Source organism: Dreissena polymorpha, chromosome 5 (assembly GCF_020536995.1).
Source record: "Dreissena polymorpha isolate Duluth1 chromosome 5, UMN_Dpol_1.0, whole genome shotgun sequence".
Taxonomy (NCBI): Eukaryota; Metazoa; Mollusca; class Bivalvia; order Myida; family Dreissenidae; genus Dreissena; species Dreissena polymorpha.
Window position 1 is genome coordinate 87,409,402 of NC_068359.1, and position 72,089 is coordinate 87,481,490.

At 35.9% G+C, this 72,089-nt stretch overlaps 1 protein-coding gene and 1 long non-coding RNA gene across 13 annotated transcripts in view; both read right to left on the bottom strand.

Moving 5' to 3' along the window:
• Positions 1–26,165: 26,165 nt before the first annotated feature.
• On the bottom strand, positions 26,166–42,246 carry LOC127831431 (tryptase-like). The gene is made up of 9 exons (XM_052356414.1): positions 42,222–42,246; positions 41,335–41,552; positions 37,311–37,500; positions 35,142–35,159; positions 34,019–34,217; positions 32,752–32,891; positions 27,741–27,899; positions 27,278–27,429; positions 26,166–26,763 (listed from the first exon to the last, which is right to left on the bottom strand). Exons 1-9 carry the CDS (start codon positions 42,244–42,246, stop codon positions 26,599–26,601), a joined length of 1,266 nt encoding a protein of 421 aa, XP_052212374.1. The 3' UTR covers positions 26,166–26,598.
• Positions 42,247–59,896: 17,650 nt separating this feature from the next.
• The window catches only part of LOC127882469 (uncharacterized), a 17,017-nt gene continuing 4,824 nt past the window's right edge, over positions 59,897–72,089 (bottom strand). For 4 of the 12 annotated variants that reach the window (XR_008050546.1, XR_008050545.1, XR_008050544.1 and 1 more), the window contains 12 exons: positions 70,876–70,960; positions 70,296–70,396; positions 69,625–69,788; positions 67,901–67,985; positions 67,321–67,421; positions 66,650–66,813; positions 64,926–65,010; positions 64,346–64,446; positions 63,675–63,838; positions 61,951–62,035; positions 61,371–61,471; positions 59,897–60,863 (listed from right to left, as the gene is read on the bottom strand). This is a non-coding gene — a long non-coding RNA (uncharacterized LOC127882469). The remainder of the gene's footprint in view (positions 60,864–61,370; positions 61,472–61,950; positions 62,036–63,674; positions 63,839–64,345; positions 64,447–64,925; positions 65,011–66,649; positions 66,814–67,320; positions 67,422–67,900; positions 67,986–69,624; positions 69,789–70,295; positions 70,397–70,875; positions 70,961–72,089) is intronic. The other 8 variants (XR_008050550.1, XR_008050547.1, XR_008050551.1 and 5 more) reach the window with 8 other exon arrangements.

The following is a 72,089-nucleotide window of genomic DNA, read 5'->3' on the forward strand; positions in this document are numbered from 1 at the left end:
TAATGTCAGTAAGTAGTTTTGAGAATCCATTTTTAGTATGGTATAGAATCCTTACCAAATAAGGGCGTATTTAATCAAAATGTTGGATTATGACCTGTGTGTGTGACTTTGACCATGACCCTAGCAACCTAGATCAATTAATTTGGGACCCTCAGCTAGAAATGGAGAACAATTGTGTGACAGTTATTACAGAATCCCTTGATGCATAGTCAAGGAATGCATAAATAATGAATAAGTCATCAAATGTGATACCTTTGACCTCAGTGTATTGAAATTGACCTTATCCCATAGGATAATTGGGTGTTGAATATATATAATATAGATATATATATATATATATATAGTATATATATCTATAATGATATATTATATATATATATATATATATATATATATATTCTCATACCAAGTTTCAATGAAGTCCGCCAAATCACTTCCAAGAAATGGTTCCAGAACCACACAGTGCCGGACGGACGGACGGACAACGCCAAAACAATATCCCTCCGCCTATGGCGGGATATTAACATTATTTAATATATGGAGAAAGCATTCAAAACAAACATGCCATACGTCCCGATCTCGGTGGGACAGTTTCGCTTTTGGGGTATTTCCCGGCGTCCTGATACGAGACCATTTGTCCCGACATTCGTAAAACACGAAGTACATTGCTATAAATTTACGATAAATTTCACTATTCAAGGTATGTCTTGCTGAAACTCAATATTACTTATCCCTATATTGCCCCGTATTACCATCTGCTTCTAGTACCCCGAGTGGCACCAGTGTAAATTTTGACACCTTATCAGAGATTTATCGGCAAATTATTGATTTGATCAGGCATTAACACGATGGTGTTTTATGATATGGGTCGCTAATTGCTATTGATAGATGTGTCGCACGGAAATAAAAGCCAACTGCGGCCCAATCAAGTAAAAAGATTCTGTGTATTATACCACCTGAGGTTAAAAGACCTGTCAAACCACAGATTTTGTATATCAAACAAGTTGAACAGTTATCGATATACATTGCTGTTTCACATTAAATAATTCTTATTTTCGACTGATATAGTTTGGATATATAACATCGATATAAATTAAAAAAAATGTGATTGGTCCCTCTCCTTATACCCTCCCGTTTGCTAATAATCATCTCGTTCATTGATGGCAGCTGTAATCAAAACAATGACTGATACAGAAAAGTCGTCTGCACTAAACCCAAACTGCGACTGGTACATGTACATATAACTTTTTAAGAAGTATCTTTTTATAACAATAGAATATTCAAATATGAATTTCGATTCGAAAATTCGGTCGATTCTCGAATATTGGAATATTCGAATATTCGGTCCCATCTCTATTTAAACGATTAAGCAAAGTTCGAATCGGGGACATGTGTGTCCAAAAACTGGATGAGCCAGTAAAATCATTTAAACCAAAACACTTGCGTCCACTGTTAAAACCTCACGTTTAATTTAATCTTAACACAGTTTTGGTATAATATTTGTTGATCTTGACAAGATCTAAACTGGGTTTGAATCTGATTAACGTGCGAGATCTATTTTGACACGCTTTTGGTTTGCGATTTATTTTGGGTGTGAGTTTCGACTAGCCCTCAATCTGATTTAATTCCCCCAATGCTTGGCATTGACAGTGTCAATGCGGTGATCCCAGTTTTAATAATTGTGTGTTGATAGCTGATGTTTTGTTATTAATTTAGAGCTTTTGGAGCTTCATTGTTTGCTTAATGATATAACATATTTATGCAAATTAAAAATGGCCGATTGGCAGACATTTAGATTTTATTTTGCGGACCAATGGTATTTTTTCAAGTTTGTATATATTTGTTTTAATCCAAGGTAACTGTTTGGACTTTTATTTGTCTATTTTATGTTTCTAAATAGGTTCGAACAAACGAGAATATGTTCGGAGTAAATGATACTTTAACAAAATATTATGTCTTCTCATGGATTGAAAAGAAAAAAATACGTCGATCAACATAGCCCAAACTTTGAAATAAATATAAATCGGAGAACGGGACACTGTTTCTTTGCCAAAGAGGTTGGTAAAGAGGAAGTTGGTGTGGCGTAAGAAGATCAAAGGACAGTAGGACATAGAGTTAGCCACAATGGAAGGACTTGACGCTATGACATCAGCAACAGAAGCTGGTGTGACTGAAGGCAATGCTACAGTGTTCAGAGGAGAGCAGGACATAGAGTTTTCCACAATAGAATGATTTGGCGCGTTGACTTCAGCCACAGAGGCTTGTGGGATGGAAGGATATGTTACAGTGATTAAGGGACAGCGGGGGATAGAGTTTGACACAATTGAAGGATGTGACGCGGGGACTTTAGCTACAGAGGCTGGTGTGACGGAAGTCAATGCTACAGTGAGCAAGGGACAGCATGACACAGAGTTTGTTACAATGGAAGGACGTGTCGCGGTGACTTTAGCTACAGAGGCTGGTGTGACGGCAGTCAATGCTACAGTGATCAAAGGACAGCAGGACATAGAGTTGGTAACAATGGAAGGACGTGATGCTGTTACTTTTGCAACAGAAGCTGGTTTGACGGAAGTCAATGCTACTGTGGTCAGAGGACAGCAGGATATAGTGTTTATCACAATGGAAGGAAATGACTCTGTTACATCTGCCACAGAGGCTGGTGTGACGGAGCTTTCGAATCAAGCCAAAACACTCAAAGCAGATCTTACTAAAGATATCATGGGCATAAAGACACAAAAAGACGACGAGGATTACGCTCTTCAACGCAAAGGTAAGCAATCAATCAATATGCAAGCAGTATGCATATCTAACTGCGTGATTATAGAACCTCAAATGCATACAATACTGTTAATCGTTTGGGCGCGTTATATTAAGCTATAAATACCAGGAATAAGTTGGCATGTATTGAGATAAAAAGGCCATTAATTCATTATAACAGTTTGACCCGGCGTATTGAATTTTTACGTAAAAATATGTAAGACATCATGCTGAAAATGATACATATACAAATCCACTAAATGAGATAAATATAAGACGGGTTTTTTAATGTGCATTTTTGTTATTAAAAGTTTATGTTTGGATTAAAAAGTTCATGTTTCGATAGAATGTCTTAAAGTTTGCCGATGTGTCTACAGTCCTTTTCCTATACTTTCATTGCACTTTATTTGGGACAATACTGGATATTAAATGGGCTTTTAAGGGAATATATTTAGATGTTGGCTTTTAAAGCTGCATATATATATATATATATATATATATATATATATATATATATATATATATATATATATATATATATATATATATATATATATATATATATATATTAGGGTGGTCCTTATTTATTACAAACAAAAATTTCTTCAGTTTTCTGACGGGGCACCCCCTGGAATGGTTGACTTTTATGAACAAATAATTGTACTGACAATTTTATTTGAAAAAAATACATTTTAGGGGTCCCTACCACAGATTTTATATCTATAAAAGTGCCCGCCGAAGGCTTATATGCTCAGTATTCTAAAATATGAATGATTAGGACAAATATGATCACAGAGCACAACATTGCTTTATTGAAGTTCATTCAAACAACTGTTACATATTGTAATTATTATTGGCCTTCTGTGTTGAGACTGTCAAAGTGACAAAAACTGTCTAGTTAGTCCATTGCTAGGGTATTCTTCGCTCGATCAGGAAATCGCTGGCGGTACTTCTTTACAATTAAGAGAAGGAACTGTTTCTGCTCCTCATGGTTTGTGTGCAGCTTGTTGTATTCGTCCATTAAGGCAACTCCACGTTCTGCTACGTCATTCAGAACTCTCATACTACTTACAGTGTTCTTCGCTTACTGATAGTCAGTATCTGCAGACCAGAGCTTCACATCTTTGTTGAGGAAAGTTGACGGTAGACCAGTGATGGTGAAGAATCTACGACTGCTCTCGGTGACAAAGTCTTCCAAGTTCTTGGAGCTCACCAGCGTAGGATCAACAGTTATCCTTTTCAAAGGATGTTCTGTGACCGGTGCTTGCAGGGCACTGACCATCAGACGCTTTGTTTCATCTGAGACTTCGTCGTCAAAGAAAGCTAACGCAATCAGTTCTTCTGACAAGTACCACAAATGTCCTAAATTTTTCTTCATTGCGATCTGAGAGACTGCTTGATTCTGTGCCTTGTATTTGTCGATCTCCTTGATAAGCTCGAGATCAACATGAGGCGAAGATGGCGCTGATGGCGCTCTAAACCAGGCCTTGACATACAGAGTCACTGTGAAAAGACACACATCTGCTATTCCCTTCTCTTCTTTCTTCGCATCTTGAACTGGCTTCTCAGCATCCATATTTTCAATGAATAAATAGCCTTGGCCATCCATCTGGCTCGATGAAGTCCTGACGGAGCTTTGAATGAGCATCCTTGAGATGGAACGCCTCCCAGAAACATTATTGTCAGCTGTAGCAGTTCACGATAATCATCACGAGGCTGAAACTGTTGCAGTTGGTTTTCAGCAAATGAAATAATTTCATTTGCAACACTGGAAACGGTACTGTGCACGATGTCATTCGAACTCGATGCCTGAAAGTTTGACCGGTCAATGAAAACCCAACTGCTTTGAAACCTTTTAAAAATCATGATGTCTGTACCCTTTGAAGGGCCAAGAGAAAGAGTAACCGTTGCCTCTAAGACTATTTCTAAAATGTGATGACGGCAAGCAAACCAGAGCAAATCTGTGTCAAGCTTCTGCTCCAGTAGGATGCAAGCACCATTTCTTGGACCACTATTGACGGAAGTAGTGTCGAAGCACATGCACTTGACTTTATCAGCTATGCCCCACGCTACAGTTGCATCATAAACAGCTGCTGCTGCAGCTTCTCCAGTTCCAGATGGCAGCTTCGGTACACAAAGAAGTTGGTCAACTCCTAGTCCAGACACAAGGATTGGGAGCCGGTCCACAATTTCTTTGCTACTGATATCTTCCAGTAATTTCCCATCCCAGTGTATTGTTAATGGAACTGTTGGCTTGAATTCTGTTTTCAAGTTCTCTGCAATTCTCTGCCTACATTTCATCCTTTCTCTTCGAATGGACGATCGATTTATAGTAAACTCTGCTGGGTCATGACCAAGGTGCTGCAGTGCTGGAGTCAGGACAAGTGAAGCATTTCTATCACTGACCTTTGCCATATCCAGACATACTGCTAACTTGTCATTCAGTATTGTGTGTGTGCCACGTTTACGTTTAGTTCTATTTGAAGTTCTGTTTGATGATGGCTCACCAAATGCTTCATTATCATTACCAGACTCCTGTTCGCTTTCGGATGTCTGAAGAATAGCTTTCTCCTCTCTGGCCACTCTGTCCTGTTCTTCTCTCTCTTTTCTTCTCCTGAAGTTTTCTTCTCTGCTGTGAACATCTCTTTCTCTTTTGGCCATGGCTTTGTCAACACTTCCAATCTTACCACGTCGTCCCGCCTCACGCTGAGTTAACAGGAACTCCCTGTCCTCCTGAATGCTAATCATCTTCATGGCGTCCGCATGAGCAATGTCAAAGAGACTCTCTAAGCCATCCTTCCATTCTTCTTCCTTGTTCAGTAGACTTTCAGAGCGCTTTGCTTTATTTTGCTTATTTTTCTTCAGTTTGTCATATTCATGGAACAAACATTCAACTTTTTCAACAACGTGTTTCTTCAACCGTGTGGGGATGCGGGCTTTAGCCCACACTTCAAGAACGTCATAAGCTGTTGAATGTGATGCTTCACGAACGGTCTGTTTGGTGGCCTTTTTGTAATAGAAGAAAAGTGATATGACTTCCTTCTTTGACGGTAACTTTGTAGAACTGAGAATTTCAGACATTTGGCCTATCAGCCACAACTCAGTTTCTCGTCTTGTAGTTGGTTTTGAAGTCCCACAGCAAGCACCGGCCATCTCCCTTAAAATAATAAATTGTATTTGTTACCATCCAATTTAATTATTCAAATTAATTGTAATTTCTAACAAAAACTTATAGAACTCAGAAAACTAAATGACAAGGTTTAAGTTATGCAATATATACACCACATTATTTGTGGCATATACCAGTGAAGTCAATTTAACGTCCTGAACTGGCAACTTTTCAAGTCAAATAATTATTTGTTTGATGGAAAAACAACAATGACATATGAAAACTCTGACAAGGTCTAAAACCAATAATTAAAATACACAATTATGTGCATAAATGAAAAGTCAAGTTCAATACTATGGCACTCAGGCAATTGATATTAATTAACAATTTAAAATGGATTTCGCACAGCGGATCTATCATTCTGTCATCTGTCTGTTTTATAATAATTTATTATTAAATCAATATATTCGGCAAATTAATATTTAAGCAAAAATAAACAAAGAAAACACTCACTTTTGATCCATTATCCACTAGGTCAGTTGTTACGGAAGTTTCCCTGAGAGAGTCAGTAGTCACTAATTCAGATTCATCAAATATTATTGTTATATTGAGTGATTGTCTGTCAGTGTCTGTCTGATTACAAATGGCTGACAGCTGGTGAAATGCATTCTGGATAATTTAACAATAAATAAGTAACGTCATATTGATAAATTATGCAGGCACTGGCAGTGTGGTGTGCAGTGAAAGAGTTTACCAGCATAACAACAAGTGAAAAGCAGCCACGGAACCCCACATGATACTTAACTAATATAGGTGGTAGGGACCTCTAAATGTTTTCAGATTTAGCTGAGTTTTTTTGTGAATTTTTTATGCATGCATATAAACAAAATTCAAGAGTGCCCCATTCAAAAAACTTTGAAAATTAAGGACCACCCTTATATATATATATATACAATATATATATATAAAATATATCTTACAATATATTTGATTGTTCGATATTGAATATACTTGTTATTATACAATGACAAATATTTGTGTGTTAAGTTCCCATGGCATCTATTATATCGCTTGATCAAATTAAAAGGGACATTTTCACAAATTTTGGCATGTATTGAAGTTTGTCATTGAATGCTTTATATTAATAAATGTAAACATTGGATCTAGAAAGCTCCAGTGAAAACCAGAATAAAAAATTAAAGAAAGAAAAAAAGTAACCCTCGTCTGAGCTCGATCCACTAACCCACTAACCACTAACAAAATATAACGACAACAAAGGAACTCTCCGAATTATTCAATCGTTTCTCGTAACAACGCTTTATAATTTTCAGTTTGTTAAATTGTCAAGATGCATATAATGGATATTTTAGAGCATGGTAACTAGTCAGTATTACTGTTTCCTTACACATATCATAACTACAACGAAATGTGCGAATTTGAAACATTTTTTTTTATTTTGTCAATTTACCAAAACATGAAAAGGCCCCTTTAATGTATCAACAAAAATGCATGTGTATCCCTGATAAGAGCATGTTCATGGAATGCTGCTTTGACCCGCTCTTTGTTTGAATTCTAGATGACTTGGCTCCGCATGGTAAGTCACTTTATTTTGCATCTACGATTAGCGTAATTGATGAATGTTATATTGTTATTTATAATGTTTAATGATAACGTTCACTAATTAAATATTTTCTTCATTTTTAATTAGAATCAAAGTTTAAAATCGTGTTGCTTTCGTGCCACGTCATACGAAAAGAGGTCCGATGCCATCCCAAGACAATCCTACGCAATCTGGCCGCGGCAAATCCTGTCCACTAATGAGATTGCAAAACATGGCGTCACTTTATTTAGGACATGGGTGCTGCTGACCAGACTATGCGAATGCGCAGGCTGGTTTGAAACAACGCTGGTCTCGTAGAGAATAAGACCCAAGTTCGCATTATGCGAATGTTGTGGAATTATTGCCTTTCTTTAAAAAAAAAAACAACTATTTACACCGATTTTTTCCTAGATTTATCTCAGAAGTGACGTTTTGAAATTATGTGATTGTTTGATTGAAACTTTAAAATATGCCTTAATATAAGACAGAGGATGTTATCTTGTAACAAACAAGTTGGCGACGTCAATGCCAAGACAGGTTTTTAACGTTATATACCCTTTATTACTTTTATTATTTGTTGAAATGCCGCTCACTTTCTAGCCATATGGACAAGAACGTGAAAAGCGTTTTAATCATATTAATATTCACCATATATCTCGACTTTACTCGCTCGAAATTTCTTAGCGGGTCTCGCTAAGAAAATGTGCAGCGAGTTAAGTCCAGATAAAGAGCAATTATTAATACGAAATAAATCATTTTCTTGCTGCTGATATGGCTGGAAAGTTAGCGGCTTTTAAACAATCAAAACAATTAATTAAGTGCATACAATGGCGAAAAATACCTAAATCGGCATGGGCGTCGCCATCTTTTCTGTTATTTGATTAGCTCTTCTGTCAGAGCAATCAATCAATTTCACTTTTATATACATGTATATCTTTGTAAGAACATATCGACTCGTGTGGCAAAACCTACATTGTGAAAAACGACGCTAGGAAGCGAATTTTAGGCGGCTCGTCGTTACTCCAAGGAGAGTGGCATTGGCTGGTGTCACTTCAACAATTATCGGCTGATAAGAAGTATATGATGCATGTGTGTGGAGCGACACTTATCTCCCCGCAGTGGCTACTCACCGCTGCGCACTGTTTCGAGTGAGTTCGATTGTCAACGGAAATGGGAATGTATGTACTTAAACATGGGCACACATAAAATGGTCCAGGGAAAGTAAACATTTTTCTCATTGCAGATCCTACGTATTGCCTTATTTATTACAGGTCACCACATTGTTTTATTTTATCCCCCCCCCACCCCTCACATGAAAGGGCGAGGGATATGGCAATTCACTTGTTCGTACGTTCGTACATATCTAAGTCGTTCCCGATTCATGTCCGGACTATTGCATCAACAATAATTTGAAAGTTTAAACATAGTTTGATAACCGTGATTACTAAGTGGATACGACGCGCAAGCGCATACCATATGCATATGGCTCCAAAATCATGGTCACACGAAGAGATCAAAGGTCAAATGTAATAATTTAGACGGCTTGTCCTGAGTGTAATTTTATTTTTTATCGGTTTATAGTAAAAAAACTTTACAATGATTATTAAATGTGGGGTTGGTGTGACGCGCTGCACAACACATTCCAATCTCAAAGGTAAAGACCACGCCTGAAGGTTTAAATAATATATGTCCTTAATACAGCTTGACATTGAGTGTTATTTTATCGTCGATGTGACAACTGTAAAATTTGATTATCTTCGTTTAGATCTCTTAGCGACTGGTCAAGGTCACATCAATAGATTGAATGTAAAGAATGAGAACACTATTGCTCGTTCAGACTTAAAGTTCATCACGTATGTGGTAGTTTAGAAATCACTTGCCACACACGAACAACATTTAAATATCGCGGGTTTTACATAATACATGTAACCCTATCCCAAATGTCAACGTCACTTTTCATGGAATATATCTGAATATATATCTCTGCTATAACTTGATTGTTTTCATTTAGCTTTTTCGACACACCATATTCCTGTTTCTAAAACACAGGTAGTGTAGGAAAGTTCATCCATCCGTGTGTTTTATAAATCTTGTATTAAACTCTCCATAGATTTACGTGAAATCTGAAAAAACGAAAGGTAATAGAACATAAGCGCGACGTGAAAAACACATTTTGTACAACATAATCGAAACAAATAAATCTGTTATACATAATCGAAACAAATAATTATAGATTTTCTATACTTGAACAGTAAAGCTATTTTGATTTTAGTAACTGCAATCGACATTAGCAAAACACTTATCTTACAATTTTACATGATTTTACATGATTGTAATATACGAGCATGTCTGCAGTTATCATGAGTCTCTGGAGATTGACCCGTTGGACACAAACAACTGGCGCGTGATACTCGGAGAGCACGTGCAGTATCGAGAGGAAGGCACGGAGCAGAAGCATTCCTTGGACAAGATAGTCACACACCCTAAGTACTCGCGTGGGTGGCTACTCCTATATTAAACACATTAATTACTAGTATTTGATATAAATGAGTGGCATACGCATTACCGTGTGTCACGGACATGCATATGTACTTTTGGAAACATGTTTAAACCGATCATTTTAACTGAGCACTTGCATATTCCATGTTCGTGTTCAAAATAACTGCATACAGATGTTAACCATGCCAATTTATCACACGCGTGCACACATCAACTAAATTGTATCTCACAATTGCACCTGCAGTTAAACTGTATCAGACTCGTAGAAAGAGGTGGCTGACATGGAATGTTTATCAATTCCAATTCATGAAATGTTTGACTGTGTCAACTACACTATTTTATACAAGTTTACTTGTCCACTCCAATACACTACACGAATTTCAGTTTCCACACCAATGACTGACACGATTTCAATGTCAATTTATCATACAATTTTAAGTGTCCAGGCCAATTTATCACAGTTGCCATTGACACATGTGCTACACAGGAAAAGAGCATTAAAAGCGTGTGGTAAATTCTTTATGACATTTACAGATGCGTGTTTTGATGCACACAAATGTCTGACATTCTCTTCAATGTCAACTCCAATGTATCGAACGGTCTCTAGTATCCAGATCAGTGTATGAAACGCTACAACATGTCTGCACTCCTGTCAGTGTCCATATCAATGTATCACAACTCGCTTGTTAGTGTCCACACTTAGTCTCAAACGCTTGTCAGTGTCCACAACTATTTCTCAAACGCTTGTAAGTGTCCACACCTATGTCTCAAACGCTTGTCAGTGTCCACACCTATGTCTCAAACGCCTGTCAGTGTCCACACCTATGTCTTAAACGCATGTCAGTGTCTACACCTATGTCTCAAACGCTTGTCAGTTTCCACACCTATGTCTCAAACTCTTTTCAGTATCCACAACTATGTCGCAAACGCTTGTCAGTGTCCACACCTATGTCGCAAATGCTTGTCATTGTCCACACCTATTCTCAAACGCTTGCCAGTGTCCACAGCTATTCTCAAACTCTTTTCAGTATCCACAACTATGTCGAAAACGCTTGTCAGTGTCCACACATTTATCTCAAACGCTTTTCAGTGTCCAGACCTATGTCTCGACCGCTTGTCAGTGTCCAAACCTATGTCTCAAACTCTTGTTAGTATCCACACCTATTCTCAAACGCGTGTCAGTGTCCACAACTATGTCTCGAACGCTTGTCAGTGTCCACACCTATGTCTCAAACGCTTGTCAGTGTCCAAACCTATGTCTCAAACGCTTGTAAGTATCCACACCTATTCTCAAAAGCTTGTCAGTGTCCAAACCTATGTCTCAACCGATTGTCAGTATCCACACCTATGTCTCAAACGCGTGTCAGTGTCCACACATATGTCTCAAACGCTTGTCAGTGCCCAAAAATACGTCTCAAGCGTCAGTGTCAACTTTATCAGTGTCTACAATGTATCACATAGTTATCATTTCCAACGACAATATTTGAATAACACCCTTATCAAGTGACTGTTTCAATTGCATTCTTTTTGTCTTTAACACAGGGCGTTTCTTAAGCTCTAAATCCAAAAACAAGTCATGCATAAAACTATATGCACTGCGCGCCATGCGTCAGACAGTATCGATATACTAGAATAACGTTGCGTGTCTGAACATTCAACAAATGAATTAAAAACTATTCAGCGTCACCTTTAACATATCATACTTTTGTCGGCACCTCCTCCAATTTATCAGACGTGTGCACTTGACACCTAAAATGTATCAGACGTTAACATGTGTCAACAAATATGTAAGACGTGTTCGCGTTTCAATTAAAATGATTTAGCCGTTCGCACGTATTAACTCGTTTATGCAAGAAGCTTCAACTCATTTATATTAAACGCTTCAAAGTGTCATCCCCAATGTATAAGTTGTTTGAACATTTTTATTTCATTGTCGTCGGACGATGCAGTGTTCTATGATATCGCCCTACTAAAGTTGAGCAGGCCTGCTCACCTGTCCGAGTACGTGAACACCATTTGTATGGACCCCAATTACACTGCGCCCGATCACAGCCACTGCGTCACAGCGGGATGGGGAGACTTAGTGAACGGTAGACTCGAATTTCTAATATAAAGAAGTGACACTCCAGCCGCTGGAGCAGTATTTCATTCTCATTATATTCAAATTTTTGGTCCTTTATTTAAGGCAACTGACCAATTGCCAAAACAGTACGAAACAGCGCAATACGAAACAACATACACACATAGAAGAATAAAGCTGGGGTCCCCGCCTTGGAACGGTCAATGCAAAGCATAGGGGGTAAAGCCGGTTTTAGAGCCCTCAACCTCACACTTGGCCCAGCAATATTCATGATACATATAAGTGTAAATAAAAAAGGTCTTAAACAAGGTTTCTAAAAATATTTAAAAAAATATTTATAAAAAAAACAATACCACCAGCCTCTGAAGGCTGAAAATATAACAACATTGAAGATGTGTACGGGGGTACACGTTACTGCTTTCACGCAGCATACATCAAAATAACCAGATCACTATCATGGAAAAAAATTCAACACATTTGAGGTTTAGAGATATGTTTTTATTTTCCCAAAGAAAGAATAATAATATATTCCCCTTTCAGTAATGATTTCCAGTTGCAAACAAAAGATAAGTAAACTGTGTCGCTTTGTTTGACAATAATATTATTATGATTTAGCAAAGTTTTTGGTAGCCATTAGAAAGGCAAGAGCATCGGAATACTTACGTAAATCTCATATAACAATTTTAACTTGCAATTTTTATACCAATGTTACAACGGGAGAGGCGGCGTTGTTTTCCAGGTGCGAATGAGGGCGTGGAATTACCTCACCATGCGAGTCTTCAGATCGTGCCCAATTCCGTCTGCGCCGAACGCTACGATGTTTCTCCGGAAGACCTCGATGTTTCTCCGGAAGACCACGATGTTTCTTAGGAAGATTACGATGTTTCTCCGGAAGACTACGATGTTTCTCCGGAAGACCACGATGTTTCTCCGGAAGACTACGATGTTTCTCCGGAAGACACACCCCTCATTTGCGCCGCTGGTGAAGGCAGGGATTCCTGTCAGTTGGGATTCAATATTGCGAATGTGAAGTGACATGTTCATTAGCAAATAGCTTAGTATCAAAAAGTCATACATATTCTTGTTTTCAGTGTCTGAAATGAATTCTTATGATAATGCTCATCTTAGGTGACATCATTCGATCTTTTTAAAAAAAAATTCCATGTCTAAATTTTTGTTTTATGACCAACACGCCAACATTAACAAATGACAACATTTATATTTAATCAACTTTACTTAGTTTTGTTTACATACGATTCTTTTCGTTAATTATAGTGATAATAGATATGCCCACGTTGTCATTTTAGTTAATAATTTAATTTACTCGTCCAAGAAATACGCTGGCTAACAAGAAATAAAAATTTCCTAAACTTGTTTGATAATATTTGTTATGAACTAACAATTCGTGTTAGATTCTATCAAATTAGATGTGGTAGCCTATACATCTATGTAGTTAATTACAACGTGAATTAATGTACTTTATGTCATTATAGGGCATTTCACTTGTTTTCTAGGGCGACTCGGGCGGTCCGCTAGCGTGCTTCCATGACGGCCACTGGATCCAGGTGGGCGTGGTCAATTCAGGCAAAGAATGCGCCGGCAACCCACTGTACCCCTCGTTCTACACGCGTGTAAATTACTTCTGCGACTGGATAGAGAATCACGGTGCCTATACCACGTGACTTTTTAAGATCTGTGTGGGGAGTTAAATGTCAACAAAAGCACGACAAAGGTAAGATTTTTAAGGATAACTTTTTTAATATGTCATCATTTTCAATGAGATAAAGTGGAGAGCCCGCTCATTCATGAGAGTTTTCTATAGGTATCATGATTTTGTAAAACAAATGAATATTTTTTCAGTAAAGTGCAACCGCGCGTTTGGACGGTTAGAAAAAGGTAGGATCAGTGTGGGGACATTATTTTATTATGACACAGAAACATCACCTCTCGTGATTTAAAGCAATAAACTTTATGGGCGGAGCTTATACTATATCATTTTGCATTCTTTTTTTCAGGTTTCTTTCATATATTTATGAAAACAAAATCAAAAAAAATAATTCTAACACTAATATGATCTGTGTGGTATACGTGTTTAGAAGGATCTGTGTGGTATCCGGGTTTCTACAATTTACGGATAAATTGAGATAATAACGACAATAGATATATTTTTTAATTAATTTCAATTATTTCAATACAACAATTACTACTACTACTACTACTACTACTACTACTACTACTATTACAACTACTTCTTTTACTACTACTACTAATACTGCTCCTACTACTACTACTACTACTACTACTACTACTACTACTACTACTACTTCTACTACTACTACTACTACTACTACTACTACTACTTCTACTACTACTACTACTATTACTACTACAACTATTACTACTACTAGTAGTAGTAGTAATAGTAGTAGTAGTAGTAGATCTATTATTATTATTTAAAATTCATTCATTTCAGTAATCACCTATTTGGCACTAGTGAGCGGACAAGGGTTAAGGGAAGAAAAAATAGAGGAACTAGTTTCACGAGACAGGAATGCTATACAGAAGGGGACACTAGGAGTAAGGTGGGAGCGGGCGAGACGAAACGATAGCAAACTGTTGCCAACAATAAGAATGCGGATAGACGAACACAATGGACATTTTAATTCTGACACAAATTCTGCAATAGAAATTGTCAAATATTACACAGGTTGACAAAAAGCAAAGGCATGTTCTTTCCTGAGTAATACGTATGTTCAAAAATCAAATTTGGAATGCAAACTGATAAGACAGAATCCACCAGACGTATTGGCTTGTCATTTTGTTGTTATTTAAAGTTTAAGGTAAACGGTATGTTTATTAAAAACAAAATACTGGTCATAGTAGAAACATATATATATGTGTGTGTTTGTGTCTTTGATTTCATATATGGAATTCATATTGTTGCATTAGTTCATTACATAGTATAGATATTGACAATCATTCGCCATGTGTTGGTGATAATGTCATGTTCTAAATTATGTCGTTGTATTCAGTGTAACAAGTGTATGCTTATCTTTAGCGTTAATAATTTTGAAATGAATATAAAAAGTAAATGAATAAATATTATATTATATGATTATATATGTACGATTTTCCTCTTGTGTTGTGGATGGATGCAGCTCTGAAGAATGTCAAGACGTATTTCGAATTAAGGAGTATTGTATTGTATGCACAACCACATTGCATACATTGTTTACTGTCAATTACCACGGCCTAGAGTAATTATAAGCAGGCAGTTAATTATGTAAAGCAGTCGTGAAAATCCCTAGTATTAGAAACCCTGGCTGCTTATGATTATCGAAATAACTCGTGACAGCGGTATTTAAAATTGAAACCAACGAAAAAACATCGCAAAACTTTAATCAAGTTATAATTAAAAAAGAATCACAGATTCGAATACAAATCACAGATGCGATATATTAATGAATAACGTAAATCCAAATTATTGCACAATTATTTGAGAATGATTTTAAACACACACACGAACTAAACGAAACCTATTAAATTAATCAAATTCGGATAACTTTAGAATCATTTTGAAAAGCAAAGTAAAAGTAAAACAACGAATAAAATAACGTTAAACGATAATAAAGTTACACAGACAAACTGTAAACTATTATGATTTTTAATCCGTATTCACGGATTTATGTGAAGTCCTCACGTATCGAGAAAGGTTTGTTTTGCGTTTGTACGTTTTGAAACACTCCTCACTACTGTAACACTTGTCATGCATGTGGGTATTGACGTGCTCTCTAAGGTCATTCTCACTCCTAACTGCCAACACTGCTAACATTTCACCAATCCCTCTTTTTTGCACTTTTCTCTCTAGCCACGAGTAGGTACTTGTCCGCAAAGCTCCTGTCGCACTGTACACACACGTGACATTGGGGTCCTTTGTTCGTTGAAGCCTTCTAAGATTGTAGGCATCCTGAGAAAAAAACAACATATTTTATTCACGTGACATTTCAATGCGTAAACACGCTATTTTAAAAATGTTAGTATCTGAGGACACGCGTTCGTTAGTTTTAAATTACAAACGATTTGACGATTATTGAGTTATTTCAAAATATATGATAACCTGAGAGATGAGATATATTGCATATTTGTGTTGTTTCAAGAAAATCCGTTCATTTGTTTGTTAGCATAACTGTATAAAAATTTAACTATTTTTAAGGTATTTAATCTTACCTGAAATGCTTTCCCACAGCAGTTATAGTTTCTAGAGTTAGCGTGTCCCCTAATGTGGCGCAATAATCCAGCTCTTCGACATTTTTCCGCATTCGGAGCATTGAGCCATACCTTAAAGCAAATATAATATCAAAAATAATATACGATACATTACTTCACCTGACAGTAGTGTTTGATGCCAAAATAAAAATGGACTTTGATACAATAACATAAAGTGTACACTTATTTAAGGTAAGCATGGACTTGTCATCGATTTAAGATGCTCCAGCGTAAGATTTTAATATTATAATGAGGATTGTACAGCATGCCTGTAAATCATAATTATGTATTAGTTCAACAAGCGGTGCAAGCGTAGTGTATAGCCATTATGTGTTTTACATGCTAGCTCATTTAAAAATCCCGTTGTTGACAAGCATTTTTTAAACAACTCAATAGAACTGAAAAACTTAAAAACAGTATACCACACAGACCCGTTGAAAAACGTATACCACACAGATCATATTACTGTAAAAATAGTTTTCTTGAATTTTGTTTCGTAAATAAATAACAGAAACCTGAAAATAGATGCAAAATGATATAGTGTAAGCTCCGCCCATAAAATTTATTTCTTAATATCACCAGAGGTGAAGTTTTTGTGTAAAAAAAATAATGTCCCCACACTGATCCTACCCTTTTCTAACCGTTCAAACGCGCGGTTGCACTTTACTGAAAAAATACTTATTTGTTTTATAAAATCATGATACCTATAGAAAACTCTCATGAATGAGCGGGCTCTCCACTTTATCCCATTAAAAATGGTGACATAATAAAAAGGTTATCCTTAAAAATCTCACCTTCGTCGCGCTTTTGTTGTTATTTTACTCCCCACACAGATCTTAAAAAGTCACGTGGTATAGGCACCGTGGAGAATGTCATTGATTCCAACTGAACATCCAAAACTCAATGATTCGGTGCAATCACGATGCGATGTAAATTTTTCAGGAGTTATTGCACAACTACTATTCTATCTAGAACAAACTGTTCGAAATGTTGGGCAGTTAAAACAATATATAACACTCAATTATATTTATTCTTTGGCGTATATCTTTTCGATTTGACACATCAGTATAATATTGAATGTAAACGTTTTATCTCTTTTGTATTGTCATATACAAGTAACTTTACTAAAGGCTATAGTTATGTTATGTTTTCCCAAGAGTGGTTCACTAAACCGGGATTTCGATGCCCTCTTTTACTCTAATCATCTAAGTCATCATTGGCGTAAATAAGATATAACGCAACATTTTCAATCTCCTTACAATTGAAATGTTGATGATTAAAGGTTATCAAGATTGAGTTTACTTCCATTGCTGTGATATACAGTGCTCACGAGATGCGAAACTGTTTGTCTGATTACAAACTATTCCCGATTTCTAACAAATATTATAAGAAAAAGTGCCTAATGTCACCTATGTCATCGACTCATATTTCTGTTTTATAGTTCGTGGTGTTGAACTTTTTTTTAATTTCGTTTAGTTCACATATTATTAAAGCTTGAACAATTTTTAACATAAAATGTTTGTACACTTAATTTTATTATGAAAAATGAAATGTTTGGTACAAATGTTTCAAAAATTGAAGCTTAAGATGATCGCGTCAAAATAGTCTTAAGAAATGCTGGCCTGGACCGACAAGGAAGATTGCAGCATTTAAATAGTCAAAAGAACGGAAACACGTTTTGATATCGTATAGGTTAATTTTAAAATTAAATAAATCGTACAAACACGTCACTGTTTATTTAAATGTTTCTGGTACTAAACATGTTTCGGCCGTAGCCTTCATCAGAAGTACATTCAATTTTTTTCATAGATTTATTTTAAAATATCAAAAAATCGTTTGCAACTGAAAACTAACAATACACAATATCCTGGTAATATAAAACAATAAAGCTTATTTTAAGATTTTTTTTTATAAATAAAAGTTGTTTATAACAAATTGTAAGCATATGAGTTGAATGTAAGCATAATTTTAACCAAATGGCAGGCAAACAGTAACACCACGAACCACATTCTTGGAGAACAGGGCTTTATGCACGTGCGTAAATTGTCGTCTCAAATTAGCCTTTTGTTTGAAAGAAGAATATTCTTATGTTTAGTTTTTTTTTCCAGAGTTCACCCATTTACGAATATTTCCAAGTTTCTGTATAAAACACAGTTACTGTATAAACTTTCGTCTAATACGACACCTGTGCAGTACGTTTATTGCACGTTTCGCTAGAGTTAGTGTTCAAATACATATCTACACACAATCAACCAGTCGCCAATTTTCTAATTGTACATCCTTTATTTTTAAAATGCAACTAAATAGTTGACCGCATGTTTACACTAAAATAGTCTAAAGGGAAAAACGTTATAAAAACTCAATGACATTTGCATCTTTCCCGCAATGGAACAGCCAAGTGCAACCATACACACATGAGGTCCAAACATGTTTGAGAATCATGGATGATTTATTTCAATACAATTTTGTAGAACACGATCTCAAGCAACGCCATACACATCGATTTGATATCAAGATTTTGTAGATAAATTCATAGATAAATTCATTAATTGATGCGATGCAATGGGTATTGAGTGTTAAAATAACATAGTATCTAACTCATTATTTTATAATCAATTAATGTTTAATTTATACCTGTTTTGGATATATATGTTAAAATATATTTTCATTCACAATTAGCTCTGCAGACAGCTTTCGGTTTGAAACAAACCTTACATGCGACACCCATATCTTGAATTATTGTGGAATTTTGACTGTTTCATCTATTTCACGACTGGCATGCTTTTAAAATCACGCGAAATAAAATATGTGTGTTTCTTGAGTCATTGCTTATACAGTTTTTTTCGTTTTCGTTTTACATTCGTCAAAGCGAAACACGAAAATCATCACATATATTACTTCGTATACCGATGTTCAAATAACCAATACCAAAACAAATACAAAAAGTCTTTTAATTATAAAACAAAATACGAAACTTATTTTCCTCGTCATATTTCGTTTTAGTCTGAATATTACGAAAATCGATGTTTAAAAATTGAAATAAAATGTGTGTTCCCATTTACAAATTTGTTTCGATAAAACCGAAGTTGAGTGGCGCGTTTGTTTTGGGGAAATGAATCCTGATTGACCACTTTCAGCACTTTTCTCTTTGATACAAATAAGCCATTAGCTCAAGAATCAACCCATTTATTTTGTTTATAATCGTTGGCAAAAATGAAGAATAAGATCCTAAGATTGTTTCATTTTGTGATCAATTTTAAACGAGTAAACAAACCCATTAATAATAAATACATGTAACATTCGCACAGTATGTGTTTTATGTTTAATATCAATTAACAGTTATTTATTCGGTACAATAATTTTCCAAAGGCAGCACTTTTCACAAGCTCTTGAGAACAAATTAATGTTCTATACACGGAACTAAAACGCTTTTAATAACTAAACAAAAATTACATTTATTGGACTCGCTCGATTTACACAACCCGTCCCGAGATTTCATTATAGATGATATAAAAGTCCATTTACATCAGTTCTTATCTGGCTTAAAATATAAATTAAAGTGCAGCGTATGACAATAGATTTGGGTTTAAAGTGTAGCTCTCGACAATGTTTTTATTTGAAAAAAAAACAACAACATAAAAGCAATGTAAACTTATAATTTTCATCGAACTTCATGATTAGCAATTGTTACATCAATAATATATTGCTTGCTTTGGAACAGTATAGTAATTAAGAAATCAATCAAATATAATTAAAGTCCGACATCGAGCACTATATAAAGCAATACGAAGTATAAGCTATACCCTTGATTTTACATTAACGTTTGGACTTTACAATACTATATGCAAATGCATAAACTATAATTGTGCCAATGTCCAGGTACCATTGCTTTTAAACGTCTATTCTAGTTTGTTACCCATCAACGTTAAACTTGTTCATTAAGTTTAAACGCTAATACATAGTAAGTTACTTTTGTTTTTCAATAAATAATACCGTTTTTTAATTTATTTTAGTTAACCATTTGCTTTGCAAATGGTATTCATGAGGCAGTCTGCAAACGTGAAAAATACAGTTTATCAGTAGTACAAACAAACATGTTGAAAGTTCATTCGCTTTTAAAATACAAACTCAGTAAACTCAAAACGGGCGATGTTTCTAAACGTATCTTTCATTTCTCAAAACTGTATATACCAGAGATTCGGTAATACCTCTTGCGAAAATCGTGTGAACGTATGACTATAATCAAAAGTAATTAAACTCAGTATCTCAGAGAACTGTATACAACTATATGCAATATAGGCTATGGCCCCAGATCTGCTTTTATACGCTTTTGGACCTGGACTTACTATGCAGAAGAAAAACGATTCCGGGTAAGGTAAGCAAGACATCAAAACAGGCAAATGAAGTAGATACGACAATATAATGACCTCGTATCCTACGTATGGAACCAGAACAATGACTTCAAGTGTTGGTTCGACGGTATGGCATTTTTGCATTATTATCAACTGACGACCCGATCTATTGATGGGTAGGACTCCTGCTTCAAGGCTTTTTCGTCGCTAGAACAGGATGGCCTGTCGCGATGTACTTAAGGTCCCTAGTGTTTTTTCAATGATGTTTAAGTATATTTAAAAGTTACGTAAATTTTACAGTTTTAACGACTCCGGGAGAATAATTGACTTTTCAGTAATTAATATGGTCATTACGCGTCTAAGGCTGCATTATGCGATAACCCAATCGGTGTTCCAATACTCCTACCTATTTACCTTACTAGATTCTCGAAAGTAAGGAACATTTTGAAATTAGAGCGTTAGCTCGGTTAGATCTTTCAAGTTCAATAAAAATGATACAAGAACTGTTGTTCCGCCCACCTCTTTCAACACACATTATTTTCACAACAGTTAAAGTATTCCATCACTGTATTAGAACGATGCCAAGCTCAAATGTCTTCAGTGGCATTTTCGTATCTAAGTAAGAGAAAAGCAACTTAAAAGTTATCTCCCTAGACAGTAGCGCCCTCGTTTTTCGTTCACCGTATATCAACGCATACACGGTAAACAGGAATACATGTACACATTTCATTTAAATTTTAAACATTGAATATCGTAATATTAAGATTGAAACTAAATTGATTTAAATGTACATATATGTCTTGATTTTCGTGTTTCGTGTTTCGATTTATTTTTGAATGCATAACGAAACACAAATAAACGCATATTTCGTGGACCATTTGCTAATTGCAAAAAAAGAGCTCATATGTTGTGTCGGAATCGCATTGAAACGTGGGAACATCCTCATATATTTGATCTACAAAGAGAACATAATTTTCTGTCGCCCTATGGGCTTCAATAACTCTTATCTATAACTTCGAATATAAAAGTTTGGGTATATTCCTGCGGCTCATGCGTTTCAGTTTGATAAATCATTTCGCTAATTCAAAATTGTCCATGACAATGGTTGCCGTTTAATTCTAATTCATTTGTTACCACTTACATCACAACGACTTCAATGCGGTCATAGACTGTAAAAAAAGATGTGCAAAGTCTACTCTTTGTTTGGCAAATTTATAATTCATAAAGTTTAATTGCATATGAATGTCAGGTTGTTTTTTAAGAAAATGAGCAAGTGTTTAATTGCAATCATTCAAGTACAGTAATACATATTCTATATTTATCTGAATTTACTACGAAGTAGAGTCATTACTAATAAATTTAACGTAAAATATCGGTGGGTTTCATATACTAAATAATTATAAAAAAACTCGCTCTCGGTTGTTATAATCCAAGTTATATAAATAAGTTTTTTTAATTAACATATGCGTAAAATATCCGGACATATCACGTTGCCGTCTCCAAAAACAACAACAGCTATGAACATTTACTCAGGTTACGTTGACACTTACTTTTGAAACCTAATATATATAGCTCATCCGAAAGAAAACACGAGGTTTCAGCGTTGATTAGGATCATGTAATTTGCAATACTTAAAGTGGCCTTTTCACGTTTTGGTAAATTGAAAAAAATACTATAAATGTTTCTGATTCGCAAATGTTCGTTGTAGTTATGATAATTGTGAGGAAACCGTAATTCTGAACATTTACAATTCTCTTAAATTTCCATTATATGCATCTTATGAAGATTTAAAAACCTGAAAATTATAAAGCGGTGCAACGCGAATCAATTGAAAAATTTTGAGAGTTCTTTTACTGTCGTTATATTTTGTGATACTACAAGGATTGCTTATATAAAGTATAAAATGCATCATGCATTATATGGGCGTGTATGGCTGAGTGGTCTAAGCGATAGACGTTTACTCCAGAGGTCCATGGTTCGGGCCCAGTTGAGGGTTACTTTTTGTATTAATCTTGTTTTGTTTTAACTGGAGCTTTTTAGATCCAATTTTTACATTTATCGATTAAAGCATTTAATGGCAAACTTCAATACATGCCAAAATCTGTGAAAAGACCCCGTTAACACAATCCTGATAATAATGATCGAGCATGATCGAAACTCATGAAAGGTATGCATTATACACTTTTCGAATCGGCTTTCAACACAAACAGCAATAGCTGAATATGCGAAAATAACCTTAACAAATTAATGTTTATTTCTTGCGTACGTACTGAAATCACTTGGGTGTTCATAAGCTAACGCGTACGAAGAAGCCCTATATACATTCTAAACCTTAACCTTTCGTTAAAATGTGTTTCAAAGTAAAAGAAATAAAACAATTTAGGTAAATAAATGCGCTTTGTGTGTTTGTATAGTTATCGCCCGTTAGGATGAATAAAACTTTAAAAATTTAAGTAAAGTTTAAATATGTATACTTATACTTCATTGACTAAAAATAGGGACCTTAAGTGACCGGCCATCCTAGCGTAAAAAATTATTGAAGCAGGGGTTCTAATCCTGAATAGCTCGGGTACTTAAAATGTACTTAAAATCCATATCCGTCGATTCAACCCTTAAAGTAACTGTTCAGGTTTGATGTCATTATATAGTCGTATATAGTCGCATCTACTTTGCCTGAGGCTTGGCTTGATATCTTGCTTACCTGACACGGAATCGGTTCTCTTCTACATAAAAAATCCATGTCTATGTGCGTTTAAGAGCAGATCTGAGGCCATACATTTTATTGGATATTGTTGTATACAGTGCTCTGGGATACGGAGTTTAATTACTTTTGAAAATAATCATACGTTCGCACGATTTTCGCAAGAGGTATTAACGAATCCCTGGTAAATACAGTTTTGAGAAATGAGCGTTCACGTTTGGAAACATCGCCAGTTTCAAGTTTACTGATATGTATTTTAAAAGCCAATAAACTTTCAACATATTTGTTCGTTCTTCTGATAAACTGTATTTTTCTGATTTGCAGACTGCCTCGTGAATACCATTTTAAAAGCGAAAAGTGAACTGAAATAAATAGTAAAACGGTATAATTTTGGGAAAAAAAATAACGTACTATGTATTACCGTATAACTTAATGAACACGTTTACCTTTGATGATTATCAAACTAGAATAAACGTTTAGGAGCCTGGACATCGGCACAATTTTAATTTATGCAATTTCATAAAATCCAAACTTTAATATAAAATGAAGGGTATAGCTTATACTTAATATGGTTTAATATAGTGCTCGATGTCGGACTATAATAACATTTGACTGATTTAATAATTAGTTTACCGTTCGAACGCAAGCAATATATTTATTGTTTGTAAAAAATTGCTAATAATAAATTTCAATGAAAATTAAACGTTCACATTGCTTTATTTTTTTAAAATAAATAACTACACTTTAAACCCGAATCTATTGCCATACGTTGCACTTTAATTTATACTTTAAGCCATATAAAAACTGAGATAAATTGACTTTAATATTATCTATAATTAAATCTCGGGACAGGTTGTGATAATCGAGCGAGTACAATAAATATAATGTTAGTTTAAATGTTGAAAGCATTTAAGTCCCGATTATAGAACATTAATTTGTTCTCACGAGCTTGTGAAAAGTGCTGCTCTTGGAAAAGATACACTTTCTTGTACCGAATAAATAATTGTAAATTGTTCGTAGACATAATACACATACGGTGCAAATTGTACATGCATTTATCATTTATGGATTTGTTTACTCGTTTAAAATTGTTAAAAAATAAACAACAATATGAGGTTCTTATTCTTCATTTTTGCTAACGATTTAAAACAAAATCGCTGTGTTAATTCTTGAGCTAATGGCTTATTTGTATCACAGAGAAAAGTGCTTAAGGTGGTCCATCGGGATACATTTCCCCAAAACAGACGCGCCACTCGCTTTCCGTTTTATCGTAACAAATTTGTTAATTTGTAAATGGGAACATACATTTTATTTAAATTTTTAAACCTTGATTTTCGATATATTCAGATTTAAACAAAATATGAAGAGGACAATAAGTTTCGTATTTTGTTTTATTATAAGTACATCACAAAACGCTGAAGAGAAAACAATTCTCTTTTTGTATTTGTTTTTGTTATTTGAAAATTAATACTAAGTAATATATGTGCTTAATTTCTTGTTTCGTATTTATTAATATAAAACGAAAAACGAAAAAAACTGTATATACAAGGACAAGTAATTTAAAATGCATGCCAGTCTTGAAATAGGAGGCACAGTTCATAGTCCACGATAATTCAGGATATGTGTTTCGCATGTTAGGCTTGTTCCGAAACGATAGCATTCTGCAATACTAAGCTTGTTTTGTGTGGGTTAAATATATTTATCATGAATTCAAAACAGGTATAACATTGATTATGAAATAATTAGGAAGATAATATGTTATGCTTACATTCACTACCACTTGTATTGCATCAATTTTATTTTCTAAATTTCCTTTAAAAAAAAACGTCTCTTGATATCAACTCAAATTTTTATTTGGTGTTGATTGCGATAACGATCTACGAAATTGCATAGAAATAATTCATCCATGATTCTCAAACATGTTTGGACCTCATGTGTGTATGGTTGCACTGGGCTAATTCAGAACGGTGAAAGATGCAAATGTCATTGAGTTTGCATATTGTTCTTCTCGTAGGACAATTTTATTGTAAACATGCGTTCAAATATTTAGTTGTATTTGAAAACGAAAGTATGTGCAATAAAAAATGAATGACTGGTTGATTGTTTGTAGCCTGTATTTGAACACTAGCTCTAGCGAAACGTGCAATACACGTATTACGCACGTGTCGTATTAGACGAATATTTTCCTTGCGATCAAAATCATTCAATTCATTTTTTAATTGTTTTTTCCCCCCAAGAGTTAGGTTCGAGGTGTAACTGTATACCTGTCATTTCGTTTAAATTATGATCACATATTACAAATAATTGAGTTTGCTTACATTCAACGCATTTATACTTATAATTTGATATAACAAACTTGTATTAACCATGAAAATCTAAAAACAAGCTTTATTGTTTTGTAAAACCAGGATATTGCGCATTGTAAGTTTTGACTTGCAAACGATATCAGAACGTGTTTTAGTTCTTTTTTATATTCAAATGCTGCAATCTTGCTTGTCGGTCATGGTTAGCATTTCTCGAAAATTCTTAAGACAATTTTAAGGGGATCAGCTTAAGTTTCCATTTTTCAAACATTTGTACAAACATTTCATTTTTCGTAATAAAATTAAATGCAAGAACATTTCATTTTTCATAAGAAAATTAAGTGTACACACTTTTCATTTTAAAAATTGTTAAAGCTTTAATAATAATATGTGAACTAAACAAAATTTAAAAAAAAAGTTCAACACCGCTAACTATAAAACAGAAATATGCGTCGACGAAATACGTCGCTTTAGGCACTTTTTTCTTATACCAGACTTAATAATATTTGTTACAAATCGGTAATAGCTTCTCATGAGGCAGACAGTTTCGCATCTCGTGAGCACTGTTCATGACCGCAATGGATGTGAACTCAATATTTGTAACATAAAATCATCAACATTTCAATATTTAAGATTGAAAATGTTGCGTTATATCTAATATACGTCAACAATGACATAGAGGATCAGAGTAAAAGAGGACATCGAAATCCCTGTTTAGTGAACTACTGCGGGGAAAATACAAGATATAACTATACCCTTTAGTTAAGTTGCTTGTATATAATAATACAAAAGAGATGAAACGTTTACATTCGATATTATACTGATATGTCATGTCGAGAAGATATACGCCAAAGAATAAATATAATAGAGGGCTATATATTGTTTCAGCTGTCCAACATTTCTAACGGTGTGTTCCAAGTGCACTGGTTGTTCAGTTCGAATTAATGACATCCTCCATCCAGTCGTAAAAGTGAGTAACACGCGTGTAGAACCCGGGTGACAGTGGGTTGCCGGCGCAATCTGTGCCTGAATTGACCACGCCCATCTGGATCCAGTGGCCGTCATGGAAGCACGCTAGCGGACCGCCCGAGTCGCCCTAGAAAACAAGTGAAATGCCCTTTTATAATGTAAAGTACATAATCTAACGTTGTAATTAACTTCATATATGTATAGGCTACCACATCTAATTTGATAGAATCTGACACGAATTGTTAGTTCATAACATATAACATCAAACGAATTCAGGAATTTTTCATTTTTGCTAGACAGCGTATTGCTTGGACGAGTAAAATAAATTATTAACTAAATTGATAACGTGGACATGTTATCTAACCAACTATAATAAACGAAAAGAAACGTTATCAACAATAAGTACGTTAATTTAATATAAATGTTCATAAATGGCGTGTTGTCATTTGTTAATGTTGACGTGTTGGTCAAAAAACAAAAATTTAGACAAAACATTCTTTAAAAAAAAGATCGAATGATGTCACCTAAGATAATAATAAGAATTCATTTAAGACACGGAAAACAAGAGTATGTATGACGTTTTGATATAATGCCATTTGCTAATGAACACGTCACTTCACATTCGGAATATTGAATCTCACCTGACAGGAATCCCTGCCTTGAGAAGAGGCACAAATAAGAGAGCCCATGAGATGTTTTTGTTCCGGAGTTGCACTGTGGCGTTCGGCGCAGACGGAATTGGGTATTATCTGAACACTCGCATGGTGCGGTATTTCCACGCCCGTTTTCGCACCTGGAAAACAACGCCTCTTCCGTTGTAATGTAGGTATAAAATTGCATGTTACTATTGTTCAATGAGATTTACGTAATTATTCCGATGCTCTTGTCGTTCTAATGGCTACCAAACACTTTGCTGATTCATAAGAAAATTATGTTTAAACAAAGAGAGACAGTTTACTGACGTTTTGTTTGCAACTGGAAATCATTACTTAACAAAAATAGAGTATTCGTATTTTGTGGTAAAATAATAACAAATCTCCAAACCTTAAATGTTTTGTACTATTTTCCATGATAATGATTTGGTTATAAGAAATTAGAGTATACCTTCAACTATGTCTCCCCAGCCTGCAGTGACGCAGTGGCTGTGATCGGGCGCAGTGTAATTGGGGTCTATACAAATGGTGTTCACGTACTCGGACATGTGAGCACGCCTGCTCAACTTTAGTAAGGCGATATCATAGAACACCTTATCGTCCGACGACACTGAAATAAAAATATTCAAACAACTGATACATTGGGAATGACACTTTGAAGCGTTTAATATAAATGAGTTAATACGTGCGAACGGCTAAATCATTTAAATTGACACGCAAACACTTCAAACATATTTTGTTGACACATGTAAACGTCTGGTACATTCACGGTGTCACGTTCACACGTCTGAAACATTGGTGGAGATGCCGACAAATGTATGATATATTTCAGGTGACACTGAATAGTTTGTAATTTATTTGTTAATTGTTCAGACACGCGACATTATTCTAGAACATCGATACTGTATTGCACACGGCGCGAAGTGAATAGAGTTCTAAGCTTTACTTGTTTGGGATTTATAGCTTACAAGACGCCCTGTGTTAAAGACACAAAGAATACAATTGAAACAGCCAATTATTAAATGAAATATTCAAATTGTCGTTGAAATTGATAACCGTGTTATACATTGTGGAAACTGATGAATATCAACAACTACTCTATTCAGCAAAGGGATCAAAACAGACATGGCGGTGGTGTTTGTATATACGTCAGGAAGGACTTATCCTATAATATTCGTTCCGATTTGAATCGCGATGATCTTGAAGCTATATGAATTGACATTTTATTACCGAAATCTAAATCTATTTTATGTGGTGCTTTTTATAGACCTCCTTTACAACAGAACTTTTATACCAGTCTAGAATATTTGTGCTCTTCATGCAATGATTTTTTAAAACATGAATTTATTTTACTGGGTGATTTTAACACTGATGTGTCCATGAACAAATGTAATACTCTTTTAAAGTGTTCCAAATCATTTATTAATATGTTTCATTACAAACAACTGATTTCAGAACCAACTAGAGCTTGTTCTACCATTGAAACCATAATTGATTTGATATTGGTTTCTAACATTGACAACATTACTCAGTCAAGTGTAATTCACACTTCCTTTAGTGATCATAGTTTAATATTTTGTACTAAGAAAGTTAGTAAAATTCCTATAAGTTCTCATAACAACGTTACTTTAAGATCTTTAAAAAATTATAATACAGAAGATTTTCAGGCAAGTCTTTTAGCCATTGACTGGACTCCTTTTCTGTTATGTGATAGTGTTAATGAAGCTTGGTGTATTTGAATCATCTATATTTATCTGTGATAGACAACATAGATCCTGTAAAACAGACTAGAATTAAGCAGAGAACAGAACCTTGGATAGAATCAGACATTCTCAGTGCTATGAATGAAAGAGACAAGGCCTTTTACAATTATAAAAAGGATATAACTGTAGATAATTATAACATATTTAAGACTCTTAGAAATAAAATTCAGATACGTGTTCACAATGCTAAAAAAGATTTGTTTAACAATGTACTTGATCAAAATAAAAATGATTCATCATCCTTATGGCAAACTCTTACAAATCTTGGTTTGCCTTCGAAGAAAGGTTCAGCAACATCTGGCTCCAATATTTGTTTAAACATTGATAATAATATATTTGAAAAGAAACTTATTGCTGAAACATTTAATGAATTCTATACAACTATTGCATGTAAACTTGTTGCAAAATTACCTGAAAGTGTACACAAATTTGGTGTTAATTTTGTTAATTCTTTTTATGCAAATAATGGTGTTGATGCTAATAGTTATTCTTTTTCCATTGTAACTGAGAGTACAGTTCTAAAATATTTAACTTCACTTGGTAAAAAGAAAGCTACTGGCTTAGATGACATACCTTCGCGTTTTGTCAAAGACAGGTCCTCTGTTATTGTTAGTCCCTTAACTCACATCATTAATTTGCCCCTCATACAAGGTCAAGTCCCTAATGATCTTAAGACGGCAAGAGTTGTTCCCCTCTATAAAAGGATGACAAATTGTCTGTAGGTAATTTCCGGCCTGTGTCCATTTTAAATGTTATTTCTAAAATCCTTGAAAAGGTAGTTTATGACCAGGCTGAATCTTATTTTAAAGATAATAAATTATTGTATAAATTTCAGTCAGGTTTTAGAAGTGGCTTCTCTACTGATACTTGTTTAATTCACCTAACAGATTTTATCAGGTATGAAAATGATAAAGGTAATATTGTTGGCATGGTTATGTTAGATTTACAGAAGGCGTTTGATACAGTCGACCACTCAATTCTTCTCATGAAACTCCGAGCATCCGGTCTTAGTGATGGCGTTTTAAACTGGTTCAAATCATACTTGTCTGATAGAAACCAGCTTGTAGATGTTTCCGGTACCTTTTCTTCTTAGGCCAGTATAACCTGTGGTGTACCCGAAGGCTCAATCCTTGGACCCCTTCTTTTTCTAATTTACGTGAACGATATGTCAGCTGTGGTTAAAATAAATTGTTATTATATGCTGATGATTCTGGAATCCTTGTTTCTGGTAAAAGTGTACTTGATGTTGAAAAGGCACAAACAGATGATATGAACTTGGTTAGCCAATGGTTGATCGACAATAAGTTGTCATTTCACTTAGGTAAAACTGAGTCAATTGTGTTTGGGTCCAAGCAAAAACTTAGGTCACAATCTAGCATTGATATATCTTGTAATGGTACACCCATTGCTTCTACATCATCCGTTAAGTATCTTGGAATTACCCTTGACCAAAACCTTTCTCTCCTCTCAATGGCTGAGTCTCTTTTGAAAAAGGCCAATTCTAGGTTAAAAATCCTTTATCGTAAGAAAGATGTCCTTACTCTACATACGAAGAAACTTCTTGTAATGTCACTGATGCAGTGTCATTATTATTATGCTTGTTCTGTTTGGTATAATAGTATAACTCAGACTTTAAGAAATAAATTACAAACCTGTCAAAATAAGTTAATTAGGTTTGTTCTTGACCTTGATTCTAGAGCACATATTGACCAATCTCACTTTAAGTCCCTCAACTGGTTACCAGTTCACATGAGAGTAAATCAAATAATGTTATGTCATGTCTTCAAAATAAGAAATGGCCTTTCTCCAGATTACATTAGTGAACACTTAGTTTCCCAAGATTCTATGCATAATTACAGCACTAGGCTTAGTAAAAAGGGTGGGTATTGTTTACCCAAGGTCAAATGTCATGGTTCCAAATCTTTTTCTTTTAATACCATTAAACTCTGGAACTCTTTACCTGAGTCACTCACAGAGGTCAACGTCAGAAGGCTTTATGGTTGCCATTAAAGGCATTTCATGAATAATATTTATTTTTTTATATATGTGTATCTTTTCACTTTTTAATAAGCAGATATTTACTTCGGCTTAGGTTTTTATGTTTGATAATTATTAGTTTATACTCCTGTGATATTTTCTGAGCACTACTGTAATAATTAGTTTGATCTCATTTGAACGGTGATATATATTTTTTATTTCATTAAAGAATTATTTTACTATGAACATAGTTATGTTTAAGGTCAACATAGTTATGTTTAAGGTCTGCCTCTTTTTGACGCTTGAAACATAGTTATGGGCACTGACAATGGTTTGAGGCATAGGTGTGGACACTCACAAGCGTTTGAGACATAGGTGTGGATACTGACAAGCGTTCGAGACATAGGTGTGGAAACTGGCAAGCGTTTGAGACTTAGGTGTGGAAACTAACAAGCGTTTGAGACAAAGGAGTGGGCACTAACAAGCGTTTAAGACATAGGTGAGGACACTGACAAGCGGGTGGTAATACATTGATATGGACACTGACAGGCGTGTGAAACATTGGAGCGGATACTTTTTAGCGTGTCATGACTGACCTGGATACTAGAGACCGTTTGATACATTAAAGTTGACATTGAATAGAATGTAAGACATATGTGTACATCTAAACACGCATGTGTAAATGTCATAAAGAATATACCAAACGCTTTCAAGTGTCTTTTTCTTTGTATGGATTACGTGTCAATGGCAACTGTGATACATTGGCCTGGACACTTGAAATCGTATGATGAATTGACGTTGACCCTGCCGATCGTGCGAGACATTGGTGTGGAAACTAAAAATCATGTTATTAATTGGAGTGAACAAGTACACGTGTGTGATATAGTGAAGTTGACATTGTTACACATGTGATGAATTGGAATGAATACTGTAAGAAACGTATACGTTACTTAAATAATGTCAATGGCGTCAGTGTATGTAATTGCGTGACGCGCCTTTTTTATATTACGTTGACGTCATGTTATTATGACGCTATTGTTATTGTTGTGAAAACCGTTTACGGAGAGGATTGAATTGGAACTTGGATGTTTTATAAGGACTTTCTGACACCAGTATCGGTAAATAATATTTATATATGTATCAAAATGAATTAATAAAATTGATTGTTTGAAATAATAAGTTATTATTCAAGTCTGTATCGGTATTTTTTATTGTTTGTAAATTGGATTTAAATGTTTTGTATAAATGTAGATCTATGTTACTTATTGCATGATTGTTTAGATCCGAATGTATGATTTAAATGTATTTGCATGTATTTATTATTTAATCTCTGTTGTTTCAGAGAATCGCTACGTCGATCAATAAAGGTTTGAAATCAGCGCATACTCGTTATTAAATTAAAGTCGCCCCAAGTTCCAACAAATACACATTAAATGTGAGACACCTCCTCTCCGAGTCTTAAACAGTTAAACTTACATTTGCAGGTGCAATTGTGAGATACTATTGATTTGATGTGCGCAAGTGTTTTATATCTTGGCATGATGAAAATGTGAATCGATCTTTTTGTACACTAAATTGGAAATATGCACGCGCTTAGTTAAAATGATCGGTTTTAACATGTATTGAAAAATTCATATGCATGTCACACATTGTAAAGCTTATGCTACTCACTTATAACAAATACTAGTATCTCAGGTCTTTAATATAGGAGAAGCCACTCACGCAAATACTTAGGGTGTGTGACTATCTTGTCCAAGGTATGTTTCTGCTCCGTGCCTTCCTCTCGATCCTGCACGTGCTCCCCGAGTACCACACGCCAGTTTGTTGTGTCCAACAGATCGATCCCCGGATAATCTGTATTTCTGCAGACATGCTCGTATATTTCAATCGCGTAAAATCATTTAAAATTGTGTGAGGATTGCAGTTACTAAAATCAAAAAAGCAATGCTGTTCAAGTATAGAAAATCTTAAATTATTTGTTTCGATTATGTATAATGTAATAAATAGAAAACCGTGTTTTTTTTTCACATCGCGCTTATGTTCTGTTACCTTGTGTTTTTTCTTGTTTCACGTTAATCTATTGAGACTTTTATACCGATGTATACAACACACGGATGGATGAACTACCCTACACTACCCTTGTTATTGACACAGACATAGTGTGTGTCGAAAAATCTTAAAGACAAAATAAAAATTATTATAGATATACATATTCAGACATATTCCATGACAAGAGACGTTGACATTTGGAATAGGGTAAAAAGTATTATGGAAAAACCGCGATATTAAAAGGCTGTTCATGTGTGGCAAGCTATTTCTAAACTACCAAATACGTGATGAAGATTGAGTCTGAACGAGCTATAGTGTTCTCATACTTAACATTCAATCTATTGATGTGACCATGATCAGTCAGCAAGAGATCCACACGATGATAATCAAATTTTACAGTTGTACCATCGATGATAAAATGACACTCATGACAAGCTGCACTAAAGACATATTTTTACCTTAAGGATTGGAATGTGTTGCGCAGCGCGTCACATCAACTCCACATGTTAATAATAATTGACATGTTTTTGTTTACTACAAACCGATACAAATATGAAATTACAGTCCGGACAAGCCGTCTAAATTATCATATTTGACCTTTGACCTCTTCGTGTGACCTTAAGTTTGAAGCCGTATACAAATGTTAAGTGCTTGTGCTTAAACGCGTCGTATCCCAATGGTAATCATGGTTAGCACTTTATGTTAACACTTTTAGATTAATGATTAACTAATAGTCCGGCCAAGAATCGGGAACGACGTAGATATGTACGAACGAACGGACAAGTAAATTGGCTAATCCCACACCCTTTAATCGGGGTGGGGGCATAAACAATACGTAAGATATTCAAAGACAAAACCGTTTACTTTCCCTGGACCATTTTATGTGTGTCGATTTTGTTTAAGTATCGACATTCCCATTTACGTTGACAGTCGAACTCACATGATGCAGTGCGCGGCGGTGAGTAGCCACTGCGGATAGATAAGTGACGCTCCACACACATGCGAGTCATTGTCCGCAGCCGATAATTGAAGTGACACCAACCAAGGCCATTCTCCTTGATGTAAGGCCGAGCCGCCTACAATTCGCTTCCTAGCGTCGTTTTTCACAATGTGGGTATTGCCACACGAATCGATACGTTCTTACAAAGATAAACATGTTCCAACAAGTGAACTTGATTGATTGCTCTGGCAGAAGGGCTAATCACATGGCAAAAAAGATGGCGAAGTCCGGTATTTTTCGCCGTTTTATACCCTTTGTTACTTATATTGGTTATATAAATGCCGCTTATTTTCAAGCCATATCAGCAAAACATGATTGGCGTTTATTTTGTATTAATAATTGCTTGTTTCTGGACTTAACTCGCTGGGAATTTTCTTAGCGAGAGCTATTCGTAGCGAGTAAAGTAAAAATAAAAGGCGAATATAAATACGATTAAAACGCTTATCACTTTCTTACCGGTATGAAAGTGAGCGGCATTTTAACAATTTATAAAAATAATAAAGGGTAAATAACGTCCAAAAACCTGTCTTGGCATGGGCGTCGCCATCTTGTTTGTTACGAGATAACACCCTCTGTCTTCTGTCTTATCTTACGGCATATTTAAAGTTTTTATCAAACAATCACATAATTTTAAAGATGTCATATCTGAGATAAATCCAGCAAAAGATATGTGTACATTGTTTTTTTGTTAAGAACGGCAATAAGTCTACGAGAGTCGCGTCATGCGAAAATGGGTCTTATTCCCTATGAGACCATAATGGTTTCAAACCAGCCTGCTCATTCGCATAGTCTGGTAAGGAGCCTTGTCCGCTATAAAGTGACGCCATGTTTAGCGCCCTCATTAGTGGACAGGACATTGACCGCGGCCAGATTGCGTAGGATTGTCGTGAGCTGATATCGGACCTATGTTCGTATGACGCGGCACGAACGCAATATGATTTTTAACTTTGATTCTAGTTAAAGATGAAGAAAATAGTTGATTAGTGAACGTTATCCTTAGGCATTATAAATAACAATATAACATCCATCAATTACTTCGTAGATGCAAAATAAAGTAACTTACCATGCGGCGCCAAGGCATCTGAAATTCAGATTTTGAGCGCGTCATAGCAGCATTCCATGAAGATGCTTTTAACATGGGTACTCATACATTTTTGTTGATTTTTTTTTATATTCAATATCATACATACAATGTAAACATGTAATGATCAATTGATCATACAACATAGTGATTGTACAAAGCAATATAGTTCAGACATGTTATACAAGATATGCTAATATATTTTTATTTTTTTTTGAGAAAAAAGAAAAGAACAACAGAGGAATAGTTATGAAATATGATGAATTGTATAAAGTTGAAAGAAAAGATACTGGACTTGTGTTTTTTGTTGAATATTCACAATGATCTTGTCTGACTGAAAAAATAAGAATAAAAAAACAAAAAACAAAACTATTTTAGAGAGATAGACTAACATTAGAGTGAAATGTATATAAGTGGACAAAACATTATGAGAATTTAATCCGATTCCATTTTTGTTCGAAGATGTGTAATGTGTCATTACTGAGGGCTATTTCTTTCTCAATTTGAATTTTTAGTTTAAGACAATGGACAAAACAATTAAAATTTGGTACTTGTTTTTTGTACTTCATGTTTAAGATAAAATATTTCATTAATATAACCATAAAATTCACAATATTATTACAGTCTATTGATTTCAATGAGTTAATTCCGAAACTTACATTTAAGAGAGATAGTTTAACGTTTAGTTGATGTTGTTCAAGAAAAGATATTAATTGATTCCAAATAGGCTGGATGTGTTTGCACTCCTAAAAAAGATGTTCTATAATTTCAATGTTTTCACTGCAGAAGTCACACAGATTTGAGTTAGATAATTTACATTTAAAGAGATATTTATTTGTAGCTATAATTCTATGGATGTATTTATATTGAAAATTTCTCAGTGTGCTTTCAATAGTTGCTTTATATGGCATGGTAAATATGTGTTTCCAATTAAGTTCATTTTCTCCAAAAAGAACTTGCCATTTATTTTGGATTTTGGAGTTTTCTGTAGGGTTTTTAATTTGTAGTGTGTAAAATATTTTATTTGTTTTGTTTTTTCTTCCAAGTATGTTTTCTACAAATGTTGTTTGAGTACATGGTGTATTATTTGTATTGGTTTCCGATTTAATATGTATGGGTATGCTTTTGATAAGTGGGTAGTACTTCAAAAAATTATTTGAAGGTATTCCGTATATGTAGCATATATTATCAAAAGAGTAGAAATCCTTAATTCTTTAGTCATATAATTGGTCGACATATTTAATGCTTCGTTCAAACCAGTCTTTATAGAAAAACGTCTTATTGTTTGAAGTTATGTCTTTATTTTTTCATTAAAATGTTTTACTGCTGGTTTGGGTCTCTAACACTTTTGTTGATACATTAAAATTGATCCAGTTATATTAAATAGATACATATAATATAATATAATAGATATAATTACTTTACAAACAAATACTTGTTATTAAAATGGATCAAATATTGTCTATATATATATATAATATATATATATATATATATATATATATATATATATATATATATATATATATATATATATATATATATATATATATATATATAATTTTCATGACGTCATTATAAACAGGTCAAACGACATAAGTCATATTTTTTCCCGCTTAAACTGCAGCTTTTTAGCGATTTGTTTCATTATTTCTTTATTTTTTGTGAAATATCAGGCTCGGCACGAATAAAATAACGGCTCGGTAAGCCGCGCCTTTATATTGAATAAATAAATATATACATAATATATATTGGATATTGTAATCAATAATATACTTGTATACAGTTATGATGATGCCAGTTAAACCTTAATGTGTTTCATTATAGATATGTTGAACATTTGCAAGGGACCTTTAAGTATAATCAAGACGTCAATATAGAATTGCATAGACGTTGTTTCAAAACCTTTCGTACAAGGGTCTCAAACAGAAACCAGAGTAGTATTTTCAAGTGTTTTAAAACGACGAAATACCAAATTTATTTTCTTAAATTAAATAAAATTAAATAGCGTATTGAAACTGAAAACCATTAAACACATGCGGTCAATTCAATAATTATCTCATGTTATCGCCTGCAGTTTCTATTTTACGAACTATACACTACATGTATACAGTTGATTCGCGCAGAGTTTCAATAATATGTCACACTTACTGCAGCCTTCGAATGTCACTTGATACCCGTCTGTTTCCATGGCCACCAAGTGATTTCTCGCCCTCGGCAGGCCATCCGCGTGGGCGTTTCCGGTCTCAAAGCGAGTGAGCACGGCAATACACTGGGAGCGGATAGGGAACCCCGGTCCCTCTAACATTAGCGAGCTTTCACCGTTCGGGATCTCAAAATCCTGACAAAAAACATAATATCGTATTTAAAATAATAATGGCCGCGTCTGTTTGAATTAGTAAACGTGTTTGTTTTCTTTATTATTACGCCACACTATTGTGGTTGAAGACTAGCAAGTTCACATAACGGTGTTTCAGAACTTGGTAGGTAGACAGTGTCTTGACAATGCCTCTTTATATTAAGATTCCAGGCTTGATAAGTAGGTAGGGATGCTAGAATATCTTTAATATAATGCAACATTTATAATAAGCCGTCCTGTAAGACATTTTCAGGGACACATATCATTTTATGAAGCATATGCATTCTGCGAATATTGTGATGGCGTTACTGAAAGTCTCCAATTATGGAAATGGGTATATTTAAAACATGATGCTGGGACTTTTACCAGATGTCCATATGTAAAAATAAGGCGAAAAGCCATCAAAACACTTTTAGACTCTCAAATGATGTCATTTGCATTGTTTTATTTAGTATTATTTTACTTCCCACTGGAACGACGCAAAAAGCCGTCAGAACACTATTATACTCTGAAACAAGTGGGTCGTGGTGTCTGATTATCGTACTATACATTTTTGGGGATGTAAGAAGGTATTGTACAGTAAGAAGACATTGTTATTCTATAAAAAATATTACTATTGCCTCTTTTTTCTAATATATATAGTTTTAGTACATATTTTATTTCAAATTAATTAATCTATAATAAGGCAAAAGATTCTGCATGACAGGTTATCGTTTGTTTAGTTTACTTTCCATTCATATTGTTTATTACAGATAACCGTCACGTATGTCATATTCATCACTATCAATATTGATACTTCACGTATGTCATATTCATCACTATCAATATTGATACTTCAGTGTAATCGTCATTTTTGTTACGTACGTTGTATTGATACTTCAGTGGAATCGTCATAATTGGCATAGTCTTCGCATTTCTAGAGAGGATAATGCAGCAGACTGTCCTTTTTCACCACACCTCTATCTCCTTCGGTGGAAGACCCATCTCCAACTTAAGATTCGCCGATGCCATAAGCTTTATAGATGAAACCAGCAGTGAACTTCCAAATCTCACCAACAGACACTATAAAACAGATGGAGCATACGGGATGGAGGTCAACGCGAAAAAGTCAAAGATCATGGCGGAGAGCACAACCAACACCGGTGCAAACATCAGCATCAACTGCGAGACTCAGCTTCAAGTACTCGGATACAACCCTGCCAAAGGATGGTACCAGTACCGCTGAGGTCCGAATAAGAATAGTAATGGCGACCGCGGCCCACAGGATGGTACCAGTACCGCTGAGGTCCGAATAAGAATAGTCATGGCGACCGCGGCCCACAGGATGGTACCAGTACCGCTGAGGTCCGACTAAGAATAGTCATGGCGACCGCGGCCCACAGGATGGTACCAGTACCGCTAAGGTCCGAATAAGAATAGTCATGGCGACCGCGGCCCACAGGATGGTACCAGTACCGCTGAGGTCCGAATAAGAATAGTCATGGCGACCGCGGCCCACAGGATGGTACCAGTACCGCTGAGGTCCGAATAAGAATAGTCATGGCGACCGCGGCCCACAGGATGGTACCAGTACCGCTGAGGTCCGACTAAGAATAGTCATGGCGACCGCGGCCCACAGGATGTTACCAGTACCGCTGAGGTCCGAATAAGAATAGTAATGGCGACCGCGGCCCACAGGATGGTACCAGTACCGCTGAGGTCCGAATAAGAATAGTCATGGCGACCGCGGCCCACAGGATGGTACCAGTACCGCTGAGGTCCGAATAAGAATAGTCATGGCGACCGCGGCCCACAGGATGGTACCAGTACCGCTGAGGTCCGAATAAGAATAGTCATGGCGACCGCGGCCCACAGGATGGTACCAGTACCGCTGAGGTCCGAATAAGAATAGTCATGGCGACCGCGGCCCACAGGATGGTACCAGTACCGCTGAGGTCCGAATAAGAATAGTCATGGCGACCGCGGCCCACAGGATGGTACCAGTACCGCTGAGGTCCGAATAAGAATAGTCATGGCGACCGCGGCCCACAGGATGGTACCAGTATCGCTGAGGTCCGAATAAGAATAGTCATGGTGACCGCGGCCCACAGGATGGTACCAGTATCGCTGAGGTCCGAATAAGAATAGTCATGGCGACCGCGGCCCACAGGATGGTACCAGTATCGCTGAGGTCCGAATAAGAATAGTCATGGCGACCGCGGCCCACAGGATGGTACCAGTATCGCTGAGGTCCGAATAAGAATAGTCATGGCGACCGCGGCGATGGCCAGATTGAAGAGGTTGTGGACAAGAAGTTACATCAGCTTCCCACCAAGTACAGGCTCGCAGCCTCCATCCTGCATAACGGTTGCGAGACCTGGACGTTTCACGTGAACATATAACGCAGGATACAGGCATTTGAAAATTAGTGTCGCCGAAGACTGCACTGCATCTCCTACCTGGAGCGTAAGACCAACGAATACGTCCGGAACATTGCATCAGCGCTTATTGTTCCACAAGGACCCTTCATACGGACCGTCAAACGACTAAAGCTAGCTTTGTTTGAACAAGTCACAAGGCAAGACTCACAATGCACGACTGTTTTCCAGAGAACCCTAGAGGGAGGTCGCCGTTGTGGCCTACAGAAGAAAAGGTTGATGGAAAATGTGGAAGAGTGGACGTCCCTCCCCATGGATATGCTACTTATAGCAGACCACAAAAGACCAAACTGACGGGCATCTCTGTGTCGTCGTCACTCATTTTCCCCAAACGACAAAACACGATCAATGGAATCATGATGATGATGATACGTCAACAGGCAAAGCTCGTTGTGTAAAACTGTTCCATTGGATGAGTTACTCTACGTATAGCACACAACAGACCTGATTGGAGCATGATTTCTGTTTCGTCGTCCCCCATTTCCTCCCAACTGTCACACCGGTCAAGAGAATGATGATTAAGATGCTTCGCATTTTTCATCGTTGAAATAACCATCATAGACGTCATTTGGGACGTATTCTTTGTTCATTTCGGCGTCGTCAGTGGCATTGTTTATCTGGACTAAATATAAGTTGAAACGTGAAGTGTAAATTGTGTTTTTCCCAAAGGTGTTTATGGTTAGACGCCAACATTCTACGAGTCCGTTTTATCAACAGATCGTAAAGTTATCTCATGTTAGATTTTTTAGATTCGTTGGTAAGCTTATGCTAGTGATATAAGCCGTTTTGTGTAACAATTCGCAGATAAAATGTGATAAGACCAGTCTTAGCATTCGTACATTTTAGTAGCCGTCTAAGATTTGGGCATGGTTCGAGCAAAGCAAATGATGCTGTTCCGTAAAAAAAAACGTTTTAGGGATATCTAGACTAGGCACTAGGCCGTGGTGAATGCGATTGACTTGATTGACAAAGTATTGAGCGGCTTGTCAATTTGCTGAGTGATGATCGCATAGAATCAAAGAAGAGATCACATTCCATAGCCGTCATGACGCAGGTTTGATTTCACTCCCATCTATAAGTTTTGTTCTTAATGCATCGAACATAATTCAAATAAATGTTGAATTCATTAAATCAAGTTATGGAATGTGAATCGCGTTGCAACAAGTTAAATTTTAAAGTTGGATCAATTTATAGTTTTAGTATGACCCTTGACCGCTCAATTCACCTTCCCACACTCCATGAAATTTATCCGAGCGTATTTGTCATCAATCGGTCTCTAAGCGCCATCACTAACTTTCCTAAAATGTGTTCAAGTAAATAATTTTTTAGATATTTGTAAATACAGTAGGCCATTAAGTGGGGCGTGCACTCAGGTCACCACAGGCGTAATATCACCTACCTTCAGCTCGTTGTTCTCCTTCAAGAACTGACCCATTTCGAAGTTGCATGCCCTGGCAAAGGCAACGTTAAACGTGGGCGTCTGCTCGGTAGCCGGACCTGACAGGGTGATCCGCATCGACGTGATGATCTTCTTCTTGTCAAAAACGAACTTCCGGAGATTGTGATCGGGGCACTCTGCGGAGCTTGGTGTGATGGAGCCCGAGCAATGGTCGGGATCTGCCACCAACAGGATATAATATCAAAGTAAGTTAATGCACGTACACGTGGAAATGAGAATTGCACAGACGATACCGTCTTATCGACATTCTGACTAATAAATATTTTTGATAATAAAAAAATTCATAACGAATGATTGATAAATATAGTTGATAAATATCAAATATTGTTTGTTCCGTTAAGGACATTTATCACGAACATTTTTAAAACGCGGTAATATTTGTGAAGGCGCCGATACTATGGGTTATCTAATCGACATGGTTTGTAATATCTGTTCTTAATGGATGTGTCCACTAACCAGATGATCGAATTTGTGTGTTGTATTTATTGTTCTATTTCATGCATTTGCATAAATTAACGCATAAGTGTTTGTCCTTTTTCCCCTCTTTCTACATAACTTGACCATGTACGTTGTACTTTACCTTAAATGCGTGTTATTTTCAAAATTATCATTTATCTTCGATTATACTGAGATAAGTCTATTTTATCCATCATTAATTAATTCTAAATTCTCTGAAATCAATCAAATGAGTATTGTAGAACACAAAATAACTGCTGTTTACTAATTAATGAGTGTTCACTGTTGCAAAAAGCCCCAAAATTGCTTAAATTGCGAAATGTTCTTGTTTTAAAAACAAAACATCATATATGAAGAGAAAATGGGCTTACTGCAGCCGAGCAGTTCAAACCTCATGGCAATGTTCTCTCCGATACGATTTGTTGGCACGATGCGTACACATCTAGCGTTGAACACGGGATCGAACATCACCGTCGTCGTCTTATTAGAGTCCTTATTTCCGTAATATTCCTGTGGATACATCGACGAACTAAATATTAATGGCCATGCATTGAATGTCTCGAATTCGGACAGATTCATTAGTGCTATGTACACAAGATATTAAAACCGCCGTCCGCCGCAAAAAAATTGCTGCCCAACTTCTTTCAGTATATTTCGATGACACATTTACAAATGTCTTTACTTCGTTATCAAATTTATGAAACATTATATTACGATAAACATTTTTTATAAATATAGAAAAAAATTAGTATGACAATTAATAATTTATATTAATATCGGTTATGCCATACACATTCGATTCTCTGTTTTGCGGCCGCGGGCGAGAACGTTATCAGGTACATTACCGAAAAAAAACAATCATCATTTAAAAAATGTGGAAAATCAAGCAATAAAGTGTATACACAATTCTAAAAACTAACTATCTTCCAACAACGCACATACGTTTTAAAAACCACATCTCCGTAACTGTTGTTATGCTTTGGCGGCCCTTTAGATAAAATAGTCAATCGAAACTGGTACTACGGCGCTTTCTGTCAAATCACTTACAATATATTAGTTATGCAGTGATTTAATTTTCGGTGAAGCCGGTTTTAAAACACAACAAGAATTAGTTTGAGAAAAGCGTTTGTGTAACCGCTAACCCCTCAAAAGGTCATAACAGTTTTCATTTATTTTAATAGCAGAATTGTGTAATGTCATTTTAGGAATAACTTTCGAAATATGTATCCAATCGTTTAAGATTCAAAAGGAAGATGTGTAAAAACCTATACGTTTGATGAAGGATAAAGTTTGGTTTGTTGTTTTTAACAAAAAGTGGTACTAGTCATAATACAAATATGTTTTATTTAAGTAATGTGTAATATGATGATATATAGATAAAGGTAGTTTTACAATTAAATATGTACCAATGCAATGAAAAAGTTGAAAAAGTACTTTTAATTTAATGTTTTTTCCTGCTTGGTTGGTAGGTTTCACAACTTTAAGTGGACCCTTACACTGGAATCTAATGTCTATGGCCTTACATAACATAGTATAGAATTGTGTCTTAAAATTGAATGCACGCTTGATATGGTCAGTTTCATTTTCCGACCAGTATCATGTTATATCTTCTGTATAAACGTGTCACCTTTTCAACGCCGTGCCTGTCAGTGACATTGGCGAAGCTGATGCAGTCGATGCTGTACGCCACCCGGAAGTGCGTAACCCGGGACGCCGACTTCGAACTATCGTGGGTAACAATTCCGGATATCAAAACCGTCTCTTCAAATTCTGCCCGCAACAGAGAGTTTAAGAACAACAATTTCTAAATTATAAATTAGATTTACTACTCTGCTACTCTTATGTATAGTCATCTATTATCAGGAATTTATTACCAGACACGATAAGCACGAAGAAAATAAGTTTGTACAATACATAGTCTGTGCGTTAGGTGCCTGTCATACCATCGATACGTAACTATAGAATGCGCAAGTACTGGTTTAATGGTATATTCTAAAGAACAGCGACTCACTTGAAAGTAAGAATGAGACAGGAAGGAGATGGTGTCACGTTTGATTCCTAGCAGCTAGCTGCACGACACTTCCGAATTAGATTCACCTTGCCCTCTGTGTTTGCGCTCGCCCTAAAAAAAATAAGCGACGACCAAAATATTGTAGTCTGTGCTGTGTACTCATAATAGCACTGTAGACATAAGCAAACATTTGTAGACGTCTAATATTCTCAAATGTCTATGAGAACAACGTTTTTGTAATATATATATATATATATATATATATATATATATATATATATATATATATATATATATATATATATATACACACACACACCAAGCACAAATAACTATTTCCATTCATAGTTAAGAAACATAAATTTATAGTTTGTGTCTTTGATGCGGTAAAATCATACAAAGCATCAGGTCATCATGATTTTAGTTTAATCTATGCGTGACCTTTTAATAAAACGAAATTTACGCGTTTAAACAGTTAAAACCAACAATCAATGACGTATATAATATGCACAAATAAATAACGAACATATCATTATGTTTACATATACATGTATAACAGTTATTGATTGCTTGAATTCATGTGTCTGGCAGCAGTTACACATGAGTTAGAAGCTATCCCGCTAATGTCACAAGGTTTGGAGGGCGCAATAATGTATTAAAATCCTTTATTTGCATATAATTTGTGCGATTATTACATATAAACAAATCATATTCTATTTTGGGTCGCTCATGTTCCGTGTTTTATGTGGCATTATTTGGCTCCGCCATGGAGTGCGCCGGTCTACATGGAATGATCATTGTGTAAGTCATCTAGTTGAATTTGTTATTTTTATGCTTCCCCAAATTTTTTGGGGGGAGCATATAGTCGCCGCTTCGTCTGTCCGTGCGTGTGTCCGTGTGTCCGTCCGTCCGTGCACAATTTTTGTCCGGGCTATTTCTCAGCAATTAATGACCGGAATTCAATTAAACGTTATGGGAAGCTTCACTACCAAGAGGAGATGTGCATATAATCAGCCGGTTCTGGTCGGATGATTTTTCACAGAGTAATGGCCCTTTAAAATTTTCCATTAACTGTACATAAAGTGCAATTCTTGTCACCCCAACTACTAGACGTTTCCTTTTATCTGCATGTATAGTGCAATATTGTGATAAAAAAAACTTTGGGGCGCATCACCCGTCTCCGACGGTTTCTTGTTTTAAAAGATACTGACAGTTTTTGCATTTTTGTCAAATAACGATATACATGTTAATGCACAAAAGATAATTGTAATGTTGATGTCGTGTTTACCTCATGATGCTTTTTCAACTTTAGTGCTTATTTTCATCCATGAAGCTAATAATACATGCTGTATTTTCTTTAATAAAACTTAGTTGATGCTAAATTGAAGAAAAATAAAATACTTGTATATATAACTCTATAAAATCGTCAAATCGTCAATATCCAACTACTCGTCGTGTATCTCTTATTGACAAGTTCTTGTTTTCATTCGAAGCAGAAAATTATTCTGCATAGTAAGTTAAGGTCTAAGAGCGTATAAGAGCAGATCTGATGTCATAGCCTATATTGCATATAGTTGTATACAGTGCTGAGGGATACGGAGTTTAACTACTGTGAATTGTAATTTTATTCCTAACCAATCAATTCCTTATACATAATTTAGGTAGCTTGCATGAAATTATACGTTCGCAAGATTTTCGCAAGGTAAATTACCTTATCCCTGGTATATACAGTCTAAGAAATGAAAGTTCACGTTTAGAAACATCGGCCGTTTCGAGTTTGTATTTTAAAAGCGAATCATCGCGTTTACTTGTACTTTGTATGACTGATAAACTGTATTTTTCTGTTTGCAGACTGCCTCGTGAATATCAGTTTAAAAGCAAATGGTTAACTAAAATACTAAAAAAAACACGGAATTATTTATTATAAAACAAAAATAACGTACTATGTATTACCGTATTAACTGAACGAACAAGTTAAACGTTTATGAATAACAAACTAGAATAATAGTTGAGAAGAAATGGTAGCTGAACATCGGTTCAATACTAGTTTATTCAATTTCATATACATGTAGTATTATACAGTCAAAAATTTTATTTAAAATTGAGGTCGTAGTTTATAATGATACTGTTTTATATAGTGCTTAATGTAGGACTTTAATAACATTTGATCAATTTATTAATTAATTTACTGTTCCAAACCAAGCAATTTATCAATTATTTGTAACAATTGATAATCATGAAGCTCGATGAAAAGTATCCGTTCACATTGCTTTAATGTTGTTTTCAATTCAATACATTGTCAGCAGCTACACCTTAAACCCGAATCTATTGCCATAGGCTGCACTTTATTTTGTAACCCATATAAGTACTTATGTAAATGGCTTTTTCATTATCTATAATTAAATCTCGGGACAGGTTTTAAATCGTGCGGGTGAAATAAATAAAATAAAAATTTAAGTGTTAAAAACATTTAATGCCCGGTTAAAGAACATTAATTTATTCTCATGAGCTTATGAAACGTGTTTCCCTTGGAAAATTTACACTTGATTATGACGAATCTATAATTGTAAATTGTTCTTAGACATAACACACATACGATGCGAATGTAACATGTGTTAATTCGTTCGTTTACTCGTTTAAAATTGTTCACACAATGAACACAAATGTTGGGTTTTTTTATTTCTTACTTTTTGAAAACGATTTTAAACAAAATAACTGTGTTGATTCCTTGAGCTTATGGCCTATTTGTACCCAGGAGAATAGAGCGCCAGAGGGTCAAATCATGATTCATTTCCCCAAAACATAAGCGCCACTCGTCTTCCGCTTTATCGAAACAAAAATTGTGAATGGGAACACATACCTCATTTCAATTTGTAATCATTTATTTTCATTATATTCAGATTAAAGCGAAATATGAAGAGGACAATAAGTTTCGTTTCAATTAATAGGTGGATAGTTGATGCTTGTACGACGAGAAAAAAACAAACTGAACATTGAAGTTATTTTAAAGTGCGTTAATATGCAAACATTAAACAAGCGGGTGTATATTTGTAAATTTATTTGAATACGCGTTAATTCTACTAAATATAAGTCACACTGCAATACAATTGTGTGTTTGCTGTTATAAAAAGAAAAACAAATGGGCCATGCTCTATGAAAAAGGGGTTTAATGCATGTGCGTAAAGTGTCGTCCCAGATTAGCCTGTGCTGTCCGCACAGGCTAATCAGGGACGACACTTTCCACTTTTATAATAGGTTTCGTTTCAAAAGAGTCTCTTCTTAGCAAAAATTCAGTAAAGGCGTAAAGTGTCCCTCATTAGCCTATGCGGTCTGCACAGGCTAATATGTGACGACACTTTACGCACATGCATTAAACACCCTTTTCAAAGAGCGCGGCTCAAATGTATTATACAACTTACTTACCATTAAGATACAGATTTGTTCAAACTAAAAAATATCGCTCTTATTTTACCGGGCAAATGGTTTTGTGATGTCCCGCTGTTTCAAGCAGCTTCAATATTTGGTTCTTGGCATCATCCGCGTTCACTGACGCCACAAAACACCTGGTACAAATCCATTGCAAGATCAGCAGGCGAACGACCACACCTGACATGTTGAAAAACACAGTCACCTCCATCCGTTCATATATTCGAATGATACATTATAGGTTTAACATTTGCATATGTAGTACGAACAGCTATCAGGTGTAACCGTGCGAATCTATGCATATCGTTTCGTCTTTTTGATTCGTTGTATTGCTTGCACAAATAATGTACTTTAATACAAAGTAGTTTGCATCTACAAATTCCTTCACGTTTACCACGGTTTAACACAATATACCTGAGCTCATTATGGTACTTTTTCAACGGATGCATCTGTGTTAGCTAAATGGGTGAAATATGAACTGGACTATGTTGCATTTAGTCGTATTTTATGGGGTTACCCATAAATAAAGTTATGCGCTTGTCTTTTCTCCTTTTCTTGCATGAACATAAATAAATCTGACCATTCCTCTTATAATACTAGTTTATTATTAGGTACTGGAACATTACTTATTTTCTTTGAAAATAAACAATGTCAAAATAGATTTTTGAATATTGTCTACATTGAATACGAATGAATAGGAAGCTTTTTATTTTTGTTGCTTAGTACCAGTTTTTGTTGTTGCTGTATTTTTTCAAGCTCAGAATCGGATTTGAAAACCAAGAAATAAAGATTGAAAAAATATAGTGTAAAATCTCACAGTGAATTTACTCCTGTAAAGGAGAATATCAATAAAAGACCTAAAGCGTGAACACTACTGCTGTGTTTACATCTTGAATGCCTAATTGCTATACATATACGTTATGTACATCAATGCTTTCCACAAGCCATTTAACGATCCCTTGCTACGGTGCTTGAATTTGGAAATCAGAGCGCTTGAAATTTACCGATTAGTGTATTTTTCAGTAATAGCAACTAGCCATTCTTAAGATCGAAGAGATAAGGACTTCGCCGAACATTTAGAAAGCCGATTTACGATCATCTGTCAATAGACCGTTCCATAATCGATAAATTGACCGCCGCCATATTGTCAGTCACGTGACTGTCCGCCATTACACTGCTGCTAACTGGTGCGAGACTGCGATTCCAAAAGCCAAAAACGTAGAGAATACCCGCTTAACCGTTGTCGGATAAATAAATTACTTAATGAATTAATGTGAGGCGATTATCACATTTTTGTTGTTTAAATGATTGTTTGAAGTTGAGATTGATTGTTACAAATAAAATGTTTAAAATGCTTTCGTGTATTTGTTTTTTTTATATCTGTAATCAAGTGGTAATCATCGGCGAAAATTTGCCGGTTCAGTCGCTCATACTATGTCTTTGATTAGACTTGTTACTTTTAACGTTTCACAAACAATTCACGCATGTTTTGTTGTGTTGATTTTAATAGCCGCAACATCAAGCAATTTATATTTTGATTAATACTTATTAAAGATTCTCGCGAAATTAATTACCGCTAATTGTTTGTAATTGCTCTCATGTGGTAAAAATCTACATTCCAAAATTATAACATACTATATTAAGTATGATATTTTTGATACGCCTTCCTTTATTTTTCTTGTTCTAACTGATATTAAAGATAAAAAATTGTGGTTTGGATTTATATTTAATTATGGAATTTTGTCACGTTAAAAAACGAGCTTTTTATTATGAGAGTGTGATATTGATCTTGACGATCTTTTATGTGATTATTCGGAAGATGAAGAGAATGTGATCTATGTGATATATCTATATTTTCATCTGTGAATCATTTAACAGCTATAAAGCTAAAAAATACTAAAAAATGTATTTTATAGGTCTTTGAAGTAACGCAAAACATATGGATAACGACACCAAATGTTTAGTCAATTAATCCACACAAAAAAACTCCGAAAAAACACCTAAATAATATTTCAAAAATATATTATTAAGCGCCAAACGAATTTATTAATACATTTATTTGCAACTTTAAAAACGCGGCATAAGCATCAAATTAAAGATTATCTGAAGACTGAAAGGCCGACAATTTGACACAACAAAGAGCTCTATGCATAAGCCGTAATATTTTTTTTGCAGAAAAGCTTCAATAAATTACAATAGTAATACATCTAATTATAAAAATATAATTATGAATGGCATGAGTACGTTAGTGTGATAAACACGTGAGTAATAGAAAGTATAAGGGGTGCATTGAAAATAAACGTACTACAAAGCCCTATTAAAAGCGAAGTGCATGACAGTATTAACATGTAATTTTAATTTGATGGGTTTTGTACAGACAATGACGCTATTGAGGAATATAAACATACAACTGAAAAACACAACTTTACATGATGCAATTTGAACTGTGTATTCATGTATATTGAAAACTCGTTACTAGTGAGTATGAGTGGCAAATATCTAACATTTTAACACACATATATCTATATTAATTTTTTTTAAAAACAATATTTACCCCCGTTCGTGTCAAATGTAATTTCTTGTTTTATGATGTCGTTCGTGCATTGCCGTAGCATTAAATCTTCATACGAAATGACGTAGTTTTAATTAACCGATACCCGCTAAATACGTTAAATGTTATGTTTTTAGGTAAATTTTATAATTATCAAATACTTTTTTTCATAAATTAAACCAGGGATTAAACGGGCTAGTATCTTTACGGTGTACAATTTCTGATATTCTATATTGGACATAACTTTTAATTTGTACAATATGTAACATATCTAATGAACGCAACTGTTAAGTATGTCGGAGGTAAAATATTAAACCAAATGACTGCTTAATACTACCAGAAAGAGAAGACATGGTGGCATCATCAATTGTGTTTAATGACCCGACTGTCATCTGCCACCCAGTGTGGTTTATGACACCCCGGGATGACGCCATGTTGTTAGTTAAGTCTGGATAATATCTGATCAAAACGAGATAATCGGATTATGCAGAACAAACGGGCAATTCAACACTGGAATGCAAAGGATTACGCGATTTTAAGATTTATGCATATCATCAAATGATAAATATTGCATTTAGTTTAATTAAATGTTTTTTTTAATGTGTTAACGTGTTTATTTTCCTAGACAAATACCTAAAAAATGCACGTTTTTCAAACATTTTTCTGTTATAACACTAACTTAACATCTCCTCTAGCAGAAAAACTTTATTTCATACAATTTGCATGACAAACAAACAAGTTTTACAAAAAGAAAGAAATTCACCCGTTGAATAATCGGTGCTCTCTTATATATGTTACCGGTTGTTTGGCAGTAGTGTAATGGCGGACGCGGAGAGTATTCAGGGGAGATAATTGGGTAATTACTAAATTATGGAACGGTCTATTACATGAAACTTTTTACCCAACTTAAGCCCACCTAAAGGCGGAGCATTATTGTATTGGAAAATCGATATTAGCCAATGAGAGCGCACACTTTCCAAGAGCAACAGCACTTGTAGGCATTCAATACATCCTCTTGGAAATAGTGCATTTCATGAACAATGTTGTCAAATAATTTATTCGACTCGTAAAGCGTTTTAACAAATTATTGTTGAATTATACACTACTACAAATGTTTTGTTGAATTCACAAATTAGCATAGTTAAATTTATAATCAGAAACTCGCTTCCAAATATTAATATTAACTCAACGTGAATTACTTCTAGCTTCAAATAAACAGTGCTTCATGTATTTCGTATTGTTTCTTTGTCTCAATAATAAACGCGAAAAACTTGTAGATTCAAATATGTTATTTCTCGTAATTGCTTTTCATAAAATCTTTACTTTCTGTGTTAATTTGTTTTCTTTTTATATTTCTATATTGGGCAGTTTTGTTTTAAATCACTTCCGAATGAAAAGCAAAACAGATTCGCGAAAAAATTATCTCGCATAAAATCTTTTTAGTTATATACTCGAAAGTGTTTAGAACAAGTTTCCACGTAAGGTATATCTGCTTAACAAAAAAATCTACTCAACGTATCCAAAACAGAAACCCGGATTTCAGTTTCACTAAAAACGTAAATAGTGCGGACTGCACAGGCTAATTTTGGATGACAATACGCTCATGCATGAAGCCCATTTGTTATCGAACGTGGCTTCCATTATATGGTGCGTTGTTCTATGAGTCCGGACACTCATCAGAATGAGTGAAGTGGAATATATATAGGTAATGTCAAATACTTAGATGTTTTGTTTGTATGAAATTTGTACAGGATTTATTGAAACGTGAACTTTTCTAACGAACCACTAAGACGTATGACATAGACCAATACACAATGGGAATGTGGAAATCTCAACTAGAAGATTTATCAACACTAACATTGGAACCAAATAGTGAAACTATTAACATGTACGACGATAAAATCATGGGCACCGAGCTGATATTCAATGTTTTATTGGGGATATTTATAATGTATTGCCGCATTAATACCTATGGTGGACGTGTGTTGACTTGAAAAGAAACACTTTACAGCAACAATAAGATCCAAGAGCTAACGTGTCGTCTCAGCTTGCAAACTCTTCGGTATTTACCTATAAGGAACGCCGCCATTCACCGTGATAACGGACCACAAATCACTGAAACAAATCACTGAAAACAAGGCAGGTAAACATTACGGACCACAAACCACTGAAACAAATCACTGAAACAAATCACTGAAAACAAGGCAGGTAAACATTACGTATCGAACGATGGAGATAGCGTCTTAAACAAGTGACCTTTAAGCTCATTTAAGAAATTTTAAAAGACAAAACGTCTGACTATTTTTCACGCAATCTTTTCAAGAACTATGAAAATATAGAGAGAAATTAGCAATATAGGAAGTCTAAACGAAATGCCACTTAATGAGGTTGAGATGGGATATGTTATGGAGGTCAAAACGGGATATGTTCGGTAGGTTTAAACGGGATACGTGCATGTTCGTGCGGTCATAACCAAATATGTTCGTGACAAACGTTCCAGCATGAGATTGTGTTTTTGAGTAAAACAGAGATAACCAATAGACGTATTAGCCCTCCAGAGCGTGAAAGACGAATTCACAGTGTATAAGGAAACTTTCTTTGTTGCGGAACAATAAAATATTGAAGAAAATTGTGTCATGAATGACAAGTGTGTGTAAAATATAAAATGGCTCTATTAGGTATGATGTCACAGTTTCGATGATCAAATCGAAAATGTTTTATGAATTACATGGCTTTTAAAGCGAGTTCACGGGAACCAAAACCGAAACCATGGAAAATACTGATCATATTTCAAATGCCAAACGAGCCCTTGTAAACATGTGTGTAGAGTATTTGACACTGAGGAGTTTCTGTTTACCATAACAATTTTTGCTAATTTGTAGTTAGGGTAAAATCTTTTTCAGCACATACATGTATTTCAGTTTCAGCCCCATGTTATATCATGTTTCGAGTGCCGGAAATCATCAAAACTGGTAGTGGTAGCTTATTCAACAGAAAGGATAGTGGTGATGCGAAACAAATTGTCAGTTACCATTTGCTGTATTTGAGGAATTTCTTTCGAGAATTTAAAATACTTGTCAGAATAAATTGTATGCTTTACTGGAAACACGCTTCCACCATGAACTTGCATAATCCGTCTATACAATAACATAATATATATTAATTATCTTACGACTAAAAACATATATAGGCACTGAGCTGGGACATATTGAAAGGCAACGCTGACTTCGGAAGATAGTTTCAATAAAAAAAAAACGTACACATGTGGCTTGTTCTGTTCCCTCTTTTAAATTCCTACTTTTCACGCATATGTAAGATGAAAATTAAAAACCATTAAGGTAAGATTGAGCATTCGAAAAACTTGATACACTCTTACTATCAAAGTTACCCGTCTTTAAATTTATAAAGTGCTGAAAAACAGAAGTGTCGACAAATTGCAAACAGCCGAACGAAAACAAAATAAGTAGAAGGTATCAATTTTTAGAACAAACATTAATACACATTATCTGTGTGATCATTCAAAGTTGGCTGACATATTGCTTAAGTACATTATACCATCATGTAAAATCACAAATAAACTCCTAAATGATATGTACAATTCACTCGCTTTCGAATTTATGTGTATTTGCCATATTTCACATGTCGCTTATAGCTAACGATAATTATTCTTACACTGTTGACAATGTTGTAATGTTATGTACAGAAAATGGTGCACTTTCATCACAATGTCAGATAAGCCCATCGATCTTGTTAAATTAAAATGAAACGGACAATGTATTGTTGTGAACAATGCCTATTGCTTGAAGGCAGGGAATACCTATATGAGATAGTACCATAATAAGTGTACCTCTCCCCTCGGCTACCACCACCACCGACTCTATCCAATTTTCGCCTTTCCCCACGGGGACTACCCCGGACGCTACCAAGCGATCCCGTTGGCTATTGGATGGATGAGTTGGGCTGATGTAGATTTGTTCAAATATTCAGTGATAATATTGACAAGAAAACTAATTGGACAAAACGATCCTCGTTTATATTGATAATATGTATTACCAGTAATATTATGTTGTGATGTGTTTTCAATGATTGTATTGTGATAGGATGCTGGAAAATACAAGAACGTATCTCAACACCATCCAACCATCAGTAGGACCGATACGTTGCTGATTAGCATCTGGGTCATGCCAGAGTGGGGGTAAGGGGTGTTTTTGGGGTGAGGGATGGGATAAGCATTCAGGATGAGGGGGCGGCACGCTTTGCTTATCACCGCCGTCGGTGTCCTGTCGTTAAATTCTCATCAATATACTTAAGAAATCTTGTTCAAATCTTAACCACTGGTGCCGAAACTTGACACGCTGCAGGGTCAGATGATTTATATTGACAAGAAAATAGACAAAACAACTTTAATGAATTCGCCTTACTTTAAACGGCATTAATGCCAAGATGTTGAACATTTGTCTTATGACATTTTGATAAGTGCCGCCAGGATTAGAATTCACCTAATACTAGAGAGCGAGGTGTTAAAATTTATATAGGGACGTGTATATATGGATGTGTTATATTGTACGTTTTGTCAAGTATTGTTATTGCATTTGTTGGTCATTTGCGTTTAAAAAGACTATAGGACAATACTGAATATCAGAAAATGTTACTGAAGTTTTATTTTTCCTGTACATTGCATTGAAATATGATGATGATGATGATGATCATCATCATCATCATCATCAACAACAACAACAACACAATTTTAACGATTGCTATATGTTCAGGTTATATGCACTGATACTTTTTGTGTTAGAAGTACATATTTAAGATTCGTTTATAATTGGAAAATGCTTGCTTTGCATAAATGTGACTTATGGTGAAGCCGGTCTGAGTACGTGTTCATGTACTGTAAAATGAAATCATTGAAATCATCGGTCTAGACATAATATGTTAATAACAAACGTCTGAAAGATGCGGTGGGCCAAATGAAAAACAAGTTAAAAGATCTAAAAGTGTATGCAAGTTACATACAAATTATCTATTTATTATCGTACAGAGAGTTCACGCCATACATTAAGACGAACTGTAATTTAAAGTCCAAGGTCTTTGATTGAAAAAAACATAAACACTGTATATACTATTTAATCTCGCTGTGATCAAAGGGATTTAATGCATGTGCGTACAGTGCCGTCCCATATGTGTTGTGCAGCCCGCACAGGCTAATCAGGGACGACACTTTCAGATGTTATGATATTTTCCGTGTAAAGGAAGGCTCTTCTTAACCCTTTGCATGCTGGGAAATTTGTCGTCTGCTAAAATGTCGTCTGCTGAATTTCTAAAATTAGCATTTTCTTCAAAATTTTTCAAAGAATATTATCAGAATAGCAAACAGTTTGGATCCTGATGAGACGCCACGTTCTGTGGCGTCTCATCTGGATCCAAACTGTTTGCAAAGGCCTTCAAAATTCGGTTCCCGCACTGTAAGAGTTAATGAAAATTCAGGGCAGGCGGAAAGCTGTGTCTCTTATTAGCCTGTGCAGAATGCACATTCTAATTTCTGACAACATTGTACACACGTGCATTAAGCCCAGTTTTCAATGATCGAGGCTGATGTAATGTGTATATACTCATCTCTAAAAATCTAAAGACAGGAAATAAATGAATGTCTAGTTCACAGCCCAAAGATAGTTCGCTTAAATCCCAATTAATTAGATGAATGTAAAACTGGTCATGAACTGAAATTGGTAGACTTTCAATCGACTGAATCATGTCTATATCTATCTTACGATAAAAAGGAATTTAATTTAGTTATAGAAAGTAAAGCGCATAGGTTGAAATAACGATAGCACCAGATCTCGTCTATACAGTTTTATTAAACATGTCAACACGAAATGCTAGACATTTCTTTATTTTTCAAGCGGAGGTATTTTCTCATGACATCGGTAGTTAAATAAAATAGATACAATTAGTAAGTTAATTGAACTCGAATGCGAAGTATGTCATATAAGAATGATGAATAAGTACGTGAAAGCAACTTTGAATGTCCGTGCGTTTGCAAATTTTAGTTGAAACAATTCGTAATTATATAAGATACAGTCAGCCAAATGTGCGAAACGATAAATAGACAAATCAGCGATGCAAAAAGTAATTTGAGCTTGTATTTATCAAAACATTATTTTAACGATGGTATGTTAGATGAAAATTCGGTATCTTGAAATGAATAAAATTATATTATAAGTCGTCAGATTTAAGTCGCCATATTAAGTACTTCAATAAATACACTTTAAAGACCTACTATATACTTAAATATTAATTAAAGTTTATCTGATGAACAACCCGATGTATTTCGTTCCGAAGAATCATTTTATGTGAATTCTACGTATTTCATAATTCAAATAATTAATCTAGCTTGCTTAAAGACAGACACACTGGCGACACAAAGATACAAACAATTTATCGTAAGTTTTGCGGAACCGAAAATTTATCGATGTGTCATATGAACATAATTATCTGATCATAATAATTGGACACATTTTTACAAAGTGCATGTAAACTTAACTCTACTGTCGTTTTTTCTGTACAAACAGTATGTGAAGTCGTACAAAACATGACTGCGTTGATGTTCTGGTACCAAGTCTGCTGAACATTTCTTTTAGTTTGTTATTTTATCAACGTATAAGTTGTTCATAACGTTATTACAGTAAAACACGGTCCGTTATTTTTTGCCTTTAATAAATAAAATCTGATGTTGCTTTTTAAATTTATTATTCTTCAGCATTCGTTTTTTAAAGGTATTCACGAGGAAGGCTGAAACACCAAAACAACACGGTCCATCAGTGAAACAAAGTACATCAAAACAACATATAAGTGCATACATTTTTTGTTTGGAGGACAAACTCAGTAAATCGAAACGACTGACACAACTTCAGTGGTGCAAAACGTAAATTAGTATCGCTACAAACTGTATACAAAATAATGAGAATATGAATATTGGCTAACCAAAAATGTCATATCATCCCATTGAATTATTAAGTTAAGCGTTTTAATGTTAACATATATTAACATGACAAATCCTGTTAAATAATGCGGTATACATATGTAAATACATTTTTGGATAAAACGAATATGGTACCCATAACGTATTTTAATGAGTGGCCACTGTGACATTGACCTTCAAGCGAGGGCCATAGTTAGAGTTACACAATTAAGCATATATAATAATCAGTCCTCACTATTATTACATTTATCTAAGCGCCAGGCAAGTTGTTTTTTTGATCGTCTTAAGGTAGTGTGAAATACCTGTTGCATAAATAAAGGTATGCTTATTTGTTGGACTCACTCACATTAAAATCATCTATCTAACACACGAAACTCATGTTCACTTAACTCAAAACTCATTGCCCCGGTTCACATACCCTTTTCAATACAAACTTACTCAAAACTCACTGACCCGGTTCACATACCCTTTTCACTCAAAACTCACTGACCCGGTTCACATACCCTTTTCACTACAAACTTACTCAAAACTCACTGACCCGGTTCACATACCCTCATCACTACAAACTCACTCAAAACTCACTGACCCGGTTCAAAAACCTTTTTCACTACAAACTCACTCAAAATTCACTGACCATGTTCACATACCATTTTCCCTACAAACACACTCAAAACTCATTGACCCAGTTCACATACCCTTTTCACTTCAAACTCTATCAAAACTCATTGACCGGTTCAAATACCCTTTTCACTACAAACTCATCCAAAACTCATTGCCCCGGTTCAAATACCCTTTTCACTACAAACTCACTCAAAACTCATTGACCCGGATCGCATACCATTTTAACTACAAACTCACTCAAAACTCTTTGACCCGGTTCAGATACCCTTTTCAGTACAAACTCACTCAAAACTCATTGACCCGGTTCACATACCCTTTTCACTACAAACTCACTCAAAACTCATTGACCCGGTTCATATACCATTTTCACTAAAAACTCACTCAAAACTCACTGACCCGGTTCAAAAACCCCTTTCCCTACAAACTCACTCAAAACTCACTGACCCGGTTCAAAAACCCTTTTCACTACAAACTCACTCAAAATTCACTGACCATGTTCACATACCCTTTTCCCTACAAACACACTCAAAACTAATTGACCCAGTTCACATACCCTTTTCACTTCAAACTCTATCAAAACTCATTGACCGGTTCAAATACCCTTTTCACTACAAACTCATCCAAAACTCATTGCCCCGGTTCAAATACCCTTTTCACTACAAACTCACTCAAAACTCATTGACCCGGATCGCATACCATTTTAATTACAAACTCACTGAAAACTCATTGACCCGGTTCAGATACCCTTTTCAGTACAAACTCACTCAAAACTCCTTGACTTGATTCACATACCCTTTTCACTACAAAATCACTCAAAACTCATTGACTCAGTTCACACACCCTTTTCACTCTAAACTCTATTAAAACTCATTGACCGGTTCAAATACCCTTTTCACTACCACTACAAACTCACCCAAAACTCATTGCCCCGGTTCAAATACCCTTTTCACTACAAACTCACACAAAACTCATTGACCCTGATCGCATACCCTTTTCACTAAAAACTCATTGACCCGGTTCAGATACAAAACTCATAGACCCGGTTCACATACCCTTTTCACTACAAACCCACTCAAAACTCATTGACCTGGTTCACATACCCTTTTCGCTACAAAATCACTCAAAACTCACTGACCCGGTTCATAATCCCTAATCAATACAAACTCACTCAAAACTCATTCACCCGGTGCACGAACCCTTATCACTACAAACGCACACAAAACTCATTCATCCGGTTCACAAACCCTTTTCACTACAAACTCACTCAAAACTCATTGATCCGTTTCACATACCCATTTCACTCTAACTCACTCAAAACTCATTGCCCCGGTTCACATACCCTTTTTACTACGAACTCACTCAAAACTCATTGACCCGGTTCACAAACCCTTTCCACTACAAACTCACTCACAACTCATTGCCCTGGTTCGCATACCCTTTTCACTACAAACTCACTTAAAACTCATTTCCCCGGTTCACATGACATTTTCACTACAAACTCACTCAAAACTCATTGACCCGGTTCACAAACCCTTTTCACTACAAACTCACTCACAACGCAGAGCCCCGTTTCACATACCATTTTCACTGCAAACTCACTCAAAACTCATTGCCCCGGTTTACATACCCTTTTCACTACAAACGCACTCAAAACTCATTGTCCCGGTTCACACAGCCTTTTCACTACAAACTCACTCAAAACTCATTGCCCCGGAACACATACCCTTTTCACTACACACTCACTTAAAACTCATTGACCCGGTTGAAATACCATTTTCACTACAAACTCACTCAAAACTCATTCACCCGGTTCACATACCCTTTTTACTACGAACTCACTCAAAACTCATTGACCCGGTTTACATACCCTTTTCACTACAAACTCGCTCAAAACTCAATGACCCGGTTTGTAGCGCCGTTAAATGTCGCAACACCGTTATATGTCGCTAGCTACGAGGTTATATTACACTAATTCCGATTCCCATAGGGTCCCATTATAAAACTGACAACTTTCACAGCATTTTTATTGCCTTTCCGACGTATCAATTTTTCCGAACCTGGTATAATTTTAAAGATGGATCTGTCATCTTCCAATAATTGCAATCAAAAACATACCGTCTCGCAACTTCTAAGAAAGTAAATCGCTGTCGAATGAACCCACCGTAGAAAAACGCGTTTCGGAATCCTAATTTCGACAAAAGCCCCACACAATAGAAAACACACCCTCAAAAGTTCATCTTTTAAGTTAGCTTCCAATCCAAGGCATCAAAGTACTCCAGACACATACAGGATATTACAAATAACCACAAAAGACATGTCTCACATTGTTAAATGGCTTATATTCAAGAAGAGAATAGGAACTCTTTAGAAATAGGCACTACTTTCGAATGGACCACGGAGGGATACACAATGATTTAGTGTAATGTAACCTTTAAGGGAACTCAACTTTGTCCCATCTTTTTCAAACTTTCTCCACATGAGATTTCAACTATTTCCACAATGAATATGCAATTTCAGTGCATTCGGATGGGGGTAAAGGCCTTAAAATGGCCATTTAAAGCGGTGACTAAATTGGCCGCAGTCAAGTCGGAATGCATGATTTTTAGTCTAAGTGACGACAGCTGATTTTGTGTCTCCAATTATTGTTACGCGTAACTTTTATGGCAAAAACTGGTATCATTGCATGCGAAATTCACCAATATATCAGCAAAAGGCCCAAATAAATGTATTGATTGTGAATCAGTGTACTTTTCTTGATGAAATAGGAGACTTTTTTTTAATTTTAAGCATTTTTTTGAATAAAAAACTCACTGACAGCATATAAAATCATGTTTTTTAAGAAAATTATTATTAAAAGCTTCACTTACAATCTAAACATACACATTGCAACTACAAAAATTAATGCTATTATGATGAGAGGCATAATTTGCAGCTTTCAAGCCGATACAAGCCGGCTACCCAAAATTAACACTTAAAAAGGCGCAAAGCGCTCCTTCAACAGCTTACGACACAAAGTGACACTTAATGCGCATCCAGATAGTCTCTCTCATATAAATAAGTCCTGTTAGCGACATTTTATTAAGTATTCTCTTTAAAATCCAGTGTTGAAAGCGTAAGTTTTGCAAAAATGCCCACAGTCACCATGCAAAAGAGCACGTTTGCTAAGGAATTCCTACGCGAGTGGCCACACTAATGTCGTGGCAGGAAAGTCATTTGGGTGTGATTCCTCTGTAGTTCAGTGTACATTCATTCCACTACCTGGGGATGACTATCAGGATCAATTTTCCCAGCTTGGTGTAGTGTTGACCTTTCAGGATGTTGATGGATCGTCCACAAGCGCTGCACCACTGCGGCCTCTGTTCAGGACACAGAGTCGGATTGAGGTGTACACAAACCCGCAGTCAGGCAAGGATCATCCAGACCTTTAATAAAATAAAATGTTTAGGCCCCTGAAACTGGCAATTATGTTCAACACTGAGATAAGGAAACACATAGAGGAGACATCATGCCATGGCTTTCTCATTATCGACACGGCAAACTCGAGCAGCTGGGGACTTGGCTCTAAACAAAAACAGGTATGCTCCATCAATGTGAGCAAGATGGCATGTCAGAGTTAAAAAGGGCAAACAAACAGACAAAAGAGATATAAATGAAATTAAAAATTAAATGCCAGAAGTTATTGTAAGTATTGTTTTTCTGTCTGCAAGGGTTGCTGTGGAAAATAGTGCTTAACGCATAGTTTGGCCTGTAGGGGTTCTGCTAGCAAGAACAAATCGAAGTCATATCTGCCCGCGAACTGTAAGCTTGAGATAACCATATCTGATGAAGTACTGCTTTGAAAATGCATTCTGATTGTACTTGAACCAGATCGCATTGACAGCACAAGGCTTCAGACCCCCCAAAAGTGTGAGGCTTTCAATAGTGCTTACCTGATACCAGACCGCATTGCCCAAGACAGTGACTTTCTCCCGGAACTGCACAGGCTGCATCCGCAGCACAATCCTTAAGCTCAATCATGGTCTGGCTAACTCTGAAATAGTGAAATCTGAATTTACAGATGCTCATTTGTCTAAAGGTTATGAGTTTATTGCCTATCTTATTAAAAGCAAACACAATGACATGCTTAAGAAGACATGTGCATTTCTGAAAAGACATACAGCTGCCCGATACTTGACTAGGAAAAGGCGCTATGGTCTTCACTCTGAAATTCATTACTCTAAGGGCTTAACAGAACAAAAGCCAGATCTTACAGCCAAATGGCCCCACCTACAGCTAAATATGCTTTATAGGTTGAAAATAAAGTTATTTGTCTGAAGAACTAGTGCTATTGACTCATCAGCTATGTTGCTCCACTGGCCGCAATTCTGTAAACATAGTGTATTTATGGAAATACCTAGTCTACCACCTGCTGCGCACCACTACGTCCACTGTAAATACACAGCTAAGTTAGTACTTTAACGAACAAACTGAAATTCATGTGTTAATTAAACAATCAGTATGATGACTCACATTGAAATCATGTCCAGTGCACCAGTCAGAGCAAGACAGCTAGCGGATTGTTGACCATCTACGGATCAAGGACAAACGGTCAGGCCTACAAACAAAGAGAAAAATGGCATAAATGGGCTGCATGCATGTAATTTGGCATATTTTTCATCTTGCTCTCCACCTGAAACTTCAATCTAGGGACATAATAATATTTACATTTAAGATTTGTTGGAAATGTTACCCTTACTTGTCCATACCAGGTCCCCCACCCATCCGGAACAGTCCAAAACCACCTAAAACATCCATTTGGACCAAAATATTGACATCTCTCATCTATTTTAGCACCCAAATCATCAAAACATTCATTAAAATTCATTTTCTACTTGTCTCGCTTGCAGACGAATCCATGTGACCTTGACATTGCAGTTAATGTGCTTTTTAAAGGTTATATTACACTAATTCCGATTCCCATAGGGTCCCATTATAAAACTGACAACTTTCACAGCATTTTTATTGCCTTTCCGACGTATCAATTTTTCCGAACCTGGTATAATTTTAAAGATGGATCTGTCATCTTCCAATAATTGCAATCAAAAACATACCGTCTCGCAACTTCTAAGAAAGTAAATCGCTGTCGAATGAACCCACCGTAGAAAAACGCGTTTCGGAATCCTAATTTCGACAAAAGCCCCACACAATAGAAAACACACCCTCAAAAGTTCATCTTTTAAGTTAGCTTCCAATCCAAGGCATCAAAGTACTCCAGACACATACAGGATATTACAAATAACCACAAAAGACATGTCTCACATTGTTAAATGGCTTATATTCAAGAAGAGAATAGGAACTCTTTAGAAATAGGCACTACTTTCGAATGGACCACGGAGGGATACACAATGATTTAGTGTAATGTAACCTTTAAGGGAACTCAACTTTGTCCCATCTTTTTCAAACTTTCTCCACATGAGATTTCAACTATTTCCACAATGAATATGCAATTTCAGTGCATTCGGATGGGGGTAAAGGCCTTAAAATGGCCATTTAAAGCGGTGACTAAATTGGCCGCAGTCAAGTCGGAATGCATGATTTTTAGTCTAAGTGACGACAGCTGATTTTGTGTCTCCAATTATTGTTACGCGTAACTTTTATGGCAAAAACTGGTATCATTGCATGCGAAATTCACCAATATATCAGCAAAAGGCCCAAATAAATGTATTGATTGTGAATCAGTGTACTTTTCTTGATGAAATAGGAGACTTTTTTTTAATTTTAAGCATTTTTTTGAATAAAAAACTCACTGACAGCATATAAAATCATGTTTTTTAAGAAAATTATTATTAAAAGCTTCACTTACAATCTAAACATACACATTGCAACTACAAAAATTAATGCTATTATGATGAGAGGCATAATTTGCAGCTTTCAAGCCGATACAAGCCGGCTACCCAAAATTAACACTTAAAAAGGCGCAAAGCGCTCCTTCAACAGCTTACGACACAAAGTGACACTTAATGCGCATCCAGATAGTCTCTCTCATATAAATAAGTCCTGTTAGCGACATTTTATTAAGTATTCTCTTTAAAATCCAGTGTTGAAAGCGTAAGTTTTGCAAAAATGCCCACAGTCACCATGCAAAAGAGCACGTTTGCTAAGGAATTCCTACGCGAGTGGCCACACTAATGTCGTGGCAGGAAAGTCATTTGGGTGTGATTCCTCTGTAGTTCAGTGTACATTCATTCCACTACCTGGGGATGACTATCAGGATCAATTTTCCCAGCTTGGTGTAGTGTTGACCTTTCAGGATGTTGATGGATCGTCCACAAGCGCTGCACCACTGCGGCCTCTGTTCAGGACACAGAGTCGGATTGAGGTGTACACAAACCCGCAGTCAGGCAAGGATCATCCAGACCTTTAATAAAATAAAATGTTTAGGCCCCTGAAACTGGCAATTATGTTCAACACTGAGATAAGGAAACACATAGAGGAGACATCATGCCATGGCTTTCTCATTATCGACACGGCAAACTCGAGCAGCTGGGGACTTGGCTCTAAACAAAAACAGGTATGCTCCATCAATGTGAGCAAGATGGCATGTCAGAGTTAAAAAGGGCAAACAAACAGACAAAAGAGATATAAATGAAATTAAAAATTAAATGCCAGAAGTTATTGTAAGTATTGTTTTTCTGTCTGCAAGGGTTGCTGTGGAAAATAGTGCTTAACGCATAGTTTGGCCTGTAGGGGTTCTGCTAGCAAGAACAAATCGAAGTCATATCTGCCCGCGAACTGTAAGCTTGAGATAACCATATCTGATGAAGTACTGCTTTGAAAATGCATTCTGATTGTACTTGAACCAGATCGCATTGACAGCACAAGGCTTCAGACCCCCCAAAAGTGTGAGGCTTTCAATAGTGCTTACCTGATACCAGACCGCATTGCCCAAGACAGTGACTTTCTCCCGGAACTGCACAGGCTGCATCCGCAGCACAATCCTTAAGCTCAATCATGGTCTGGCTAACTCTGAAATAGTGAAATCTGAATTTACAGATGCTCATTTGTCTAAAGGTTATGAGTTTATTGCCTATCTTATTAAAAGCAAACACAATGACATGCTTAAGAAGACATGTGCATTTCTGAAAAGACATACAGCTGCCCGATACTTGACTAGGAAAAGGCGCTATGGTCTTCACTCTGAAATTCATTACTCTAAGGGCTTAACAGAACAAAAGCCAGATCTTACAGCCAAATGGCCCCACCTACAGCTAAATATGCTTTATAGGTTGAAAATAAAGTTATTTGTCTGAAGAACTAGTGCTATTGACTCATCAGCTATGTTGCTCCACTGGCCGCAATTCTGTAAACATAGTGTATTTATGGAAATACCTAGTCTACCACCTGCTGCGCACCACTACGTCCACTGTAAATACACAGCTAAGTTAGTACTTTAACGAACAAACTGAAATTCATGTGTTAATTAAACAATCAGTATGATGACTCACATTGAAATCATGTCCAGTGCACCAGTCAGAGCAAGACAGCTAGCGGATTGTTGACCATCTACGGATCAAGGACAAACGGTCAGGCCTACAAACAAAGAGAAAAATGGCATAAATGGGCTGCATGCATGTAATTTGGCATATTTTTCATCTTGCTCTCCACCTGAAACTTCAATCTAGGGACATAATAATATTTACATTTAAGATTTGTTGGAAATGTTACCCTTACTTGTCCATACCAGGTCCCCCACCCATCCGGAACAGTCCAAAACCACCTAAAACATCCATTTGGACCAAAATATTGACATCTCTCATCTATTTTAGCACCCAAATCATCAAAACATTCATTAAAATTCATTTTCTACTTGTCTCGCTTGCAGACGAATCCATGTGACCTTGACATTGCAGTTAATGTGCTTTTTAAAGGTTATATTACACTAATTCCGATTCCCATAGGGTCCCATTATAAAACTGACAACTTTCACAGCATTTTTATTGCCTTTCCGACGTATCAATTTTTCCGAACCTGGTATAATTTTAAAGATGGATCTGTCATCTTCCAATAATTGCAATCAAAAACATACCGTCTCGCAACTTCTAAGAAAGTAAATCGCTGTCGAATGAACCCACCGTAGAAAAACGCGTTTCGGAATCCTAATTTCGACAAAAGCCCCACACAATAGAAAACACACCCTCAAAAGTTCATCTTTTAAGTTAGCTTCCAATCCAAGGCATCAAAGTACTCCAGACACATACAGGATATTACAAATAACCACAAAAGACATGTCTCACATTGTTAAATGGCTTATATTCAAGAAGAGAATAGGAACTCTTTAGAAATAGGCACTACTTTCGAATGGACCACGGAGGGATACACAATGATTTAGTGTAATGTAACCTTTAAGGGAACTCAACTTTGTCCCATCTTTTTCAAACTTTCTCCACATGAGATTTCAACTATTTCCACAATGAATATGCAATTTCAGTGCATTCGGATGGGGGTAAAGGCCTTAAAATGGCCATTTAAAGCGGTGACTAAATTGGCCGCAGTCAAGTCGGAATGCATGATTTTTAGTCTAAGTGACGACAGCTGATTTTGTGTCTCCAATTATTGTTACGCGTAACTTTTATGGCAAAAACTGGTATCATTGCATGCGAAATTCACCAATATATCAGCAAAAGGCCCAAATAAATGTATTGATTGTGAATCAGTGTACTTTTCTTGATGAAATAGGAGACTTTTTTTTAATTTTAAGCATTTTTTTGAATAAAAAACTCACTGACAGCATATAAAATCATGTTTTTTAAGAAAATTATTATTAAAAGCTTCACTTACAATCTAAACATACACATTGCAATTACAAAAATTAATGCTATTATGATGAGAGGCATAATTTGCAGCTTTCAAGCCGATACAAGCCGGCTACCCAAAATTAACACTTAAAAAGGCGCAAAGCGCTCCTTCAACAGCTTACGACACAAAGTGACACTTAATGCGCATCCAGATAGTCTCTCTCATATAAATAAGTCCTGTTAGCGACATTTTATTAAGTATTCTCTTTAAAATCCAGTGTTGAAAGCGTAAGTTTTGCAAAAATGCCCACAGTCACCATGCAAAAGAGCACGTTTGCTAAGGAATTCCTACGCGAGTGGCCACACTAATGTCGTGGCAGGAAAGTCATTTGGGTGTGATTCCTCTGTAGTTCAGTGTACATTCATTCCACTACCTGGGGATGACTATCAGGATCAATTTTCCCAGCTTGGTGTAGTGTTGACCTTTCAGGATGTTGATGGATCGTCCACAAGCGCTGCACCACTGCGGCCTCTGTTCAGGACACAGAGTCGGATTGAGGTGTACACAAACCCGCAGTCAGGCAAGGATCATCCAGACCTTTAATAAAATAAAATGTTTAGGCCCCTGAAACTGGCAATTATGTTCAACACTGAGATAAGGAAACACATAGAGGAGACATCATGCCATGGCTTTCTCATTATCGACACGGCAAACTCGAGCAGCTGGGGACTTGGCTCTAAACAAAAACAGGTATGCTCCATCAATGTGAGCAAGATGGCATGTCAGAGTTAAAAAGGGCAAACAAACAGACAAAAGAGATATAAAGGAAATTAAAAATTAAATGCCAGAAGTTATTGTAAGTATTGTTTTTCTGTCTGCAAGGGTTGCTGTGGAAAATAGTGCTTAACGCATAGTTTGGCCTGTAGGGGTTCTGCTAGCAAGAACAAATCGAAGTCATATCTGCCCGCGAACTGTAAGCTTGAGATAACCATATCTGATGAAGTACTGCTTTGAAAATGCATTCTGATTGTACTTGAACCAGATCGCATTGACAGCACAAGGCTTCAGACCCCCCAAAAGTGTGAGGCTTTCAATAGTGCTTACCTGATACCAGACCGCATTGCCCAAGACAGTGACTTTCTCCCGGAACTGCACAGGCTGCATCCGCAGCACAATCCTTAAGCTCAATCATGGTCTGGCTAACTCTGAAATAGTGAAATCTGAATTTACAGATGCTCATTTGTCTAAAGGTTATGAGTTTATTGCCTATCTTATTAAAAGCAAACACAATGACATGCTTAAGAAGACATGTGCATTTCTGAAAAGACATACAGCTGCCCGATACTTGACTAGGAAAAGGCGCTATGGTCTTCACTCTGAAATTCATTACTCTAAGGGCTTAACAGAACAAAAGCCAGATCTTACAGCCAAATGGCCCCACCTACAGCTAAATATGCTTTATAGGTTGAAAATAAAGTTATTTGTCTGAAGAACTAGTGCTATTAACTCATCAGCTATGTTGCTCCACTGGCCGCAATTCTGTAAACATAGTGTATTTATGGAAATACCTAGTCTACCACCTGCTGCGCACCACTACGTCCACTGTAAATACACAGCTAAGTTAGTACTTTAACGAACAAACTGAAATTCATGTGTTAATTAAACAATCAGTATGATGACTCACATTGAAATCATGTCCAGTGCACCAGTCAGAGCAAGACAGCTAGCGGATTGTTGACCATCTACGGCTCAAGGACAAACGGTCAGGCCTACAAACAAAGAGAAAAATGGCATAAATGGGCTGCATGCATGTAATTTGGCATATTTTTCATCTTGCTCTCCACCTGAAACTTCAATCTAGGGACATAATAATATTTACATTTAAGATTTGTTGGAAATGTTACCCTTACTTGTCCATACCAGGTCCCCCACCCATCCGGAACAGTCCAAAACCACCTAAAACATCCATTTGGACCAAAATATTGACATCTCTCATCTATTTTAGCACCCAAATCATCAAAACATTCATTAAAATTCATTTTCTACTTGTCTCGCTTGCAGACGAATCCATGTGACCTTGACATTGCAGTTAATGTGCTTTTTAAAGGTTATATTACACTAATTCCGATTCCCATAGGGTCCCATTATAAAACTGACAACTTTCACAGCATTTTTATTGCCTTTCCGACGTATCAATTTTTCCGAACCTGGTATAATTTTAAAGATGGATCTGTCATCTTCCAATAATTGCAATCAAAAACATACCGTCTCGCAACTTCTAAGAAAGTAAATCGCTGTCGAATGAACCCACCGTAGAAAAACGCGTTTCGGAATCCTAATTTCGACAAAAGCCCCACACAATAGAAAACACACCCTCAAAAGTTCATCTTTTAAGTTAGCTTCCAATCCAAGGCATCAAAGTACTCCAGACACATACAGGATATTACAAATAACCACAAAAGACATGTCTCACATTGTTAAATGGCTTATATTCAAGAAGAGAATAGGAACTCTTTAGAAATAGGCACTACTTTCGAATGGACCACGGAGGGATACACAATGATTTAGTGTAATGTAACCTTTAAGGGAACTCAACTTTGTCCCATCTTTTTCAAACTTTCTCCACATGAGATTTCAACTATTTCCACAATGAATATGCAATTTCAGTGCATTCGGATGGGGGTAAAGGCCTTAAAATGGCCATTTAAAGCGGTGACTAAATTGGCCGCAGTCAAGTCGGAATGCATGATTTTTAGTCTAAGTGACGACAGCTGATTTTGTGTCTCCAATTATTGTTACGCGTAACTTTTATGGCAAAAACTGGTATCATTGCATGCGAAATTCACCAATATATCAGCAAAAGGCCCAAATAAATGTATTGATTGTGAATCAGTGTACTTTTCTTGATGAAATAGGAGACTTTTTTTTAATTTTAAGCATTTTTTTGAATAAAAAACTCACTGACAGCATATAAAATCATGTTTTTTAAGAAAATTATTATTAAAAGCTTCACTTACAATCTAAACATACACATTGCAATTACAAAAATTAATGCTATTATGATGAGAGGCATAATTTGCAGCTTTCAAGCCGATACAAGCCGGCTACCCAAAATTAACACTTAAAAAGGCGCAAAGCGCTCCTTCAACAGCTTACGACACAAAGTGACACTTAATGCGCATCCAGATAGTCTCTCTCATATAAATAAGTCCTGTTAGCGACATTTTATTAAGTATTCTCTTTAAAATCCAGTGTTGAAAGCGTAAGTTTTGCAAAAATGCCCACAGTCACCATGCAAAAGAGCACGTTTGCTAAGGAATTCCTACGCGAGTGGCCACACTAATGTCGTGGCAGGAAAGTCATTTGGGTGTGATTCCTCTGTAGTTCAGTGTACATTCATTCCACTACCTGGGGATGACTATCAGGATCAATTTTCCCAGCTTGGTGTAGTGTTGACCTTTCAGGATGTTGATGGATCGTCCACAAGCGCTGCACCACTGCGGCCTCTGTTCAGGACACAGAGTCGGATTGAGGTGTACACAAACCCGCAGTCAGGCAAGGATCATCCAGACCTTTAATAAAATAAAATGTTTAGGCCCCTGAAACTGGCAATTATGTTCAACACTGAGATAAGGAAACACATAGAGGAGACATCATGCCATGGCTTTCTCATTATCGACACGGCAAACTCGAGCAGCTGGGGACTTGGCTCTAAACAAAAACAGGTATGCTCCATCAATGTGAGCAAGATGGCATGTCAGAGTTAAAAAGGGCAAACAAACAGACAAAAGAGATATAAAGGAAATTAAAAATTAAATGCCAGAAGTTATTGTAAGTATTGTTTTTCTGTCTGCAAGGGTTGCTGTGGAAAATAGTGCTTAACGCATAGTTTGGCCTGTAGGGGTTCTGCTAGCAAGAACAAATCGAAGTCATATCTGCCCGCGAACTGTAAGCTTGAGATAACCATATCTGATGAAGTACTGCTTTGAAAATGCATTCTGATTGTACTTGAACCAGATCGCATTGACAGCACAAGGCTTCAGACCCCCCAAAAGTGTGAGGCTTTCAATAGTGCTTACCTGATACCAGACCGCATTGCCCAAGACAGTGACTTTCTCCCGGAACTGCACAGGCTGCATCCGCAGCACAATCCTTAAGCTCAATCATGGTCTGGCTAACTCTGAAATAGTGAAATCTGAATTTACAGATGCTCATTTGTCTAAAGGTTATGAGTTTATTGCCTATCTTATTAAAAGCAAACACAATGACATGCTTAAGAAGACATGTGCATTTCTGAAAAGACATACAGCTGCCCGATACTTGACTAGGAAAAGGCGCTATGGTCTTCACTCTGAAATTCATTACTCTAAGGGCTTAACAGAACAAAAGCCAGATCTTACAGCCAAATGGCCCCACCTACAGCTAAATATGCTTTATAGGTTGAAAATAAAGTTATTTGTCTGAAGAACTAGTGCTATTAACTCATCAGCTATGTTGCTCCACTGGCCGCAATTCTGTAAACATAGTGTATTTATGGAAATACCTAGTCTACCACCTGCTGCGCACCACTACGTCCACTGTAAATACACAGCTAAGTTAGTACTTTAACGAACAAACTGAAATTCATGTGTTAATTAAACAATCAGTATGATGACTCACATTGAAATCATGTCCAGTGCACCAGTCAGAGCAAGACAGCTAGCGGATTGTTGACCATCTACGGCTCAAGGACAAACGGTCAGGCCTACAAACAAAGAGAAAAATGGCATAAATGGGCTGCATGCATGTAATTTGGCATATTTTTCATCTTGCTCTCCACCTGAAACTTCAATCTAGGGACATAATAATATTTACATTTAAGATTTGTTGGAAATGTTACCCTTACTTGTCCATACCAGGTCCCCCACCCATCCGGAACAGTCCAAAACCACCTAAAACATCCATTTGGACCAAAATATTGACATCTCTCATCTATTTTAGCACCCAAATCATCAAAACATTCATTAAAATTCATTTTCTACTTGTCTCGCTTGCAGACGAATCCATGTGACCTTGACATTGCAGTTAATGTGCTTTTTAAAGGTTATATTACACTAATTCCGATTCCCATAGGGTCCCATTATAAAACTGACAACTTTCACAGCATTTTTATTGCCTTTCCGACGTATCAATTTTTCCGAACCTGGTATAATTTTAAAGATGGATCTGTCATCTTCCAATAATTGCAATCAAAAACATACCGTCTCGCAACTTCTAAGAAAGTAAATCGCTGTCGAATGAACCCACCGTAGAAAAACGCGTTTCGGAATCCTAATTTCGACAAAAGCCCCACACAATAGAAAACACACCCTCAAAAGTTCATCTTTTAAGTTAGCTTCCAATCCAAGGCATCAAAGTACTCCAGACACATACAGGATATTACAAATAACCACAAAAGACATGTCTCACATTGTTAAATGGCTTATATTCAAGAAGAGAATAGGAACTCTTTAGAAATAGGCACTACTTTCGAATGGACCACGGAGGGATACACAATGATTTAGTGTAATGTAACCTTTAAGGGAACTCAACTTTGTCCCATCTTTTTCAAACTTTCTCCACATGAGATTTCAACTATTTCCACAATGAATATGCAATTTCAGTGCATTCGGATGGGGGTAAAGGCCTTAAAATGGCCATTTAAAGCGGTGACTAAATTGGCCGCAGTCAAGTCGGAATGCATGATTTTTAGTCTAAGTGACGACAGCTGATTTTGTGTCTCCAATTATTGTTACGCGTAACTTTTATGGCAAAAACTGGTATCATTGCATGCGAAATTCACCAATATATCAGCAAAAGGCCCAAATAAATGTATTGATTGTGAATCAGTGTAC

Bases quoted from the DNA above. Each gene is read 5' to 3' on its own strand.
- LOC127831431 (XM_052356414.1), bottom strand. From the start codon at position 42,246: ATGAGGTTTGAACTGCTCGGCTGCA. The intron at 41,553-42,221 runs GTAAGCCCATTT...TGTTGGTGGCAG, and splicing joins GTTTGAACTGCTCGGCTGCA to ATCCCGACCATTGCTCGGGC. The intron at 27,900-32,751 runs GTGAGTGGCTTC...TTTTTATTTCAG, and splicing joins CACACACCCTAAGTATTTGC to TGTCGTCGGACGATAAGGTG.